General features: G+C 44.2%; 1 long non-coding RNA gene across 1 annotated transcript; it reads left to right on the top strand.

Moving 5' to 3' along the window:
- The first annotated feature begins 29,120 nt into the window (after positions 1-29,120).
- Positions 29,121-54,202, top strand: LOC141099817 (uncharacterized). Its single transcript, XR_012234533.1, has 3 exons — positions 29,121-29,254; positions 52,813-53,210; positions 53,317-54,202. It is a non-coding gene; the product is annotated as an uncharacterized lncRNA (long non-coding RNA).
- The last annotated feature ends 17,887 nt before the right edge of the window (positions 54,203-72,089 follow it).

Genomic DNA, 72,089 nt, shown 5'->3' with positions numbered 1-72,089 from the left:
GCATCACAGTTGTGGTGCTGAACGCTAGTGGGACTAGAGGGACTCTAACCCTGTGTCCTTGGGGAAGAGTCCTGTGTCTCTATACTAGCGCTCCCCTGCCGAGTCCTGTGAAGATAAACAGGCTCCGCATTTGTTCCAGTGGCTCTGTGAGGTAACAGAGTTCGCTCCTGTACACACCGGGTCAGTGGTTAACCCGACGGTGTTCAGTTAGTACTCCGCCATTACTGAGCAGCAGGTTACCATCTCTACACGATGGACCCCGGGTTGCGATCGCACTTTCTTATATTTTATATTTAGTGCGATCCGCAACCCTGACACTCATTCACTTTGCTTTTTGGTCATTGATTAAAAAAATAAACTATTAACACTTCTATTTTCTTAAAAACATTTTTACTTTGCAGCATTTTTCCACATCTGTTTAAAACTTTTGAACAGTTCTGTGTCTAGAATTTTTAAGTTTTTAACTGTGTGAAAGCTATTTCTAAACACTTCTCACAGTGGCCTATCTCCTAGTGGATGAAAAAGAGTTGCAAATTGAAATCAAATTGGATCATTTCTCCCCTGACATTATTTGTTCGGGAAAGAATCAGAGGGACCCATACACACAAGATCTTTGGCCAGTTAAACCAAAATTGGCGGATTCACCTGACTTTTTTTATATTGAAAAAAGGAAATTGTGACCCTGTAGATTACATAGGCATAAAGTTCATGCTCCAAATACAAACAAAATGGTAACACCCAGTTGTAAATATATTCATACTGTACATTACAGAAGGATCTGTAGAGAAAAGGCACAATGCAGAGCTCAATTAAAAGATGCTCTAGAATTATTTTAGTGAGCATGCAGATATTAAACAGCAATGACAGGTGAACAGACAGGTCATGGCTAATAGAACATGAGAAGGATGAGCACGTTTTTCAGATCTTTGGGAGCCTTCAAATTAGTTGGGGTCTGTTTTCCATCAACTATAGTTGTTCATTTTTCTTGAACTGATTGAATTTTACCACCATTTCAATTCAAATTAAAGGAAAAGACAGCAGACACCAGATAAGAAATCATATTTAGATCTGCTTATATACTTGACTATTCAGCAGAAAAAGGGGGAAAGAGAAATGCCAGAGAAAAATAAGAATAAATATCTTTTTATTAGATTAGATATAAAAGAAAATCACAACACAGATAAGAAAGGATCCCTGATCTATTCAAATCTACTGAACAATTTTGTATATATAAATGGAAAATGTCTCTTCAGAGAGGAAGAGGATAAAAACACTAGTGCCACCTGTAGGAAGAGACAATTTCCATATCTCCCAGAGGAGCATTGCTGTTCAAAGGCTACTCATGTCAATAGATAACATAACACCCAGATAGTTGTCAGTGCTTCCGTCACAAGAATCTTGTGGATATCAAACATAATTATTTATTTGGGAGTTACATGATAAAACAATGCGTTTCGACTCCAAAACCCCAGAGTGTTCAAGTTATAAAAAATCATATATAAAAGTATACCACATTTGCTTTATATATATCCTGCTTCACAAGAAACCAATGGAGCAGAATGTTGGGGGAACTCTATAGCCCCACCCAGCTAGATAAAATGGAGGCTAATCCTCCATAAAAGACCTTAATTGATTAAAAAAAGAAACACAAAAAAAAATATCAAAATTCAACAACATTGTATGATTCAGCCGGCGTTATTAATCATACTTTTTCAACCACAGCATTTAGACCATTGGGAAATAAAGTTTCGAGTTGGTAAATCCAAAAAGATTCTTTCCTATTCAGCACTTGGTTGCGATTCAGTACATTTTCAGGGATGGATTCTACAGGAATAACTGTGAAATTAAATTTTTTTGATGTTCCACTAAGTGGAAGAGGAATATTCCACATAGCCAATTCTGACAGATACGAAAAAATTGTAGCAAATCTTCTGATTATATTGCATAATCTGAAATTTTAAAAAAGAGATTTTTGGAGAAAAAATACCCATAAAAATTAATTAATTCTGCCTTTGAAAATAATCTAAATAAAACACAATGGGCATATCTGCTGAAAATATAAGGAGGATCAAACTACAGAGAAAAAAACTTTTTAAAAAATCACCAGTGTTGTTTTAAGTTTGATTTTATTACAGGTTATAACAAACGAAATACATATATAAGATGTTTTTTTCTTATATGATTTATTGGGACCGGTATCCTGTTCTGAGCACCCCTTATCGAATTATCGGAGTGACGTGTCTTTTTGTTATAATATATAAGATGTTAGGCATCGGATTCCTGCCTCTGCACAGTAGGAGTCTCGAGCCTTGCCTTCTGCAGTCTCCCAGTCAGTACCGGCCACAGAGGAGGCTGCTCAGCAAAGACATCGTTCCTGGCGTCTTGATCAGGCCAGTACTGTCGGTGAAGTTGCTGCTGCCATCTCAGGGTCAGTGATAGCAGCCTGCACTAATCAGCAGCAAGCAGCTTCTGGGACTAAGTCCTTCTTTCGGGCTACTGAGCATGCCCGTGGGACACCTCTCATTGCAGGTCAGAGGTCACATGCTCAGGTTCTCAAGCAGCTCGGATTGGACCATCAGGAAGGTCCCGGAAGGACGCTGCTATAAAAGGTTTGCATGGCCCCTCGCTAATATAGACTCTGATGGTTAGTTGCGTGTGAGATTATTTTTTATTATATTTATTTATTTATATAGCATCACTGATTCCATGGTGCTGTACATGAGAAGGGGTTACATACAAATTACAGATATCACTTACAGTAAACAAACTAACAATGACAGACTGATACAGAGGGGAGAGAGGACCCTGCCCTTTCGGGCTTACATGCTACAGGATGATGGGGAAGGAGACAGTAGTTTGGTGGGTTGCAGCAGTTCCGGTGTTGGTTGAGGTGATACACCGGTAGTGGTGAGAGAGAAGGAGGTAGCGGGGTCATTGCAGGCTGTAGGCTTTCTTGAAGAGATGGGTTTTCAGGTTCCGTCTGAAGGATCCAAATGTGGTTGATAGTCAGACTTGTTGGGGCAAAGAATTCCAGAGAATAGGGGCTATTCGGGAGAAGTCTTGGAGGCGGTTGGGTGAGGAGCGAATAAAGGTGGAGGAGAGAAGGAGGTCTTGGGAGGACCGGAGATTACGTGAGGGAAGGTATCGGGAGATGAGTTCAGAGACATATGGGGGAGAAAGGTTATAGATGGCCTTGTAGGTCAGTATTAGTAATTTGAACTGGATACGCTGAGGGAATGGGAGCCAGTGAAGAGATTTGCAGAGGGGAGAAGCGGAGAAGTAGCAAGGAGAGAGATGAATTAGTCAGGCGGCAGAGTTAAGGATGGACTGGAGAGGTGCGAGGGTGTTAGCAGAGAAACCACAGAAAAGGATGTTGCAGTAGTCGAGGCGGGAAATGATGAGGACGTGCACAAGCATTTTAGTAGATTGAGGGTTGAGGAAAGGATGGATTCTGGAAATATTTTTGAGCTGGAGGCGACAGGAGGTAGAAAGAGCTTGGATGTGCGGTTTGAAGGACAGGGCAGAGTCAAAGGTTACTCCGAGGCAGCGGACTTCGGGTACTGGGGAAAGTGCGATGTCATTAATTGTTAAAGCTAGGTCGGGTAACGTAGATCTGTGAGATAGAGGAAAGATGATGAGTTCAGATTTGTCCACATTGAGCTTGAGGAAGTGAGAGGAGAAGAAGGAGGATATGTCTGATAGACACTCTGGGATTCTGGACAGCAGAAAGGTGACGTCTGGGCCAGAGAGGTAGATCTGAGTGTCATCAGCATAAAGGTGGTAGTTTAATCCGTGGGACTTTATGAGTTGCCCCAGACCAAGTGTATAGATTGAGAAGAGTAGGGGTCCTAAAACAGAGCCTTGGGGGACTCCAACAGAGAGAGGGCAGGATGAGTAGGTGGTATGGGAGTGGGAGACGCTGAATGTGCGGTTGGAAAGGTATGAGGAGATCCAGGATAGGGCAAGGCCTTTGATGCCGAAGGAGGAGAGGATCTGTAGTAGGAGGCAGTGGTCAACTGTGTCGAATGCAGAGGACAGGTCTAGAAGCAGGAGCATAGAGTATTGTCCATTTGATTTAGCTGTAAGTAGGTCGTTATTAATTTTGGTCAGGGCTGTCTCAGTGGAGTGATGGGGGCGGAAACCAGATTGTAGATTGTCAAAGAGCAAGTTAGATGATAGATGGGAGGAAAGTTTGGCGTGGACGTGCTGTTCCAGGAGTTTGGAAGCGAATGGGAGCAACAATATTGGGCGATAGCTGGACATAGCGGTTGTGTCGAGGGTTGGCGTTTTAAGGATAGGCGTGATTGTGGCATGTTTGAAAGCAGAAGGGAAGGTACCAGACATTAGTGATAGGTTGAAGAGGTGGGTTAGGGATGGGATAAGTGTGGTGGTGAGGTTGGAGAGGAGGTGGGATGGGATGGGGTCGAGTGCACAGGTTGTGAGGTTCGATTTGGAGAAGAGACAATTAAGCTCCCCTTCAGTGATGTTGAAGAGTGAGGTTATGGGGTTTGGGCATTGGTGTGTTATACAAAGAGGTTGTGATGGTTGAGTGATGAAGACTTGCCTTGTTTGGTCAATCTTGTTTTTAAGGTGTGTGGCAAAGTCCTCAGCAGAGATGAGGGAGATTGGAGGAGGCAGTGGTGGGCAGAGGAGGGAGTTAAAAGTTTTGAATAACTGTGGTTGTAAGATAGGGAAGATATGAGGGTTGTGAAGTAGGCCTGTTTAGCAGAGGTGAGGGCAGATTTGAAATCGAGTGTTGCCTGTTTGAATGTGGTGAAGTCATCTTGCGAATTTGTTTTCTTCCAGCGCCGCTCTGCAATCCTGGACACTTGCCAGAGCTTTTTAGTAGTAGAAAATGGTATAACACCGCGCAATACTGGGAAACTCAAAAGGGTGAATCAGATTACTCACTTGTAAATGAAAAAATGGAATGTCCTGAAGCTGTGTGACTGTACTTGAATATATGATGCCTATTAATTAGATGAAAAAGATGTTAAAATAAAATAAAAAAACAACCAGTGATAAATAAATGAACACTAATGTTTGCCTGGAAGTGAATCCCTTAAGGGTTTAAAACCCTAACCTGAACTTGTTCACAATAGTGCATCAGACTATGGACGGCATACCATGAAACAGCTGTAGTATGTATATCAGAAAGAAATGTGCCTCAAAATCTTGATATGATTTAAAATGCTGAGCCAAAAAATAGATAAAGAATAAGGGAAAATACCACCGAATATTAGTTGACTGGTTAGAGGCTGTATGCTAACCTTGCTGGGTGCTATTTTCTAAGTGTCCTCAGTTGAACCAGAAATAGCCTGAATGCTGTGCAAATGCACATGAAGGCAGACCACCTGCAATGTGGATGATTATCAGTAACGGCCTGTGCCCGCTAACGTGATGCAGGAATATGTGGCACTTACTTGGCTGGCAGGTGATCAGTGGTGCAGGCGTGAGGGTGATAGCCGCTGCTGCTAAATTGTGAAGCAGTGGGAGCCGCCGCTGCCTCGCGTGCTCCGGCCGTGAGCAATGCCAAGGAGATCGGCGCATGGTGGGGGCAGGATGTAGCGTGACGTCACACTAGGGGAAGGATGGTGGCTCGCAAGTGGCACAAATCCGACGCGTTTCGAGAGAAGGCTTCTTTCTTCATCAGGGATGTGCCTCCCAGTGTGTGAACCATCCTTATATAGCATTCTAAGCCTGTATAGAATGATCACCTGACCCATAGGAGCCTGGCTTGAACTCCTCCTATCCTAGATAAAGAGACTAGTGTGTCTGCACAAACAAAGCTGATTGTGGCTACTTGTGATTAACCCTTGGTCAAACAAAGAGGGCTTGGAGATAAATCATATTGGTTCCAAAACTTTTTTGTAAAATGAACATGAAAAAATAAATGAAAAATACTAAAAAATGGGTAATAACCTTTATTCAAACACATATTAAAAACTATGACTGAAAAAATGTATTAAAAATGTATGTGCACCTATCAACGCCCAATCACAGCGAGCAGGGTGCCTTATTAAGAACTGAATTTGAATCCATGCACACAATTCATGGGCTAATCTCGTAACCAGATGCTTTCAGAATACTGGAAATATATTCAACCTTCAGATATTAAATTCAGTTTGAACCCTTTCAGTTTGCTTGATAGGTTCAAAATGTCATAAAAAATGTCATAAAAAATGTATGAATTATACACTGGGGAAAAAAAACAAAAACTATTATTTGCCATATCATGAGGTTGGCAGATCATGTTTAAGGATTAAGAAGTGTGAACATACAAAACATAACAAAAATATGTATTAAAACATCCATAAAAATACCCTGCGAGGGAAGGGAACCTAAATAATCATAAATATTAGAAGGGCGTAAAGCCCTTAGAATAGGTGTGCGAAACATAAAAAGGTGAAGAAAGTAAAAACGGTGAAAAAGATAAAAAAAAGGTGAAAAAGATAAAAAAGGTAAAAAAACGGAAGAACTAGAACGCGTGTAGTTCTATTTCATGTTTCAAGTCTATTGGGGCCAAACTATCCAGGATGTATATCTAACTGGATTCTACTCGAGACATAGCTTTGAGATAGTCACCCCTTCTAAGGTTTGGCCGGACTATTTGTATGCCCATAAAAGAGACTCCTCTACATAATGGCTTATGAATGTCAGCAAAATGATGAGATAGTGAGTGTCCTTTGTATCCTTTTCTAATATTATCAAGGTGCTCCTTGATTCTCACCTGTAGGGGTCTCTTAGTTCTTCCAATATAGATTTTACCATAATGACATTTTAAAATGTATATGACACCCGATGTATGGCAAGAAATGCTATCTCTAATATAAAAAGTATTCATGTTGGATGAATCCGTGAAGCAATGATGAAGATTTTTAGAAGTTGCTGTTCTAATGCCGCACGTACATTTTCCACAAGATTGGAAACCTTGTGGATTTGAGCTTACACGGGCTGTTTGATTAACATTTGTGTTAGAGCCACACATCTTGGTCGTGGGTGCCAGTAGTAGGCCTAAATTTCGTGCTTTAGTATACACGAATCGAGGCTTATTTGGAAGCAAATCACCCTCATATTTATCACCCTGTAAATGTGACCAATGTTTACAAATGATTTTGTTAAAAGCCTTATGGCCTGCATGAAATTGGGTGATGATGGGTAGATTATAAATTTGTTCTTGAATCGTAGCTGGATCGTTAATTAAAGGGGGTTTATGGATCAATGAAAATCTTGGCATAGATTCTACCTGCTGCCTAGTTCTCTCAAGTAGTTCTATATCATACCCTTTAGCTCCAAATTGGTTAATAAGATATTGTGTTTCTTTATGATAATCAGTTGTATTTGTACAGATACGTCTGATACGCATAAACTGACTTTTTGAGATGTTGATCAGCCATATGGGTTAATGACAGCTAGTAGTATGAATATAGCTGTTAGAGTCTACTTCCTTATGGTAGCTTTTTGTGGTTAGTTTACCTTGTTCAATGCAGATGGTTAGATCCAAAAAATTAATACTGGATTTTCTAACCGTGGGTGTGAATTCTAATCCAAAATCATTGATATTCAATCTCGAAATGAATAGATTAAGGTCATCCAATGAACCATCCCAAATAAACAGAATATCATCAATGAAGCGTCACCATAGCTTGATATTCTTGTGTAGGGAGCCGTTGATGTATATATGCCCATGTTCCCACATACCAACATGTAAATTTGCGAAGCTAGGCGCAAGTCTAGTACCCATCGCGGTGCCATGGGTCTGTAAATAAAACTGGTTTTCATATGTAAAATAGTTATGTTTCATGATAAAATCTATGCTTTCAAGAATAAATTTAATCTGTGCAGGTTTGTAGATTCTTAAAGCCTCTAGGAAAAATTGTGCAGCTGTTTGTCCTTTGAGAGGATCAATAACAGTATATAAAGATTTAATATCTAAAGTAGCTAGAATGAAATTGTCGTCCCACTCTAATGGTTCCAAGACCTGCAGGGTATGAGTGGTGTCTTTTAGATAAGCCGGCAACAAGGCCATACATTTCTGTAGATGGTTATCCACGTATTTAGATAAGTTAGCTGTGAGACAGTTAATGCCCGATATGATAGGCCTGCCAGGTGGATTTGTTACATTTTTATGGATTTTGGGGATATGATAACACTGCTATTGATGATGTTTTGTTTTTAATAAATTGGTATTCTTTTTTTAGTTAAGATACCTATAGATTTCCCATTAAGGACTAAAGAATTAAGCTTATTGCAAAATGAGTCTGTTGGGTCTGCAGGGATTTGTTTATATGTGACCGGATCACTCAGTAATCTCATAGATTCACTGTGGTACATGCTGTGATCCATAACTACAATACCCCCACCCTTATCGGCTGGGCAAATAATCAGGTTATTTGCCTGCAGGTTAATAATAGATTTTTTCTCACCAGCTGTTAGATTATATGCCATATACCGTGCTTTACGGTTATTTCTGGTGACTAGTTTTTTTATATCTGTTGATACCAAAGTTTCGAAAGTCTTGAATGAGTTTGAATATTCATTCAAAGGATTTAATGAAGAGGGTAATGAGAGACCAGAGTGAATGAAATCTGAACTCTTGGAATAAATGGTTTTTGAGAGATTATCACCTCTTTTAAGAAAATATTTTTTAACAGCCAAATTATGTAAATATTTTTTAACGCTAATATACAGATTGAATTGGTTTAGAGTTGACTGATGGAGCAAATTTGAGGCCTTTTTGAAGTAATGAAGTCTCATTTGGTGTTAGTTGGTGAGAACTTAGGTTGAAAATCTTTTGTACATATTGTGGATTGTCAATAACTGTATTTATTTTCTTTTTGGAGAGTGCCCTACCTCTTTTACTGTTTTTTGTTTGGGATACGAAAAAAATCCTTGTTAATGGATATTTGTCTCCTAGGTTTCACTGGTCTATTAGAATTTGGTTTATTCTGAAATCTGGGTTGTACTGTATATGGTTCATTTTTCGAACCTGCTTAGCATATGAATTAATTTGTCTGTTGGAATTTGGATACGCAGTATTATTTCTGCTAAGAATTTGTTTACGAGGCTGTGTACTGGTTAATGGAGTCGATTGTTCCCAGTTTTTATCTACGCTTGGCTCCTCAACCAGCGTTGAAAGATGGGAATATCTGTTGTTAGTAGGAATAATTGGTTGTTCTATTGAACCTAGTGGTGTTGATGGTGCATGTTCTGTAACTTGTGAGGCTTCAAGAGGATTAGTAACTCCTGGAGAGCCACTAAGTTGGGGTCTCACATGGTTGCCAGTACGTGTTGAAACAGGTGTATACTGGGTAGAATTGGAATAAGTAGAAAAGATGTGCACCTATCAACGCCCAATCATAGCGAGCAGGGTGCCTTATTAAGAACTGAATTTGAATCCATGCACACAATTCATGGGCTAATCTCGTAACCAGATGCTTGCAGAATACTGGAAATATATTCAACCTTCAGATATTAAATTCAGTTTGAACCCTATTAGTTTGCTCGATAGGATCAAAATGTCATAAAAAATGTATGAATTATACACTGGGAAAAGAAAAAATATTATTTGCCATATCATGAGGTTGGCAGATCATGTTTAAGGATTAAGAAGTGTGAACATACAAAACATATCAAAAATATGTATTAAAACATCGATAAAAATACCCTGCGAGGGAAGGGAACCTAAATAATCGTAAATATTAAAAGGGCGTAATGCCCTTAGAATAGATGTGTGAAACATAAAAAGGTGAAGAAAGTAAAAAAGGTGAAAAAGATAAAAAAAAGATGAAAAAGATAAAAAAGATAAAAAAGCGGAAGAACTAGAACGCATATAGTTCTATTTCATGACTCAAGCCTATTGGGGCCAAACTATCCAGGGTGTATATCCATCTGGATTCTACTCGAGACATAGCTTTGAGATAGTCACCCCTTCTAAGGTTTGGCCGGACTATTTGTATGCCCATAAAAGAGACTCCTCTACATGATCGCTTATGAATGTCAGCAAAATGACGAGATAGTGGGTGTCCTTTGTATCCTTTTCTAATATTATCAAGGTGCTCCTTGATTCTGACCTGTAGGGGTCTCTTAGCTCTTCCAACATAGATTTTACCACAAGGACATTTTAAAATGTATATGAAACCCGATGTATGGCAAGAAATGCTATCTCTAATATAAAAAGTATTCATGTTGGATGAGTCCGTGAAGCAATGATGAAGTTTTTAATACTTTTTTTTATTTTTTCAGTCATAGTTTTTAATATGTGTTTGAATAAAGGTTATTACCCATTTTTTAGTATTTTTCATTTTTATTTTTTCATGTCCATTTTACAAAAAAGTTTTGGAACCAATATCATTTATCTCCAAGCCCTCTTTGTTTGACCAAGGGTTAATCACAAGTAGCCACAATCAGCTTTGTTTGTGCAGACACACTAGTCTCTTTATCTAAGATAGGAGGAGTTCAAGCCAGGCTCCTATGGGTCAGGTGATCATTCTATACAGGCTTAGAATGCTATATAAGGATGGTTCACACACTGGGAGGCACATCCCTGATGAAGAGAGAAGTCTTCTCTCAAAACGCATTGGATTTGTGCCACTTGCAAGCCACCATCCTTCCCCTAGTGTGACGTCACGCTACACCCCGCCCCACGACAATCTCCTTGGTGTTCCTCATGGCTGGAGCACAATAGGCAGTGGCGGCTCCCACTGCTTCACAGTTTAGCAGCAGCGGCTATCACCCTCACGCCTGCACCACTGATCACCTGCCAGCCAAGTAAGTGCCACATATTCCTGCACCACGTTAGCGGGCACAGGCCGTTACTGATAATCATCCACGTTGCAGGTGGTCTGCCTTCATGTGCATTTGCACAGCATTCAGGCTATTCCTGGTTCAACTGAGGACACTTAGAAAATAGCACCCAGCAAGGTTAGCATACAGCCTCTAACCAGTCAACTAATATTCGGTGGTATTTTCCTTTATTCATTATCTATTTTTTGGCTCAGCATTTTAAATCATATCAAGGTTTTGAGGCACCTTTCTTTCTGATATCCATACTAGAGCTGTTTCATGGTATGCGGTCCACATAGTCTGATGCACTATTGTGAACAAGTTCAGGTTTAGGTTTTAAACCCTTAAGGGATTCACTTCCAGGCAAACATTAGTGTTCATTTATTTATCACTGGTATTTTAACAGCTTTTTCATCTAATTAAAAGGCATCATATATATTCAAGTACAGGCAAACAGCTTCAGGACATTCCATTTTTCCATTTACAAGTGAGTAATCTGATTCACCCTTTTGGTCTTCCCAGTATTGCGTGGTGTTATACCATTTTCTACCAGCTTTTTTGCTTTTCTAAACAGGCACCAGCACAGAGCCTGTTGATCACCTGCTGCATCTGGGAATATTGCACTCCCGCTTCCTGGTCTAGTGGATTTGCGCCAGTGTGTTATTGTCTTATCAGCTTTTTAGTAGTGTTTTTGTGCCAGGGTTGTCTGTTGATTCGTCGCATTCTGCCATGAATGAGAGGGGCAACTGCGTCAATAGCTGATGCGAGAGTGGCATTGTAGAAAGCAGTGGCACCGTCTGTGTCATGGAATGAGGATATGGATTCCAGTGGTAGAATAGAGTCAGAGAGCGTGTGGGTGTCTAGGTGTGCAAGGTTTCTGCGGGGGTGTGCGTATTGCTGGACATGGGTGCCAGGTGAGGAGTACAGGGATGAGAAAGTGAGTAGATGATGGTCAAATAGAGGGAGAGGGGAGGTGGTGAAGTTAGAAAGAGAGCAGAGAGGGGTGAAGACCAGGTCTAATGTGTGTCCGTCTGTGTGGGTGGCTGAGGAGGACCACTGAGTAAGTCCAAAGGATGAAGTAAGGGACAGGAGTTTGGAGGCTGCTGACTGAATGGTATCAGTGGGGATGTTGAAGTCACCCATGATGATAGTGGGGGTGTCAGTTGAAAGAAAATGAAGAAACCAGGTAAAGAATTGGTCAATGAAGGCAGTGGTCAGGCCTGGAGGTCGGTATATGATGGCTACTTGGAGGTTGGAGGGAGAGTAGATGCGGACAGAGTGGACTTCTAAAGAGGGGAGGACTAGGGAGGGAAGAGGTGAGACTGGGTTGAAGGTGCAGTTGAAAGAAAGGAGAAGACTCACTCCTCCACCGTGTCTGTTGCCAGGGCGAGGAGTGTGGGTAATGTGGAGGCCGCCATAACACAGCGCAGCAGGGGAGGTGGTGTCAGAGGGTGTCAGCCTTGTTTCTCTGAGGCCGAGGAAGGCAAGATTGTGAGAGAGAGGTCATGAATCACATGGAGCTTATTGCAGATGGAGCGGGCATTCCAAAGTGCTCCCGAGAGAGGGAGCAGGGGGTTGGGTCTCAATGGCACAGGTTTTAAGTTGGAAAGATTGCGGTAGTTCTTATTAGATAGGGAGCGGTAGGAAGGGGAAGTAATGTGATGACGGATGTATGAGACTGGTGACTGACTCATTATGAAACCCCCACCCTCGGTTGTGTATGAGTTAGGGTTTAAGGAGATAGAGTCCGTGCCAGTAGTGGCATAATCTATGTGCCACAGACCATCCTGCTCTCCACACAAGCGTTAGCACCAGATAGCGCCAGTCAGCACAAGGCACCACTGGACCGCATGTGCAGCAGTGTTTCTCGCAACGGCACTGTGCGCAAGTCAAGCACTTACCTCCCTGCTCTGGATGGTTAGTGGCGTCTGCTGAACCGATGCAATGCGCATGTGGTGCGATTATATTTAGTTCAGGCATCGCAGTTGCGGTGTCGAACGCTAATGCCTGTGTCTCTTAACTAGTGTTCACCTTGACGAGCCCTGTGAGGTTAACAGGCTCCAGCACTGGCGTTCTGCGGCTCTGTGCAGTAACAGAGTTCGCTCCTGTACACACCGGTGTTTAGTCAGTGTTTGTCATTACCGAGCAGCAGTATATCATCTCTACACGGTGGACTCCGGGTTACGAATGCACTTTATTATATTTTATTTGGTGCGTTCCACCAGCCCCAACATAAGGAGTGTTTTAAATAAACATTGGCATTTGCTACTAAAAGATTCTTTTTAAAAAAACATTAAAATATTCTACCTAACCAACCTGGTATTACTTTTAGGAGTTGCCAGACAATTAAAACCCTAAGAGCACCTAAGATTCCCAGAAAAAAAGAGCGTTTTTACCTTATGGGACAATCAAAAATACTGGAGCATATAAGTGCAGATCAGTGAATTGCTGCACCTGTGCTATCATTCAACATGGAACTAAATCGATAATATCTAATAGCACGGGTGAAAGATTCACAATAAAACAATATTTAACCTGCAAAAGCACTTTTGCAATATGTCGGCCATACCACACAAACGCTAAGTGCTAGAATGAATAGTCATCGCCATAACACTAAAATGAGCTTTGTCCAACACAATTTATCTAGACATTTATTAGCTAAACATCAAAAAAATTAATATCAGTCATTCCTGTAGAATCCATCCCTGAAAATGTACTGAATAACAGCCAAGTGCTGAATAGGAAAGAATCTTTTTGGATTTACCAACTCCAAACTTTATTTCCCAATGGTCTATATAATGTGGTTGAAAAAGTTTGATTAATAATGCCAACTGAATCATACTATGTTGTCAAATTTTGTTATTTATATGTGTTTTTTTTTGTATTTTTTTAATCAATTAAGGTCTTTTATGCAGGATTAGCCTCCTTTTTGTCCAGCTGAGTGGGGCTATAGAGCTCCCAAAACATTCTGCTCCACTGGTTTCTTGTGATGCAGGATATACAGTCATGGCCAAAAGTATTGACACCCCTGCAATTCTGTCAGATAATATTCAGTTTCTTCCTGAAAATGATTGCAAACACAAATTCTTTGGTATTATTATCTTCATTTAATTTGTCTTAAATGAAAAAACACAAAAGAGAATGAAGCAAAAAGCAAAACATTGATCATTTTACACAAAACTCCAAAAATGGGCCGGACAAAAGTATTGGCACCCTCAGCCTAATACTTGGTTGCACAACCTTTAGCCAAAATAACTGCGTCCAACCACTTCCGGTAACCATCAATGAGTTTCTTACAATGCTCTGCTGGAATTTTAGACCATTCTTCTTTGGCAAACTACTCCAGGTCCCTGATATTTGAAGGGTGCCTTCTCCAAACTGCCATTTTTAGATTTCTCCACAGGTGTTCTATGGGATTCAGGTCTGGACTCATTGCTGGCCACCTTAGAAGTCTCCAGTGCTTTCTCTCAAACCATTTTCTAGTGCTTTTTGAAGTGTGTTTTGGGTTATTGTCCTGCTGGAAGTCCCATGACCTCTGAGGGAGACCCAGCTTTCTCACACTGGTCCCTAAATTATGCTGCAAAATTTGTTGGTAGTCTTCTGACTTCATAATGCCATGCACACGGTCAAGCAGTCCAGTGCCAGAGGCAGCAAATCAACCCCAAAACATCAGGGAACCTCCGCCATGTTTAACTGTAGGGACCGTGTACTTTTCTTTGAATGCCTCTTTTTTCTCCTGTAAACTCTATCTTGATGCTTTTGCCCTAAAAGCTCTACTTTTGTCTCATCTGACCAGAGAACATTCTTCCAAAATGTTTTAGGCTTTTTCAGGTAAGTTTTGGCAAATTCCAGCCTGGCTTTTTATTGTCTCGGGGTAAGAAGTGGAGTCTTCCTGGGTCTCCTACCATACAGTCCCTTTTCATTCAGATGCCGACGGATAGTACGGGTTGACACCGTTGTACCCTCGGACTGCAGGGCAGCTTGAACTTGTTTGGATGTTAGTGGAGGTTCTTTATCCAACATCCGCACAATCTTGCGTTGAAATCTCTTGTCAATTTTTCTTTTCCGGCCACATCTAGGGAGGTTAGCCACAGTGCCATGGGCTTTAAACTTCTTGATGACACTGCACACGGTAGACACAGGAACATTCAGGTCTTTGGAGATGGACTTGTAGCCTTGAGATTGCTCATGCTTCCTCACAATTTGGTTTCTCAAGTCCTCAGACTGTTCTTTGGTCTTCTTTCTTTTCTCCATGCTCAATGTGGTACACACAAGGACACAGGACAGAGGTTGAGTCAACTTTAATCCATGTCAACTGGCTGCAAGGGAGATTTAGTTATTGTCAACACCTGTTAGGTGCCACAGGTAAGTTATAGGTGCTGTTAATTACACAAATTAGAGAAGCATCACATGATTTTTCGAACAGTGCCAATACTTTGTCCACCCTCTTTTTTATGTTTGGTGTGGAATTATATCCAATTTGGCTTTAGGACAATTCTTTTTGTGCTTTTTCATTTAAGACAAATTAATTGAAGATAATAATACCAAAGAATTTGTGTTTGCAATCATTTTCAGGAAGAAACTGAGTATTATCTGACAGAATTGCAGGGGTGTCAATATTTTTGGCCATGACTGTATATAAAGCGAATGTGGTATACTTTTATATATGATTTTTTTTTATAACCTGAAGAAGACTCTGGGATGTTGGAGTCAAAACGCGTTGCTTTATCCTGTAACACCCAAATAAATATATTTGATGTCCACAAGAATCATGTGACAGAAGCGCTAACAACTATCTGGGTGTTTCATTATCTTTTGATTGCTTTCACCATGATTGTTTGAAGCCTGCTGTGAGCCCAGCTGGTCGATCTGCAATCCGCCTCCTTGGGATTCCTGTGGGATCCTATCTATGACTCAATTTGCCTGTTTCTGTTGAGTGCAACTATTATAACATGCAATTTAGAAACAGTTTTTACTACACTTAAGGGCGTCACACTAAGAGATATCGCTAGCAATATCGCTATAACTAGTGACGTTATAGCGATATTGCTAGCGATATCTCTGTGTCTGATACCTACGACTGGCTCCCCCGCTGGTTATCGCTGATCGAGCGAGAACGTTCAGGACTGTTTCTCGTCGTCAGCTTCCTGCGGCGCTTCCTGCTGTGAGGACGAGCGACGCGTGGAGCCGGGCAGGAGGACGCAGGATCGCCTGGTGTGACAGGTAAATAGCGACCCCCGTCCCCAGTGATGTCGCTAGTGAGATCTGCCTATGTGGCAGCTCACTAGCGACCACTTAGCAATGTACCAGCGATCCTGACCGCATCATATCGCTGGTCGGGATCGCTGGTACATCGCTAAGTGTGACAGTACCTTTAGATCATGCATGTCACCTGTCCCCCATTTTTTTCCCTATGTTTTAGGGTTAGTTAGATTTATATATAGGCTACTCATTTCGGCATGCTTAGCATGTCACTCTCCGCAAGGAGAAACATTACCCCTTGGATCCTGAATTACATAAATAGCAAATAGTCACTGTGTAATTTGCTGTCCAATTTGTTATAAGAACTAAAGAAGTTTGTTAATAAATGAAACTTTTACTCATTCCTGTACACAACATTTACTTTTACATTTTATACTGAGAATATGGCTTGCAATATTACAAACAGGTAATAAGAGTACAATCCAAGGCTGAATCTCGTTCACATCTTAAACACGTTAGATACAATATTGTTACGCTCCAGGAAGACATCCAGGCCTCTCTTGAACCCCTCGACTGAGTTCGCCATCACCACCTCCAGATTCTCACTGCCCTAACAGTAAAGAATCCTCTTCTATGTTGGTGGAAAAACCTTTTCTCCTCCAGACGCAGAGAATGCCCCCTTGTGACCGTCACCTTCCTTGGTATAAACAGATCCTCGGAGAGATATTTGTATTGTCCCCTTATATACTTATATATGGTTATTAGATCGCCCCTCAGTCGTCGTTGATTTATTTTCAAACAATTTCAGCACAACAATGCCATGGCACTTTCATACACAACTTTTTATAGTTACTAGCTGAAGAGTCCAGCGTTGCCTGGGCAGAGTAACTTGCAGTGTGAAACCCCCTGTGTTGTGAGCACCCCTTCCCTTGCAGTGTGAGACCCCCATGTAACTAACTGTGGTTGTGAGACCCTCCTGTGTATTGTATTGTGAGCACTAGGGATGAGCGACACGGGTCGAAAAATTTCAAAAGTCGCCAACTTTTGGCAAAGTCGGGTTTCATGAAACGAAACCCGACCCTAGGATAAGGTCGGCCACGAGGTCGGCGACTTACGCGCCAAAGTTGCGTTTCAAAAGTTTGTTTTGCACTCTTTTTCAGCCAATCAGGATCCACGGACACTGTGGGCAACGTGATGACATAGGCACGGGTCACCACCATCTTTCAGAAGGGCATGCAAGTGATTGGCTTGCTTTGGTGGGCGTCACAGGGGGTATAAAAGGGCGTGCACGCCGACTGCCATCTTACTTCTGCCGATCTCAGTATAGGGAGAGGTTGCTGCTGATTCTGTAGGGAGAGTGTTAGGCAGGGAAGAAGACAAAAAAACTGCTTCTGCTGCTAGCGATTTGGCCTGCACAACACACCAGTCACTGTGTGTGCAGTGCAAGGGGAGGCTATATTGTGGTGTATCAGTGGTGTTGGTTGTTGGGCTGCCTTTTAAGGCTTCCTGACAGGCTGGCATTGCTGTTTACCCACTGCTCTGCAAACTGCTTTTTTAAAAGCAATCCAATCTCCCTTATCCTCTAGTCACTTTTGTCACAGCTGTGCCATCGAGCCTGTGACATAGCGCTCAGATATCAGTGGGCCTCACACAATCCAAAAGTGTCCAGTGTCCACAAGTGTCTGCAGAAATTCTAAATCTCCCTTATCCTCTAGTCACTTTTGTCACAGCTGTGCCATCGAGCCTGTGACATAGCGCTCAGATATCAGTGGGCCTCACACAATCCAAAAGTGTCCAGTGTCCACAAGTGTCTGCTGAAATTCAAAATCTCACTTATCCTCTAGTCACTTTGGTCACAGCTGTGCCATCGAGCCTGTCACATAGCGCTCAGATATTCATTGGGCCTCACACAATCCAAAAGTGTCCAGTGTCCACAAGTGTCTGCTGAAATTCAAAATCTCACTTATCCTCTAGTCACTTTGGTCACAGCTGTGCCATCGAGCCTGTCACATAGCGCTCAGATATTCAATGGGCCTTACACAATCCAAAAGTGTACAGTGTCCACAAGTGTCTGCTGAAATTCAAAATCTCACTTATCCTCTAGTCACTTTGGTCACAGCTGTGCCATCGAGCCTGTCACATAGCGCTCAGATATTCATTGGGCCTCACACAATCCAAAAGTGTCCAGTGTCCACAAGTGTCTGCTGAAATTCAAAATCTCACTTATCCTCTAGTCACTTTGGTCACAGCTGTGCCATCGAGCCTGTCACATAGCGCTCAGATATTCATTGGGCCTCACACAATCCAAAAGTGTCCAGTGTCCACAAGTGTATGCTGAAATTCAAAATCTCACTTATCCTCTAGTCACTTTGGTCACAGCTGTGCCATTGAACCTGTCACATAGCGCTCAGATATTCATTGGGCCTCACACAATCCAAAAGTGTCCAGTGTCCACAAGTGTCTGCTGAAATTCAAAATCTCACTTATCCTCTAGTCACTTTGGTCACAGCTGTGCCATCGAGCCTGTCACATAGCGCTCAGATATTCATTGGGCCTCACACAATCCAAAAGTGTCCAGTGTCCACAAGTGTCTGCTGAAATTCAAAATCTCACTTATCTTCTAGTCACTTTGGTCACAGCTGTGCCATCGAGCCTGTCACATAGCGCTCAGATATTCATTGGGCCTCACACAATCCAAAAGTGTCCAGTGTCCACAAGTGTCTGCTGAAATTCAAAATCTCACTTATCCTCTAGTCACTTTGGTCACAGCTGTGCCATCGAGCCTGTCACATAACGCTCAGATATTCATTGGGCCTCACACAATCCAAAAGTGTCCAGTGTCCACAAGTGTCTGCTGAAATTCAAAATCTCACTTATCCTCTAGTCACTTTGGTCACTGCTGTGCCATCGAGCCTGTCACATACCGCTCAGATATTCAGTGGGCCTCACACAATCCAAAAGTGTCCAGTGTCCACAAGTGTCTGCTGAAATTCAAAATCTCACTTATCCTCTAGTCACTTTGGTCACAACTGTGCCATCGAGCCTGTCACATAGCACTCAGATATTCATTGGGCCTCACACAATCCAAAAGTGTCCAGTGTCCACAAGTGTCTGCTGAAATTCAAAATCTCACTTATCCTCTAGTCACTTTGGTCACAGATGTGCCATCGAGCCTGTCACATAGCGCTCAGATATTCAGTGGGCCTCACACAATCCAAAAGTGTCCAGTGTCCACAAGTGTCTGCTGAAATTCAAAATCTCACTTATCCTCTAGTCACTTTGGTCACTGCTGTGCCATCGAGCCTGTCACATACCGCTCAGATATTCAGTGGGCCTCACACAATCCAAAAGTGTCCAGTGTCCACAAGTGTCTGCTGAAATTCAAAATCTCACTTATCCTCTAGTCACTTTGGTCACAACTGTGCCATCGAGCCTGTCACATAGCACTCAGATATTCATTGGGCCTCACACAATCCAAAAGTGTCCAGTGTCCACAAGTGTCTGCTGAAATTCAAAATCTCACTTATCCTCTAGTCACTTTGGTCACAGATGTGCCATCGAGCCTGTCACATAGCGCTCAGATATTCAGTGGGCCTCACACAATCCAAAAGTGTCCAGTGTCCACAAGTGTCTGCTGAAATTCAAAATCTCACTTATCCTCTAGTCACTTTGGTCACAGCTGTGCCATCGAGCCTGTCACATAGCGCTCAGATATTCATTGGGCCTCACACAATCCAAAAGTGTCCAGTGTCCACAAGTGTCTGCTGAAATTCAAAATCTCACTTATCCTCTAGTCACTTTGGTCACAGCTGTGCCATCGAGCCTGTCACATAGCGCTCAGATATTCAGTGGGCCTCACACAATCCAAAAGTGTCCAGTGTCCACAAGTGTCTGCTGAAATTCAAAATCTCACTTATCCTCTAGTCACTTTGGTCACAGCTGTGCCATCGAGCCTGTCACATAGCGCTCAGATATTCATTGGGCCTCACACAATCCAAAAGTGTCCAGTGTCCACAAGTGTCTGCTGAAATTCAAAATCTCACTTATCCTCTAGTCACTTTGGTCACAGCTGTGCCATCGAGCCTGTCACATAGCGCTCAGATATTCAGTGGGCCTCACACAATCCAAAAGTGTCCAGTGTCCACAAGTGTCTGCTGAAATTCAAAATCTCACTTATCCTCTAGTCACTTTGGTCACAGCTGTGCCATCGAGCCTGTCACATAGCGCTCAGATATTCATTGGGCCTCACACAATCCAAAAGTGTCCAGTGTCCACAAGTGTCTGCTGAAATTCAAAATCTCACTTATCCTCTAGTCACTTTGGTCACAGCTGTGCCATCGAGCCTGTCACATAGCGCTCAGATATTCATTGGGCCTCACACAATCCAAAAGTGTCCAGTGTCCACTAGTGTGAGCAGAAATTCAAAATCTCCCCTGTCCTATAGACACCTTGTACCTTGTTTTACATTACTATATAGTTTGTTGGATTTTGTCTACATTTTTACCAAAAATGAGGAAGGCTGGTGGAAGAGGCCGTGGAATTGGGCGGGGGTTGGCAGCTGGTAATGATGGTGTTGGTGGTGGATCTGATGGTAGTGGCAAGAGCAAAATAGGACCGAATGCAGGAGGTGTTGAGCCTGTGTCATCGTCTGGCTCCATAAGGCTTCGAAGGCTTATTTTTCTAGGAGTTGGCAAACCGCTTTTAAAGCCAGAGCATCAGGAAAAAGTTTTGTCTTACATTGCTGACTCAGCCTCCAGCTCTATCGCCTCCTCTTCTTCAGTTGTAAAAAGTAAAAGCACTGAGTCGTCATTGGAGGCTCATGTTCATGAACCACACCTTTCCTTGTGTCCTTCACCCCAACCAAGATTGAAGGATGACGCAGGCCATATTACTGATTACTCCATGGAGCTGTTTTCACATACCATGCCTGATTTATCAAGTGAAATGGTGAATTACCCAGGCCAAGATGAATCTGACATGGAGTGCACTGATGCACAGCCGCTGATGGATGATTCTGCTGGTACATTCACTCAGAGCACTACATTGTCCTCACAGTGTACAGAGCCAGATTCTGACCCTGATGAGACTCAGGTGCCCCTTCCCGCACACTATACCACCATACACGGTGACACAGAGGAAGGTGCACATGACATTGAAGAGGAGGTGATGGATGACCCAGTTGTTGACCCAGATTGGCATCCATTGGGGAAGAGGGTGCTGCTTCCAATAGCTCAGATGAGGAGCATCCACAGCAGACATCGACATCGCAACAGCTGTTATCTGGCAGGCCCGGAGCACTCCAAAGACAGGTTCCTAAAATCAAAAGAGTTGCTGGACAGCTTGTCCAGAGGGTCAAAAGATCACAGCGTGCTAGGCCGCAAAATGTCTGCCAAAGTAGGAAGAGTGCAGTGTGGCACTTTTTTGAACAAAATCCTCATGATCAGGCCAAGGTTATCTGTAAGAAGTGCGCAAAGACCTTTAGCAGAGGGAAAAATCTGAAAAATTTGAATACCAGTTGCATGCTTAGACATTTAACCAGCATGCACTTGCAAGCGTGGACACAACACCAAACCTCAAGTGCCACATGTGCAACTGATCACAACGAAGGTAGTCAGCAACGCTACATTGTTTCCCCCACTGTAAGCCCACCGGTTAGCACAGCAGCACAGTACACTGGGTTTGAACGCCAACATTGCCAAACTAATCTCGTTTGAGATGATGCCCTTTCGGTTGGTGGAAAGCGCAGCTTTCCGCGAACTCATGGCCTATGCAGTACCACGCTATGACCTACCCAGTCGCCACTTCTTCTCTCGCAAAGCCATCCCAGCCCTCCACCATCATGTGAAAGACCGCATTGTCCATGCACTCAAGCAGTCAATGAGCGGAAAGGTGCACCTCACAACTGATGCATGGTTCAGTCGGCATGGCCAGGGCCGTTACGTGTCCATCACTGCGCACTGGGTTAATGTGGTGGATGCAGGGTCCACAGGGGACAGCGGTGGTGGGACAGTGCTGCCTAGCCCACGGTATAGGAAACAGTTGGCTGTAGGCGTTCGACCCTCCTCCTCCTCCTCCAGAAGCGAAAGCTCGTCCACAGAGCGCAGTCGTACGAGCACTCCATCTGCAGCTGCCACTGTTGCACACGAGTTGTCCCCCTATCGAGCAGCTATTGGAAAGCGTCAGCAGGCTGTGTTGCAGATGATGTGTTTGGGCGACAGACACACCGCCGAGGTGCTGGCCGAGTACTTTCAGCGACAAACTGAGTCATGGCTGGGCAGTGTACATCTTGAGGCAGGCAAGGTAGTTAGTGATAACGGGTGTAATTTTGTGGCAGCCATAGCCCTTTCAAAACTCAGCCACATACCTTGCTTGGCTCACACCTTGAACCTGGTGGTGCAGTGCTTCCTCAAAAATAATCCGGAGTTAACAGCCCTGCTCCAGAAGGTGCGAAGACTGTGCGCGCACATCCGCCCGTCGCCTGTACACTCTGTTCATATGCAGAAGCTGCAGCGATTGCTCCACCTTCCCTACCACCGCCTCATTATCGACATTGCAACAAGGTGGAACTCCACCCTGCACATGGTGGAGCGGCTGTGCGAGCAGAGGCAGGCCATAATGCATTTGTGGGAGGATACACGGCCAGGCACTTTGAGAGCAGACATGGAGTTGACCGGTGTGCAGTGGTCGAAGCTGAAAGACCTCTGTAAAGTCCTTCAGTGTTTTGAGGAATGCACACGGCTGGTAAGTGCAGACGACGCCATCCTAAGCATGAGCATCCCACTTATGCGTCTGCTCATGCAAACTTTGACGCACCTTAAGGAGCAGGCTTCTGCAGCCAATGTTGATAAGGAGGAAGAGGAGGAGGGAATCCTTGATGACATTCAGCCATTGTCTGCTCAGGGACCTCTCCTGGACGAGGTGGAGGAAGAAGAGGAGGAGGAGGAGGATGATGGGGATGATTACTTAGGGGAGGAGGATGCATCTCGTGGGGCAAGTGAAAATGTTGGCGTGGCAAGGTCTGGTACAGGGTTTGTGCGTGACTGGAGGGATGTGGATTTGCCAGAAAGTGCTCCTCCAACCAGCACTCGCAGTGCATCATTGACACCGGGAACATTGGCCCACATGTCAGATTATGCCTTGCAGATCCTAAAAAGGGACCACCGCATTGCCAAAATGATGAACGATGACGACTACTGGTTGGCCAGCATCCTGGATCCACGCTATAAAGGCAAATTACAAAACATCATGCCACAGGAGAACCTTGACCTAATATTGGCTAATAAACAAGCAACTCTGGTAAATCGGTTGCTTGAGGCATTCCCAGCACACAGCAGCGGTGATGGTTCTCACACGAGCCGTACGGGCCGGGGTCAGCTTGGCAGAGGTGTTCGTGGTGCACACAGCAGAAGTGGCGTTGGAGACAGGGGTTTCATGACAATGTTGTGGACTGATTTTTCAAGTACCGCTCACACAACTGGTAATACTGCATCGATGGAAAGTGACAGGAGACAGCAGTTGTCAACTATGGTTACAAACTACTTTTCCTCCCATATCGATGTTCTCCCACACAGGTCATTCCCCTTTGACTATTGGGCCGCTAAACTGGACACCTGGCCTGAATTGGCACAATATGCCTTACAGGAGCTCGCTTGCCCAGCTGCAAGTGTGCTATCCAAAAGAGTCTTCAGTGCAGCTGGATCAATCCTGACAGAAAAAAGGACCCGTCTGTCAACCCAAAATGTGGATGATCTAACCTTCATTAAAATGAACCACGCATGGGTTTCCAAGGATTTTGTCCCACCTTCCCCTGATGACACATAGGGTGACAGAAAAATGGCTTGCTTTGGTCCACCTCTTCCTGGGACTTGACCTATTTCAACTTTTGCATCAGCTAAATGTCCAACATCAACATATGCCACTTTCTAAAACTCCCTAACTGTGCTGCCCCCCCCATGGCCGGGGTCACCACCTAGCGCACGACACCGTGCGAGTGCCGTTGCCCTGGACAGGTGGGTAGGCCGACTCTTGGGCGCGGGCACTGGCACAGGGTCCCTCATAGTGCAATCAAGTGTCTCTGACGGTGGTGGTGCACACCCGCCGTCAGACACACCGCCGTACTATGAGGGGCCCAGTGCCAGTACCGACGCCCATGAGTGGGCCCTCCTTGCTTGGGCAGGGCCCCAGCATTTGCAATCTTTACCTCTCCCTGCTCCTCCGCTGTGTAGTCTGGGCCGTCAAATCCATACTGGGCCTAACACCGTCTGAGCCTGCCTCCTGATGTATAGACATATATTTTGAATGTGTACGCTATCCATACATGTTATCTGGGGATACGGTACCCTTTCTCACCTTTGTGCAATCACGTGCAATCCATACTGGGCCTAACACCGTCTGAGCCTGCCTCCTGATGTATAGACATATATTTTGAATGTGTACGCTATCCATACATGTTATCTGGGGATACGGAACCCCTTTCTCACCTTTGTGCAATCACGTGCAATCCATACTGGCCTGACACCGTCTGAGCCTGCCTCCTGATGTATAGACATATATTTTGAATGTGTACGCTATCCATACATGTTATCTGGGGATACGGAACCCCTTTCTCACCTTTGTGCAATCACGTGCAATCCATACTGGCCTGACACCATCTGAGCCTGCCTCCTGATGTATAGACATATATTTTGAATGTGTACGCTATCCATACATGTTATCTGGGGATACGGAACCCTTTCTCACCTTTGTGCAATCACGTGCAATCCATACTGGGCCTAACACCGTCTGAGCCTGCCTCCTGATGTATAGACATATATTTTGAATGTGTACACTATACTATCCATACATGTTATCCGGGGATACGGTACCCTTTCTCACCTTTGTGCAATCACGTGCAATCCATACTGGGCCTAACACCGTCTGAGCCTGCCTCCTGATGTATAGACATATATTTTGAATGTGTACGCTATCCATACATGTTATCTGGGGATACGGAACCCTTTCTCACCTTTGTGCAATCACGTGCAATCCATACTGGGCCTGACACCGTCTGAGCCTGCCTCCTGATGTATAGACATATATTTTGAATGTGTACGCTATCCATACATGTTATCTGGGGATACGGAACCCTTTCTCACCTTTGTGCAATCACGTGCAATCTATACTGGGCCTAACACCGTCTGAGCCTGCCTCCTGATGTATAGACATATATTTTGAATGTGTACACTATCCATACATGTTATCTGGGGATACGGAACCCCTTTCTCACCTTTGTGCAATCACGTGCAATCCATACTGGCCTGACACCGTCTGAGCCTGCCTCCTGATGTATAGACATATATTTTGAATGTGTACGCTATCCATACATGTTATCTGGGGATACGGAACCCTTTCTCACCTTTGTGCAATCACGTGCAATCCATACTGGGCCTAACACCGTCTGAGCCTGCCTCCTGATGTATAGACATATATTTTGAATGTGTACACTATGCTATCCATACATGTTATCCGGGGATACGGTACCCTTTCTCACCTTTGTGCAATCACGTGCAATCCATACTGGGCCTAACACCGTCTGAGCCTGCCTCCTGATGTATAGACATATATTTTGAATGTGTACGCTATCCATACATGTTATCTGGGGATACGGAACCCTTTCTCACCTTTGTGCAATCACGTGCAATCCATACTGGGCCTGACACCGTCTGAGCCTGCCTCCTGATGTATAGACATATATTTTGAATGTGTACGCTATCCATACATGTTATCTGGGGATACGGAACCCTTTCTCACCTTTGTGCAATCACGTGCAATCCATACTGGGCCTAACACCGTCTGTGCCTGCCTCCTGATGTATAGACATATATTTTGAATGTGTACTCTATCCATACATGTTATCTGGGGATACGGAACCCTTTCTCACCTTTGTGCAATCACGTGCAATCCATACTGGGCCTAACACCGTCTGAGCCTGCCTCCTGATGTATAGACATATATTTTGAATGTGTACACTATGCTATCCATACATGTTAACCGGGGATACGGTACCCTTTCTCACCTTTGTGCAATCACGTGTAATCCATACTGGGCCTGAGAACGGCTTGCGAGCTGTTAAGCAAGCTACAGCACCTGTGGTTTGCACACGTAAGTTTTTCATTTTTTCAGGAATGACGGTTAGGCCTAATTCCGGAACTGCGGTTGACCTGCACTTACTGGGAAATCATCGTTCGCGGGTAATAATTGTAATCACAGATCCCCATCACTAACGTTGTTCAGCGGGTTATCTGCACCTGTAAGCGACAAACGCTGGCCTTTTCAGTGTAGCGCACATGCAGCCACGGACTTGTAAGGGTATGACACACCAGTTATTGGCCAATCTCATGTGCCAGAGCCTCACGTGTCCCTCTAGTAAGCCGGACTCAGACCGCGGGGCATGACGGAGTCTCGTTCGTTAACGGAATTAAGCTTGCAATGTGTGCATCTGTTCTGTAGCTTGCATGGTTGAGGTTTCCCAGGTGGAGTCGAATTAAACCGTAGGCTCCACTCCTGGTGGTGCCCTTCTGGACATTCCTTTAAGGTTCAGCTTTGCAACCATACTGCCCACGTAAAACAAACACTTTGCCTTCATGAACGCTGTTTGGAGGGTCATGACTCATGGGAATAACGCCGCCCAATCAGTTAACCTGCTAGATAGATCCTCCTTCGTTGCTCCCAAGCATGACATCACACTCCCTAGGAGGAAGGTAATGCCACTGTGGCGAACGTACTCCTGGGGGCGACACAAGTGCACTGTTGCCCAGCCACTGCTCGATGAATCTGCTGGTACATTGACCCAGACCACTACATTCCCCTCGCACGCTACACGGCCTGAATCTGACCCTGATGAAACTCAGGTTACCCTTCCCATATACAGTTCCATCTTGCACGGTGACAAAGAGGAAGCTGCAGATGAAAGTGCAGGTTCGGCCCACCCGCCATCAGACACACCACCGTACTATCAGGGGCCCTGTGCCAGTGCCGTCGCCAACGAGTGGGCCCCCCCTGCTTGCTCAGGATCACAGCACTTGCAAGGTTGAAATACTGTGCAGTGAGATGGAAGATGGGAACGATGAGGAGTCCAGACTAGTACAGGGATTCCCTAGCGAGGAGACTTATTTCATTGTTTTCAATGTTGGGACAGCAATTTTTGGGGAGCACTATACTCTGGAGAATGATAGATGGGGCCCACAATACACTGGAACATTCCAAAGGTGAACATCAGACACTGGAGCAGCATTTACAGGGCCCATTATACACTAGAGCATTAGAAATGGGGCCCATTATGTTTGGAGCATTATTTGGGCCCATAAGACAGTGGAGCTTCATCCATGGGGACCAACATATACTGTAGCATTATGTGGAGCTCATCATATACTGTTTCAAACATTATATGGGACCAATGATTCTGTATGGAGAAATAGATGGGCCTTGTCATGAGCTGTAAAAAGTGAAGTATTTTTCATTGTACTATACCGCTATTTCTCTGCCGTATCGGAGCATGATGAGTTGTGGTATGTGTTAAAGGGGCGCTCTTTCGCCCAGGGCACATGAAAACCTGGAGCCAGCCCTCCCCCCCCACAACTGTAGCCAAATAACCCCCATTTTTCAGTGCGTTACTTGTATTATGAAGTTAATTAAGGTTGACAAGCTTAAGTAAGAAGAATTGATGCTTTTGGCATGCAAATGGGCACTGTTGGTTTGTTTCCTGTCCTACTCTCACTGCCGACTTTTATTCCCCATTGACTTACATTGGGTTTCGTGTTTCGGGACGACCCCAACTTTTCCCTATAATCGGACGATCTTGCTCGACCCGACTTTTGGAAAAGTCGGGTTTCACGAAACGAAACGCGACCCTAAAAAACCAAAAGTCGCTCAACTCTAGTGAGCACCCCTCTCCTATAGTAGCAGTGCGAAACCCCTTGCGTATTGTGAGCACCCCTTCCCTTGCCATGTGAGACCCCCATGTATTATGAGACCCCCTGCCCTGTGCAGTGTGAGCCCCATTGTGTATTGTGAGCACCCTTCCCTTGCAGTGTGAGACTCCTTCTGTATCGTGAGACCCCCCCGTGTATTGTGAGCCCCTTGTGCAGTGTAAGCCCAGGTTGTGCACCGACCATGACAGGGCTGTGACAGGCTGAGAGCAGCGGTGTCATGTGGGGACACGGGGGAGTGCACTTGGTAGATGCGAGATCCTTGGCAGATAACTGACCTGTGATGATATCACGACCATGTGACCAGTCACGTGCTTGGAAGAAGGAGTCAGACACAGGGCTGTGCTGGTGCAGGAGTGGAAGTGTCATATCATGTCACAGAGCAGGGTCTTATATCACATCACAGAGGGAAGTATATTAACCCTGCATACATGGGATCAGAGCGTCCCTGCAGCAGAGCTGTGTGTGCAATGTATGCGAGGTCAAGCTGTGTATCACAACTGTTGTCGGGTGTCCCTGGACCAGGGGCTCTTTCCCTGTGGATATGCGGAGTGGGTGGGACTCTGTGGAGTGGGCATGGCTTGATATATAAACTCATTTTTATATATATAGATAATCGTGGTGCAACATACAAATACGCAGATGTCTGAACTATTTCACAACGTTAGAATAAATGTAGTTTTCTGTGAAACACCATGCTCACACATACAAAAAGTATGAGTCTACCTTCTCAGCTGCCCCTAGTAGATACTTTTTTCTAAGTAAGACATATCCTACTGTTTGCTGATGTGGCATAATGCTCTGTAAAACGGCAACTCTTACCAAGGGAATATTAAAATGAGATTATGTTAATATAAGCTACATAGTTTATTATGTTATCATTTCAACAACTGTGTGGTCCTATTAATTAACTTTTCCTATAAGTATAATTTATAATAGGACAGAGGTGTTGAGTAACCCAGTATAAGCTAGGGTGTTTTCACTGACAATGCCTTGGGCAGAACCGCTCATGTACAAGTACAGCCAACTCTGCCTTAGCTTCAGGTCCTCTTCAATTGCTTAGTTCACTTTTCCAAGAAATTTGTATTTTGGAATGAAACCTAATGTTATGAAATGTATATAATGTAATAATAATGCAAAACCACACAAATAGCCAGATTTCACAGCAAGACAAACACATTTTTGCCTGTTTTTAAGACAGTAAATCCCTAGTATGACTATTGCCCTCATCTTAGTCTCCTGGATTCCTTTTTCATGCTGTTATTTGCACATGTTATTAAGGATTTGTGGCTGTGGTGCAGGTGGGTGCTGATGTAAAACCTACATAAGGCATAGATTTTAGCTTACAAAAATAATCATGTTTTTGTGACAGATAGCAATTTTGATATTTAATGAGCACAATTTTTGCTTATTTTGTAAAATTATTCTTCACTAATCATGTTAAAAAATGTTTTTAGATGTATTGTATCTCACTTTTCCATAAGTAAACATACAATTTGTTATATAAATGAAAATACATACGATACATTATTTTACCCTGATTATGCCCAATACTTTTGTTGCTGGCATTTAGCAAGACTTTTCTTTTCTATTCCATTTATTTGGATGCTACATCTGTTCGATACATACAGTGCATAGATTTCTGACAATCTGATATGAAAAAGGCCATTTTCAACTGTTCCAACCTAAATGTCCACAACCTCTGTGGTCTATCAGACCATGCATAACACTTGAAACTACAGTCTCACCATTTAATGCTAACCCTTCCAAAGGTTTTCATTAGAAATACTGTTTTTGACATATTATTTGATCTATAGTTGTAAATTTGAGAAGAACGTGCTCCAACAGGCTGAACACAAAGCTTTTATTGAAAAAGGGAAAAAATTATCAATAGTTTCTAATCTATCCATTATTATTGTAGTGTTTACACATTTCTGTAAATGTGCAAGTTAAGATTTTGGACATCTTAAGAATAAGTTGTTCCTTACAGTCTAGTAAGAGACCGGTAACCTATATGTCTCCCTTCTTGTGATATGAAAAATCATATGAATTAAGTCTTTAAATCTTCAAAGACCCTTTAATTAAAAACTCAACTTTCAAAGGAAAATACACAGTGTAGGTGTGGTGGAAAGAAGAAGTGTTATCATTAACTTTCCACCTGGTATTTTTATAGCTCTCACCCAATTGAGGATTTATTGCTGGACAAATTAGGCTACTGGACAAATCTGCATGGGACTTGACAGATTTATTACTATTGCTTTACAAATTTGCCCCAGGTTTTATTGTATTTGGATAACAGTTTAGGTGTAAAATCATTTAAAGTCGCTACAAGAATTGTAAATACTTGTGACAGATCTCAAGTGTCACTGAAGTGTCTTCACCTGTGTTTCTGTTCATATAATTGATGCTCATTTTGACAGAACAATAGAAAAAACATTTACACAATGCATTTTCAGAATGACAGACAAATAAGGTGTCGAAGGTTCTGAGAATATAGTGTGTGCACGTGCGACTAGAAATTTTTGTAGATTGAATATTTCAACTTCTACCAGATAGAGGATGTAAAATATTTAACACAATAGAGACGTTAGAATACAATACCCTTATAACATTTGATATAACTATTGGGTAATAGGCAAACGTGTATCAAATCAAATGTCATTTTAGCCGGCATATCGCTAATACTATACCAGCATATGTTGCAACAAATGTATTGCCACATGTGTGCTGTTTCCCGTTGGCTTATATAATGGTTTTCTATGCCATCACCTACATATGTATGCATTGCATAAATACCACTAAATTCCAGCATAAAATTGTGTGTGTATAATGCTTTGTAGATTATTTCTGTACTTATTGGTCCAGATTTAGCCATGATAAATGGATAAATTCATGATAGCAATAAAATTTACCGTACTTTCGTAATTTAAATTGTATTCCTAATCATTTATCGTCTATTACTATTATGCATTTAGTTTACGACCTATTCTCTTTTGTTTGAGAACATTTACAGCTCATTGATGAGCTTGTCACCCCTATGTTATCATTGTCGTTTTTCTGTACCCTATCATTACGGCAAGTATGTACTGTGATCCTAAAAGACTAACAAAGTTTCCGGGCGTGATTTTGTTTCTAGGGTAATATGCCTGGGGAAACACAACTAATCCTTGTTAGTAAATAAAATAAATCTCTATTCAATAGTGTAAAACATTCCACGTATAGACAAAGTAATGTGCATTTAGAAACCTGTTTTGACAATGATTAAGAAAATAAGTATATTTCTACCAGATATGAAGCAACTAAAGCAAGATATAGTTTTTTTCTTACATATGCTTACTGGCAAATGCAAACAAATACAAATAGTGTAAGAATGATAATGCAGTTGACAATATAATTTAATGTTAAATAAAAGAAAACTATACAGAAAATTTCAAGATTCTTTTCTACCACATCAAGGTTTTTTATTTATTTTTTTAACATTCACACAAGATGTTTTATGATGATACTGTAAATTCATTATTTAGGTTGCAGTAATATAAATACTGATGCATAGATTGTATTGATCTGTGGCATCTACTCAGCATATAATATAAAATAAATACAATTGAGCTCTTCTGTAAATTAAAGAATAATGTCTAGTACCATGAATCGGCAGCGGCCTTGTAAATTAGTGTCCGATCCTTTAAAAGTCTTCAAACATGACTCCGTATTTATGTTGAAGTATTTGGATGCTACCGGTCATAAGTCACAATGAATATTACTGTAGCTGTCCTTATGGAGAATGAGCTGTTATAGGGAGTCTTAAAGCAAACTAATCCAGTCAACCATCACCCTGCTGTGCACTGAGGGAGGTTTGTCCAAAATTCTAAGCCATTTAAAGCCCTTTTAAAGACATATGCACAAAATGTCTTTTAAGGGGTTTTACACATAGCGATATCGCTAGCAATATTGCTAAAACGTCACTGAATTTTGCAGAGTAAAATTGGGTGGTTAGGGGGAAGAGGAAAATAGGTGGGCAAAGATAACTAGAGATAAAATTTGTAAAAATATCTCAATAGCATAGACCCAGAAATTTATGGATTAACCTCTTCCCGACCGCCCACAGTAGATAAACGTTGGCTCTTGTCACATAGTAACCCTGCTTCTCCTCTGATCATCTGCCAGTGTGAGATCAGAGGAGAAGGGGCGTTACTATGAGTCAAAAATACAAAAAATAAAAAACACAAAAATAAAAAAAAAAGTAAAGAAAAAAAAAGCAGGTAGGCAGGCTAGGGCTATGTCTAGGGTTAGGGCTAGGGCTAGGGTTAGGGTTAGGGTTAGGGTTAGGGTTAGGGCTAGGGTTAGGGTTAGGGTTAGGGCTAGGGTTAGGGTTAGGGTTAGGGCTAGGGTTAGGGCTGGGTTAGGGCTAGGGTTAGGGCTAGGGTTAGGGGTGTGCTGGGGTTAGGGTTGGAATTCGAATTGGGGGTTTCCACTGTTTAGGTACATCAGGGGCTCTGTAAATGCAATATGATGCCCGCAGACCATTCCATCAAAGTCTGCATTCCAGAACGTCACTACTTCCCTTCCGAGCTCCACCGTGTGCCCAAACAGTGGTCCCCCCCCACATGTGGGGTACCAGCGTACTCAGGACAAATTGGACAACAACTCTTAGGGTCCAATTTCTCCTGTTACCCTTGTGAAAATAAAAATTAGGAGCTAAAAGATCATTTTTGTGGAAAAAAAATGATTTTTTTATTTTCACGGCTCTACATTATAAACTTTAGTGAAACACTTGGGGGTTCAAAGTGCTCACCACACATCTAGATAAGTTCCTTGGGGGGGTCTAGTTTCCAAAAAGGGGTCACTTGTGGAGGATTTCCACTGTTTAGGCACATCAGGGGCTCTGCAAACGCGACATGACACCCGCAGACCATTCCATCAAAGTCTGCATTCCAAAACGTCACTACTTCCCTTCCGATCCCCACCGTGTGCCCAAACAGTAGTTTTCTTCCACATATGGGGTACCAGTGTACGCAGGACAAATTGGACAACAACTTTTGGGGTCCAATTTCTCCTGTTACCCTTGTGAAAATAAAAAATTGGGGGCTAAAAGATCATGTTTGTGGAACAAAAATGATTTTTTATTTTCATGGCTCTACGTTATAAACTTCTGTGAAGCACTTGGGGGTTCAAAGTGCTCACCACACATCTAGATAAGTTCTTTAAGGGGTCTAGTTTCCAAAATGGGGTCACTTGTGGGGGTTTCCACTGTTTAGGCACATTAGGGGCTCTCCAAATGCGACATGGCGTCCTATCTCAATTCCAGCCAATTCTGCATTGAAAAAGTCAAACGTCACTCCTTCCTTTCTGAGCTCTGCCGTGTGCTCAAACAGTGGTTTAGCCCCACATACGGGGTATCGGCGTATTTGGGAGAAATTGCACAAAAAATTTTGTGGTTCATTTTCTGTTTTTACACTTGTGAAAATAAAAAAAATGGTTCTGAAGTAAAATGTTTGTGAAAAAAAGTTAAATGTTTATTTTTTCCTTCCACATTCCATTCATTCATGTGAAGCACCTGAAGGGTTAATAAACTTCTTGAATGTGGTTTTGAGTACATTGAGAGGTGCAGTTTTTAGAATGGTGTCACTTTTGGGTATTTTCTGTCATATTGACCCCCCAAACTCACTTCAAATGTGAGGTGGTCCCTAAAAAAAATGGTGTTGTAAATTTTGTTGTAAAAATGAGAAATCGCTGGTCAACTTTTAACCCTTATAACTTCCAAAAAAAAAAAAATTATGTTTCCAAAATTGTGCAGATGTAAAGTAGACATGTGGGAAATGTTATTTATTAACTATTTTGTGCGATATCACTCTCTGATTTAAGGGCATAAAAATTAAAAGTTTGAAAATTGCAAAATTTTCAAAATTTTTGCCAAATTTCGATTTTTTTAACATATAAGCGCAGTTCATATCTAAGAAATTTTACCACTATCCTGAAGTACAATATGTCATGAGAAAACAATGTCAGAATCAGCAGGATCCGTTGAAGCGTTCTAGAGTTATGGCCTCATAAAGTGACACTGGTCAGAATTGAAAAAATTGGCCTGGTCACGAAGGCAAAAACAGGCTCAGGCGCGAAAGGGTTAATGTGTTTTCTTAGGTGGGATAATGAGGACCAACGGTTCCACCTAGAACTGAAATCTGATAAGGTATTATTCCTGACTGCACAAGTTATTTCATAATTTAGGTGTAGTGAAGTCTTGATTAATAAATCAGAAACCAGTGAAATAGATGGCATGTGCCATTTGGAGATTATAATGGTTTTTACTAAAAAGATATGAGAGGTGGCAAAGCGGAATTTGGTCTATAAAGTGTTCAAATTTATGCATAGTAAAGCAGTTTCAGGAGAGAAAATGGGGGAATTAATAATCTTGGATATGATGCTTGAGAGTTCTGTCCAAAATAGTGAAGACAATAACCAAAATATATTATAGAGTACTGAACTTTTATGGCCTCAATCTCTCCAAAACTTCTTTGATTGAGATGGAAATATTCCCCTAAGTTCAAGTGGTAGAAAATACCATCTTGAAATTGTTTTGTAATGGACTTCTTTGACTTCTTGGTGAGAATAGCAAAGTGAGACGAGTAAGCCTGTCTGAGTGCTAAGTTCAATTAATCAGTGGAGAAAGGCTTGTTTCAACCTTCCTATCAGCTGAGAATATTAGGTGTTTTGGGAATGCAGTATCTTTATTGGAAAGTTGATAAAGTATTTTGTTGTTAAGAGGTTGTATATAGCAGTATCAGAAAGAATGTTTTGCAACTAAATATGAGCAATCCCAAACTTTAAAGTGTGAACACGGTCTCTTCCTGGAAGTCTGTTTTACATTTTGGGAGTTCGGGTTCAGGTTCAAGTTCAAGTACAATTTTGGTATCCGAACCAAACTTTGGACAAAAGTTCGGTCAAACACGAAGAACTTGAACTTCCATGAGTTAGATTAACCCTATTCACAACCTCTCTTTATAGAAATTGGATTATTACGAGTCAAATAACTTCTAAACTTGTGAATATATTTTAAATAAAGTAATGTTGTAGATTGCTGAATCGCTCTACTGTGGAAGAGGAAGGCTCTGTGTGATTGACATAGAGCTGATTTACAGTGAAGAGCAAAATGGTAACAATGTTTTGTACTTTTGACTTTCAGGCTCCATATCTCACCATTCAGTACTCCTTTAAATGTGAGATTGTCATCATTTTATAGACAATCATTGTGGCTATCTCAAACATAAAATTTAACTTGTAACTATTTAGCACATGATTAGTTATGCAGAATCTTGTCATGACATTGCATTGTTACTGCTTTGCTTACAAAAATCTAAATTTAAATTATTATTTTGTTAGTATTTTATAAATCCACCTTTTGGCTTTCAACACTGCTTTATCCTTCTAGACATGCTCTCGATCAGATTCAAACATGTCTTTTCTCAAATCTGATCCCAGGCCTCTACTAAACATTCCCAAAGATTGTGCACAATAGTCATCTTGTTTATGAATACAGATTTTTCTTCAACTTTTTCTTCAATTTTTCTTCCACTCTACCCACAAGTGTTTAATTGGGTTGAGGTCTGGACACTCTGTGGGTCAATCCAGCACCTCTACTTCATTGTCATTGAATCATTTCTTTGCCAATCTCGAAGTATGCTTCTGGTTGTTGACTTGCTGGAACACTATGTTGTCGTTTCCATACCCATAGTACTCTAGTATAAATAATCTTAATAATAATCTTTATTTTTATATAACGCTAACATATTCTGCAGCGCTTTACATACATTATCATCCTACATTCCTTCGGAGTACCCGGAGGAAACCCATGCAAACATGGGGAGAACATACAAATTTCTTACAGATGTTGTAGTCTACAAAGTAACTTATAGCTTACTTATAGCTCAGCACTGAGACCACCATCAAACCTGGTGAAGTATCCAATTTATTTAACTGTCAGACAACCCCATAAAATCAGGCTTGTCAGTTCCTTCTATTTCTTGATCTATAAACCCCTTTTTCCCTTGTTTCATCCAGAATTATTTGCAACCATCAGAGCCTGGTCCAAATCACCTGTTTCCATTCTTTTACTGTTCACTTCTCGTACTTTCTTGCAAACTTGAGTCGACGCTTCTTATGATGATATTAAAGTCGAAGCTTCTTCACCTTTCCTCGAGCCACCAATCCAGACTTGTGTAACGTGTGTCACACCATGCTTGCATGGACGTCTGTCATCTCACTATTACAAAGCATACAAGCTACCTCTACTGCTGTGTTTGACATGAACTTATAGACCTTGTGATGAGCCAATTTGTTGACTCTGATATTTTGCCTGGACATCCACTTCTTGGCTTATAAATGGATGGGCGGACTTCTTTGGGCATACTTCCAACTGTCATGGCACTCACACACATGATGTAGTTTGGCAACTTTCTTGGCCAAGAGACCGTTATTGAATAGTTGGATGATATTGTTTCTCTTTTCTTGGGAAATCTTGTTCATAGCTGCTTCTTGATTCAAACCAGTGACCTTTTGCTTGGGAATCAATGTAATTACACACTGAGCTAGTAGGGAAGGTGTGAACAGGTTGCATTTTGTATTTGACAGGAAAAAAAAGATTTTTCCACCACCAGGAGCAAAACAGTGACAATGCAGTGACTTGTAAAGAATCTGCATAACTAACAACATGCTAAATAATTGGAAGCTAAATTTATGTATGACATAGCCAATATGATTGTCTATAAAATCATGGTAATCTCACTGTCAAAGCAATAGAGCATGGTGACATATGGAGCCTGAAGCTCAAAAGTACAAAACATTATTACCCTTTATTTTATCACTGTACAGTATACATACAGGTGCTTCTCACAAAAAATTAGAATATTTGCATATATACAGTGGGGGAAATAAGTATTTAATCTCTTGCTGATTTTGTAAGTTTGCCCCCTGACAAAGACATGAAAAGTCTATAATTTTAAGGGTAGGTTAATTTTAACATTGAGAGATAGAATATCAAAAATAAAATACAGAAAATCACATTGTATAAATTATATAAATTTATTTGCATTTTGCAGTGAGAAATAAGTATTTGATCCCTCTGGCAAACAAGACTTAATACTTGATGGCAAAACCCTTGTTGGCAAGCACAGCAGTCAGATGTTTTTTTGTAGTTGATGAGATTTGTGCACCTCAGGAGGAATTTTGATCTGCAAAGAGGAGTGGACCATCTCTAAATCAAGATTTTGAGGCTGTCGCTTGGCAACTCGAAGCTTCAACTCCCTCTATAAGTTTTCTATGGGATTAAGGTTTGGAGACTGGCTAGGTCACTCCATGACCATAATGTGCTTCTTTTTCAGCCACTACTTTGTTGCCTTGGCAGTATGTTTTGAGCCATTGTCTTGCTGGAAGACCCAGCCACGACCCACTTTTAAAGTCCTGGCAGAGGGAAAGAGGTTGTCACTCAGGATTTTACGGTTCATGGCTCCATACATTCTCCCATTGATGCAGTGAATTAGTCCTGTGCCTTTAGAAGAGAAACACCCCAAAACATAATGTTTCAACCTCCATGCTTGACAGTGGGGACAGTGTTATTTGGGTCATAGGCAGCATTTCTCTTCCTCCAAACACTGCGACTTAACTTAATGCCAAAGTACTCAATTTTTGTCTCATCTGACCACAGAACCTACTCACAGAATCTTCCAGATGTTCATTGGCAAACTTCGTATGCCTTCTTAAGCAGGGGGACCTTGCGGGCATCGCAGGATTTTAAACCTTTATGGCATAATGTGTTACCAATAGTTTTCTTGGTGACTGTGGTCCCAGCTGCCTTGAGATCATTAACAAGTCCCCCTGAGTAGTCTTAGGCTGATCGTTCACCTTCCTCATGATCAAGGATACCCCACGAGGTGAGATTCTGCATGGTGCCCCAGATCGATGTCGATTTTGTATTTTGCATTTTTTCCATTTTCTTACTATTGCACCAGCAGTTGTCTCCTTCTCACTCAGCATCTTACTTTTTTGCAGCCCATTCCAGCTTTGTGCAGGTCTATGATTTGTCCCTGACATCCTTATAAAGCTCTTTGGTCTTGTCCATGTTGTAAAGGGTAGAGTCTCACTGATTATTTGAGTCTGTGGTCAGGAGACTTTTATAAAGGTGACATGTAAGAAAGCCATCTTTAATGCAGGTAATGAGTTGATTAGGAGCGTCTAACTGGTCTTTTTGAACCAGAACTCTTAATGGTTGGTAGGGATCAAATACTCATTTCTCACTGCAAAATGCAAATAAATTTATATAATTTATACAATGTGATTTTCTGGAATTTATTTTTTATATTTTATCTCTCAATGATAAAATTAACCTACCCTTAAAATTATAGACTTTTCAAGTCTTTGTCAGTGGGAAAACTTAAAAATCAGCAAGGGATCAAATACTTATTTCCCCTACTGTATATATTACAAAGGAGAAGCATTTTGTATTACTCATCTCTACCTAATCTTGTAGAATCTATTTTCGAGAAACAGCTGGGATCTATTTTTGAGAGAATTGGAAAATTTTTTGCATTGTACTGTAAATAAGAAACATGTTTTCTATGGCTAATAATGATAAAAGATTGATAATTTGAATATCTAAGTATGTGATTAATGTTGTTTACCATTGGTAAGGAAATTCTGATTTTAATATTTGACACCGAAACAAGTCAAGGCTGGAGCTTAATATTAGAGATTTGTAGAACTTTGTAGAAGGAGCCTTAAAAAATTGTTATAAAATGCTTGCTCAAGTTGAGTTTATGAATTCTGTTATCCAAATTGATATGTTCGACAGGATGGTCAGATCACATTTTTTGAGCAAAAGGTTCTAAGATAAGAACAAATATTAATGAGAACAGGGGGCTGCCATGTCTAGTTCCATTAGGCATAAGGAAGGTGTCTGTTATGTTATTTTCAAACACTTTGGATGTGGGTGTTGTGTATAAGGCTTGGATCACTTTAAGTATAAAGACAAATTATGACCTAGTTGCGGAATGTAAATTGCTTTCTGTGAATCTAATGTTAATAAAAGTGAGGGCACTTTATTTATTTCTACATCATGTGATGTCTTTTAGACCCAACAAGTTTTTTTTGGGAAGACGAAGATGATTTATTGTAGGTTGGAATATTTTTCCCGGCATCTTGTCTGGAAGCATCCTTCCACATTGCAATGCATACGCTCATGCTTTTCAGACTTTATTTAGTACTTTTTCCTGTGAGTTTTGCAGTGTGTGTGCCTGAAAAATGACGTTGTGTGCACATACCCTAATGGATCATACACTGACTTTCAGGATAGCTGCCTATACCTGACACTCTGCAGTTCCTTTCTTATGAAAAACAAATAATTTGTGGTTATTTTATAATGTATTATATATATATGTGTGTGTCACAGGGATGGCTGCTCCCTGTGATGTAACCTGGAGTATTTTTCTTTAGTGAACATAAGCACTAGGATGTTGTATAATGCACCTCTGTCTGGGTTGTGGGTAGCTATGAGATGGGCGCGTCTGGCTACCCATATACTTCACATGTGGGTGTGGTTACAGCCTACATAATGGAAGCTGTTGTTTGGCACATGGTCTGTGTCTTGGGAAGGAAACGCCCTCCTGTGTGTGGCTCCAGACCAAGCCTGCATGCTGGACATTACCCCCAGCCTGTGTGCTCACAGGTCTGGCGGAGCAGAGCCCTGCTAAGGACATTTAAGCATTGTTTTTGCTTGCTCTAAAGTCTGTGACTGGAGGTATGCAGGCTTCCAGTGTGTGTTCTGCTGAGACACTGACATGAGCGGACGGAAGCACTGTGCTATATGAACTGCTTGTTTTCCTGTCTTGTGCTACAGAAGGCCATATTTTGTTTACTGAACTAAAGCAGGTTTATGGTTCCAATAAACTCCATGGACACTTTTATGAAAACCGCTTCCTGTGCTTACCTCAACCAGCGGCCAAGTGAGTAAAACCCTACAATATATATATATATATATCTCAAGAAAAAAGGGCAGCACTATCAAAATAATATAGTAGGTGCAAAACCTATTCAGCAGCGTCCAAACAGCCAAATTAAGAAATGGAAAAAAAAATAGGCAGCACTCAAATTAAATGTGAAAACAATGGATACTTTACTGATCCTCAGGTGGCAACGTTTCAACGGTGACCCGTCTTTGTCAAGCAATGTGCTCATAGTCAGTACAAACTTAAATAGTAGTAACACATGTGTATAACATTTCAGTAATTAATCCGTTTTACATATTCAAAATGGCCATTGTCATAGTAACATGTTATGAATGAGTCACTGGAGGAGGAAAAAACAAAAATGCAAGCTAAGTCCAGAAAACCGGAGATGTTGGTAGCTAGCGGATAGCAGACCCCTGAACCTATTCACAACAAAAACAGTAGCTGAACTACATAAGCCTAAAGAAAGGGGAAATCTAAACTGCCCCAGAGCAGACCCCAAAGCAATAGACAGCCCCCAACATATATTGTCGGTGAAAACAGATGAAAACACAAACACAGACAGAAAGACAGGCAGAGCAAATGATGGGGCCCAACTAACTAGATAGGACAGGACAGAAAAGATGCTGGCTGCAATTCACAAAAACCCTACCAAAAAATGTTTCAACACGTCTGATAGGAAAAACGGCCTTGAAGTCACTAGACTTGAAAATCCCTATATCAGCACTCCAATATATTCTAAAGACAGAGCAAAAGAGATTAAACCGATCAGGGACAAAAATGGAAATTCAGCAAAGCCCCAGCTGGGGCAGCTGAACACAAAACTAAGCAAATCAGACAAAATCTCATGGAACAATAACAGAGCAAAACTTAGCTTTAGAAGACAGGAACTGAACTGGAGACCAGAGCTCAGAGCAGAGAAATCACCAGCAACCCTACAGGGCATTGGCTGCCTTATATCCACTCAGAGATTCCTGATGTCCAATCGCAATCCACCTGTTCAGGTGACAGGTCTCTCCCATCCAAATCAGTTTCACCACCTCCTTTCACCAGCAGAGGGAGTTCATCGGACATCAAAGGTGAACAAGAAAATGAGCTCACAACAGTAACATATACAAGTGCTCCGTTAAACATATGTGCATAGGACCAAAAATCTAGACTACAAAGTGCAACAGTGCATATACATTGCTTTAAAAAGACTCAACTTGCCTATAAAACTGATCATGACACAACCTATGAGGGTACTAAGTGTGACATCGGCGGCCGTACCCGCCGATGCCCCTTTAGCGGCGGTGCCAGCCGCAGCTTCCTCTCACCTGCCTCCCCCTGCTCGCGCGTCCTTCCGCGCTGCTTGCCGCTCTGCTGCGGGTAACCGCGCCGGCCTTAGGCCGCGCGCGCGCGTTCCTCCGGCCTCTGTTGGCAGGGGGCGTCGCTAGGGGAGGGTCTGTAGGGCGCACTTCCGGTCTCCGCATATATCAGGCGCCCGCTCCATTCTGAGGGCGCCTGATGATTGTTTGTGACTCGCAGCACCCATCGGCCTCACCTTTTTCAGTGTTCCCTGCCTATCCTTGTTGCTCCGTTGTCTGCCCTGTTCCTGGTCCTTGTCCGTCAGCCTGTCTCCTTCCGTGGTCCTCCCTGTACCTTTCCTGTAGTCTTCCTGCCATCACCTTCTGCCTTCCTCCCCGCTACTCCTGCTCTGTCTGCCAGTCCTCCGAGTCGTCCCTGCTGGCTCCGGCTGTCGCGGTTCCGCCCCCTGTGGTCCTGCCCCTAACGATCCCTGTACAGGGGTCGGTCTTCACCAGGTGCGCTCGGCCCAGGGGCTCCGGATCCGCGATCCAGGGGGTCCACTCTTGGACGTATTGCCAGAGGCGTCACAGTATCATCAGGCCATGGATCCCGCCGGTGCCGCTGCCACCACACAAAAGGAATTACTTTTCCTTCGTGAAAATCAGAGCCGGATAATGTCCTTTATGAAGTCTATGGACACCCGGTTGTCCGCCCTGCAGACCTCTGACCCCGGACACGCTCCCCTCTTAGTCAGCCTTCAGCAGGAGCTCGCGCAGCAGCGCGACGCCCAATCCCACATCTTGGGTTACATGGCATCCGTGGATGACCGATTACAGGCCCTGCAATCCTCTGCTGCCGCTGCAACTTCCTCCCCGGATGTAGCCTCTACCCCGGCTCCCCGTCTGGGCAAACCCCCCAGGTACAGTGGAGATCCCAAGTTATGCCGGGGCTTTTTAAATCAATGCAGGCTACATTTTGAGCTTGCCCCCCTTCAGTACCCCACTGACCGCGCCAAGGTGGCGTTCGTTGTGTCCCATCTCGAGGGTGAGGCCCTGTCCTGGGTAAACCCCTTATGGGAGAGAGATGATCCCGTCGTGTTAAGCATACAGACCTTCTTAGAAACCTTTCGCAAGGTATTCGATGAACCGGGTCGCTTAGCGTCCTCCACTGAGGCCCTTTTTAACCTCCGCCAGGGTTCCCTCACAGTGGGGCAATATGCCATCCGCTTCCGGACCCTCGCTTCTGAGTTGGGGTGGAACAATGAGGCTCTGGTAGGAGCCTTTTGGAGAGGCCTCTCCAGTAAGATCAAGGATGAGCTTGCCGGGCGTGACACTCCCACCACTCTGGAGGACCTTATTTCGCTAGCCACTCGCATAGACCTCCGCTTTCAGGAGCGCGCTCGAGAGGCAGTCGGAGAGAGGAGGTCCTTTAGGCTGTATCAGGCCCCTGTCCCCCGTTTCCCGGTATCTCCCGTTAGCACCGCTCCTGAGCCTATGCAGGTCGATCGTGTCAGGCTGTCCGAGCAACGCCGCAGGGAGAGGATGACCAAGGGTCTCTGCCTGTACTGTGGGGGTGCCAACCATTTTGTGCGTACTTGTCCGGAGAAGCCAGAGAGATCGGGAAATGCCTCCACCTAGGTCAGGTAAGAGAGGACCCCCTAGGTGATCAAAATTCCTCTCTTCCCCTTACCCTTTCTGCTTTGCTAATTACAGGTCGGGGGCGTGGATCTGTGGAGGCGTATGTGGACTCGGGTGCTGCCGGTAATTTCATCCGCCAGGAGGAGGTTGATAAACTCCAGATTCCGGTGTTGGTATTGAAGAACCCTCGCGCTATTTCCTCCGTTGACGGTAAACCTTTACCCGGACTCATCACCATGGTTACCGCCGAAGTAGACCTTCAAATCGGAGCTCTCCACCTCGAGAAGATTGCCTTCTATGTCTTGCCACAACTAGCCCATGCTGTTCTCCTAGGGCTTCCCTGGCTCAGACGGCACGAGCCTGTGATTGACTGGCGCTCTGGGGAAGTTCTCCGTTGGGGGCACTCCTGCCAGGAGCACTGCCTACGGGCTCTCACGCGTCCCCGTCCATGCTTGAAGCCTGCCGACCTCCCGGGCCTACCCGCACCCTATCACACGTTTGCCGACGTGTTTAGCAAGAAGGAGGCGGATTCCTTACCCCCTCATCGCTCCTATGACTGCCCTATCGACCTAGTTCCTGGTGCCACTCCTCCCAGAGGGAGAACTTATCCTTTGTCCCCAGCAGAGACCTCGGCTATGTCGGAATATATACAGGAAAATCTGGCCAAGGGGTTCATCCGGAAGTCCTCGTCCCCTGCGGGCGCAGGCTTCTTCTTCGTCCGGAAGAAAGATGGGTCCCTGCGACCTTGTATTGATTACCGGGGCCTGAACAACATCACGGTTAAAAACCGGTACCCGCTCCCGCTGATTCCTGAACTCTTCGACCGGCTGAGGGGGGCCAGAATCTTCACGAAGTTGGATCTGCGGGGAGCTTACAACTTAGTCCGAATCCGAGCGGGGGACGAGTGGAAGACGGCCTTCAATACCCGGGACGGCCATTATGAATACTTGGTCATGCCGTTCGGTCTCTGCAATGCTCCAGCGGTGTTTCAGGAATTCGTAAATGAGGTGTTCCGGGACCTACTCTATTCCTGCGTGGTGGTGTATTTGGACGATATCCTCGTTTTCTCGACCGACCTCTCCTCCCATCGGAGAAGTGTACGCATGGTCCTGCAGCGCCTTCGAGAAAATCGTCTTTACGCCAAGATCGAGAAGTGCCTTTTTGAGCAAACAGCCTTACCCTTCTTGGGGTATATCATCACGGAGTCCGGTCTTAGGATGGATCCGGAGAAGCTGTCCGCGGTACTCCAGTGGCCTCGTCCAGTTGGCATAAAGGCCATCCAGCGTTTCCTCGGCTTCGCTAATTATTACCGGCAGTTTGTACCCCACTTCTCTACAGTCACCAAGCCCATTACGATCCTGACCCGTAAGGGGACGAAGCCTAACGTCTGGCCTTCTGAAGCCGAGGACGCCTTTCTGACCCTGAAGCGCTCGTTTGCCTCTGCTCCGATCTTACACCGTCCAGTGGCTAGTAGGCCCTTCATCCTGGAAGTTGACGCCTCCTCCACTGGAGCTGGGGCAGTTCTCTCCCAACAGGCTCCATCTGGACGTCTTGTCCCCTGCGGGTTCTTCTCCAAATCCTTTTCTCCCGCGGAGTGCAACTACTCCATTGGGGACCGGGAATTATTGGCCATTAAGATGGCGCTGGAGGAATGGCGATATCTGCTCGAGGGGGCAGTGCACCCCTTTACTATCTTCACGGACCACAAAAACCTGGCCTACTTGCAATCTGCCCAGAGACTCAACTCCAGACAAGCCAGGTGGGCTCTGTATTTTTCCCGTTTTGAGTTTAAGCTCCATTTCCGGCCCGGCAGTAAGAACATCAAAGCTGACGCGCTTTCCAGGTCTTTGCAGCCACCAGAGAAGGAGGAGGACCCATCTTATATCATCGAGCCGGCTAAAGTTATCTCCGTGGCTCCCGTGAGGTTCTCTGACCCCCCGCCTGGCAAGACCTTCGTTCCTCCAAACAAACGTCTGGAAGTACTGCGCTGGGGTCATTCTTCCAAGGTTGCTGGGCACGTTGGGATTAAGAAGACTCTTTTGCTTCTGTCCCGGTATTACTGGTGGCCCTCTCTCCACCAGGATGCAAAGGACTTTGTAGCCTCCTGCAGGACTTGTGCTCAGAACAAGATTCCAAGGACTCTGCCCTCCGGCCTCCTTCATCCGTTGCCTGTGCCAGAGGCTCCTTGGCAGCAAATCGCCATGGACTTCGTGACTGATCTGCCCCGCTCTGCAGGATGCACTACCATCTTGGTCGTCGCTGACCGCTTTTCCAAAATGGCCCATTTTATTCCCCTGGTCGGACTGCCATCTGCTCCAAAGTTGGCCGAAATCTTTATCCACCACGTGTTCCGGCTACATGGTCTCCCTCTGCGAATCGTGACCGATCGTGGGGTCCAGTTTACTTCCCGATTCTGGAGGGCCCTCTGTCGGCTCCTGGGCACGTCTCTCGACTTCTCCTCAGCGTATCATCCTCAAACCAACGGCCAAGTGGAACGGATTAACCAAATTCTGACCACCTACCTACGCCACTTTTCTAACGCCCATCAAGATAATTGGGTCTCTCTTCTTCCTTGGGCGGAATTCGCTCATAATAATCATTCCAGCGAATCAACGTCCAAGACACCGTTCTTTGTGGTAACTGGGCTAAATCCTGGGGTTCCATTGCCCTTTTCCGCATCATCCGGAGTTCCTGCAGCAGACACTCTCGCCAAGGAGTTTTCACAAATTTGGAAGGAGACCAGAGAGGCGCTCGAGCTGGCCAACGTCCGAATTAAGAGACACGCGGACAAAAGACGAAGGGATCTACCCCCGTACCAGCCTGGGGACAAAGTCTGGCTTTCTACCAAACATATCCGCCTGAAGGCCCCTGCTTACAAATTAAGTCCTCGGTACATCGGGCCTTTTGAAATACTTGGGCGCATTAACAAGGTAGCCTACAAATTGAGGTTGCCGGCGTCACTCCGGGTCCCTAACGCCTTCCATATCTCGCTCCTCAAACCTGTGGTCTTGAATCGGTTCCAACCAACCTCCATGTCTTCTCCCTCGCCAATTTGTTCTAATAATGTCTTTGAAGTAAAGGACATTCTGGCTATGAAAAGGGTCAAGGGTAAGACTCTTTTTCTTATCGACTGGAAGGGTTTTGGCCCAGAGGAGAGGTCCTGGGAGCCCCGAGAAAATGTCGATGCCCCCCTTATCATGAAAAGATTTCTGACCAGCCTCAGAAGGAGAGGGCATATGGGAGGGGGTACTGTGACATCGGCGGCCGTACCCGCCGATGCCCCTTTAGCGGCGGTGCCAGCCGCAGCTTCCTCTCACCTGCCTCCCCCTGCTCGCGCGTCCTTCCGCGCTGCTTGCCGCTCTGCTGCGGGTAACCGCGCCGGCCTTAGGCCGCGCGCGCGCGTTCCTCCGGCCTCTGTTGGCAGGGGGCGTCGCTAGGGGAGGGTCTGTAGGGCGCACTTCCGGTCTCCGCATATATCAGGCGCCCGCTCCATTCTGAGGGCGCCTGATGATTGTTTGTGACTCGCAGCACCCATCGGCCTCACCTTTTTCAGTGTTCCCTGCCTATCCTTGTTGCTCCGTTGTCTGCCCTGTTCCTGGTCCTTGTCCGTCAGCCTGTCTCCTTCCGTGGTCCTCCCTGTACCTTTCCTGTAGTCTTCCTGCCATCACCTTCTGCCTTCCTCCCCGCTACTCCTGCTCTGTCTGCCAGTCCTCCGAGTCGTCCCTGCTGGCTCCGGCTGTCGCGGTTCCGCCCCCTGTGGTCCTGCCCCTAACGATCCCTGTACAGGGGTCGGTCTTCACCAGGTGCGCTCGGCCCAGGGGCTCCGGATCCGCGATCCAGGGGGTCCACTCTTGGACGTATTGCCAGAGGCGTCACACTAAGGCTTATATAGAGAAAAAAAGTTAATATACTTTACTTATATCCTTGCAGCTCTCCATCACTGCTGGCTACTCGCTGTGGTCAGTGTTGTTTGTTACCACCCAGGTCCAACATGTGACTCATCACTGCATAGCTGATCATTGCAGAGTGCCTGAACATGCTCACTAGACATACTATTCAGAACTGCCATTTTGCTTTAGGGCATCACAGCCCTGTTGCTGACATGCATATATTAGTGCCTGGCGTTGTGGTTTTACACCTGGAATGGTCACAAACCTTAGAGGCACCCATCAGGTGACAATGTGGCTGTGTTGCTATTTTAACAAGAGATGACAACATCACACAGTCTCTCTTTACAGCATTAACCAATCCTGAATACCCTTCACCACCAGAAGTCACTCTTTATGCAATTCCCATTCACTCTATTACACACATACCAGGCATTAGTATACTAATATATATATATATATATGTATATATATATAGTGTGTGTGTGTGTATATATATATATATATATATATATATATATACTAAAGTGTTGAGAATTATGCTCTTTTATCAACCCCAAAAGATTGTTCCAACTTGTCCTCTAAAATATACTCCATCACAAACTGCAACCCTCCCTTAAACAAAGTTCTCATATAATTATGATATTGTAAAAGTAAAAAAGAAACATTTTTTCCTCATGTAAAAGTACTAAAGCTAAACTCTTTTACTGTTTACAGTAGGTGGTGAGCTTAAAGGGACCCTGTTATGCATTAAAAAAATGCTATTAGCCTGCAGATATTGGGTAAGTATTCAGGTTAACAGCATTCTAAAGCAGTGCAGCCACCACACTGAAAGCGTGGCTGCCAGGCTCAGATGGCTTTCAGTCCTGGGGCATATTACAGTCACCGCTCACTACGTGACTCTTTAACTGAAAGCCGAAGGCTACTGAGAGGAATAATGGCAATCCTCAAAGTAACAGCTATTTTAAGCTCACAGAGTTTGTGTAGATGGTATAACACTGGCAATTCATGGATGCAGCAGCTTAGCACCTAGTCACGTCAATAGAATCTGAGATGCGGCGCCATAAGAAATGCCACTATACTGTGTATGAAGCTGTGGTGTTCACAATCTGTACAGTGTTCACATCCGGCTGCTGCAGGAGCTGCAAACAACTGATCTTATGTGATATACACTCACTGGCCACTTTATTAGGTACACCTGTCCAACTGTGTGTTAAGACTTAATTTCTAATCAGCCAATCACATGGCGGCAACTCAGTGCATTTAGGCATGTAGACATGGTCAAGACAATCTCCTGCAGTTCAAACCGAGCATCAGTATGGGGAAGAAAGGTGATTTGAGTGCCTTTGAACGTGGCATGATTGTTGGTGCCAGAAGGGCTGGTCTGAGTATTTCAGAAACTGCTGATCTACTGGGATTTTCACGCACAACCATCTCTAGGGTTTACAGAGAATGGTCCGAAAAAGAAAAAAAATCCAGTGAGCGGCAGTTCTGTGGCCGGAAATGCCTTGTTGATGCCAGAGGTCAGAGGAGAATGGGCAGACTGGTTCGAGCTGATAGAAAGGCAACAGTGACTCAAATTGCCACCCGTTACAACCAAGGTAGGCAGAAGAGCATCTCTGAACGCACAGTGCGTCGAACTTTGAGGCAGATGGGCTACAGCAGCAGAAGACCACACCGGGTACCACTCCTCTCAGCTAAGAACAGGAAACTGAGGCTACAATTTGCACAAGCTCATCGAAATTGGACAGTAGAAGATTGGAAAAACGTTGCCTGGTCTGATGAGTCTCGATTTCTGCTGCGACATTCGGATGGTAGGGTCACAATTTGGCGTAAACAACATGAAAGCATGGATCCATCCTGCCTTGTATCAACGGTTCAGGCTGGTGGTGGTGGTGTCATGGTGTGGGTAATTTTTTCTTGGCACTCTTTGGGCCCCTTGGTACCAATTGAGCATCGTTGCAACGCCACAGCCTACCTGAGTATTGTTGCTGACCATGTCCATCCCTTTATGACCACAATGTACCCAACATCTGATGGCTACTTTCAGCAGGATAATGCGCCATGTCATAAAGCTCGAATCATCTCAGATTGGTTTCTTGAACATGACAATGAGTTCACTGTACTCAAATGGCCTCCTCAGTCACCAGATCTCAATCCAATAGAGCATCTTTGGGATGTGGTGGAACGGGAGATTCGCATCAGGGATGTGCAGCCGACAAATCTGCGCCAACTGTGTGATGCCATCATGTCAATATGGTCCAAAATCTCTGAGGAATGCTTCCAGCACCTTGTTGAATCTCTGCCACGAAGAATTGAGGCAGTTCTGAAGGCAAAAGGGTGTTAATTTAATAGAATGCTAGAAAAGAGCAGCAATGAAATACTTTACTTGTGGAGTTACTTTTTTTTGCTTCTGTTAATCAATTGATTTTTACTTTATAACATAGCTAGATATAACACATTTAAGGAATAGCTGAACAGTCCTTGGCAATGATGGTCCCTGTATGAGATTTCGGTCAAAGGAAGTCATAGACCTGAGGGAGGCAGAGCAGGGATAATATCAGGACTGACAGGAGGAGCCAAGTGCAACATCTATCCACATTGCACTTGCGCATCATTAGCATAAAATGTCCATGGCTGAATAATCTGCTTCAAAACACCATTATAGCAATGACTTTAATTAACAGTCCTCTTCATAGGGTATATTCACACATGGCAAATACTAAGTGGATGCATGCAGCATATTACAGCAGCATTGTGCATAAGATTCTCACAATCTCCCTCACTCTCTGCAGACTAAATGCAAAACCTAAATTGATATTGGGGATTTGAAATTCACAGCATTTCCATAAATAATGCCCATACGATGCAATGGGTGAAATGTGCAGCACATCAGCACTTTGTCATAACCAGATCCCCAGTACTGTCTTCACTGGTTTCATGGGAATGTACTCGAAAGTTTACAGAACTATTGAGCTACAGGTATTGTATGCAATCTATATTAGTCAGTAGATAGAATGATATATCTGTTAGCACTCACTGTACAAAAAGCCTGAGCGCTTAGAAAGGAGTATAATTTCTGTTCAGACAAAGCTCATGAAAATAATTTATACTGCTTTCACTCTGGCTTCCCAAATAAATTAATATGAAATGATAGACAACTATCTATAGTTATGTTGTTGGAGAAGAAATGCCGTCTTGCATGGACTTGCTAATGACTTGAGTAGTTACACAATCATAATTGCTTGTAACTGTTAAAAGACTGTAAATTTGGCCCAAGCTTGCAAGAGGTAATATAGTCCAGGTGTGATTTGCAGGTAGAGTCTCTCAGACAGACTCTCACTTTCTTCATTGTGACAGCTTGGTTAAACTCTTCGTATTTACAATCTTGACAAATTGTTACCGCACCTGGGCTGTAATTTATCAGATTTATGGGAAATGCCTTTGAGGTTTCAGATTGACTCTTTACCTCATAAGATTTAGATTTTATCAGAGCAGTGAGGAGCAGTGTTCAAGAATACAACTCACAAGAACAAATGGTTACTTCAGACAGCTGCGAACCTTGCTACACCCAAGTGACCTAGAAGACCTTATCAGCATTTAACCTGCGAGTAAAACAATTTTCCTTGGTGTAAGTTTTAATGGCTTCTGAGATATTTCACACCAAATAAAAGTGTTTTAGTTGTGTCTTTCATAGATAAAATGTCAGAAGGATGGTTTTATATCTCTGCACAGACTGTTGCCATATAATATTGGTTTGCAGTAAACTGACAATTTCCTTGGGGGCTAGTTTAACGTTTACTTTATTATGGCTCCTGCAGATGACTGTATTTTCGGTCTGAGTGTGATCTAATTAAGCATCGGATCGCACCTGGATTAATGTCATTCATTGCAGCCGCGCACATGTCGGAATGCTTCTTCAGAGTCAGTACAAAGAAAAAATGGCTGCATGTACGACTTGCATCTAATGTTTGGATCACACTCTGTCATGAAAATCAATGGGTCCACGGAAAAAAAAAACGGACCACACTGATAGAATGTTTTGCAGCTTAAAATCATTTGAGGAAATCAAATCTTAGGGTCCCGTTACACATAGCGACACTCCAGCGATCCTGACAATGATACGACCTGGTAAGGATCGCTGGTACGTCGTTACATGGTCGCTAGTAAGCTGTCAAACAGGCAGATCTACACAACGACGCAGCAACGATACGGCGATCTGTATAACGACCTCGGCGGTTGTTGGGATCTTGTCACAAGAAGCTATTGTGATGACTCAGACCTCGATAGGCGTGTTTCAGCATTGCCTTTCCATCCCCCTCTGCTCCGATTGGTGGCCACTACTGAGCTATAACAATGTAGTAGCAATGCAGGCGTGATTTTGCTTTTTCTTTTCAACGCCCCCTCAGCTCTGAATGGTGGCCACTACTGAGCTATCATTCTCTGATTGGGCGACCTCGTCATAGAAGACAACGTAGTAGCGCTTCCATCCCTTGTTCCTGAACACTGTGGATTGTAATATACGGTTTTCCTCTAGTGTCCCCATGTGAGTCGCTTTAACATGCGCCACCAATGGTGCGGTTTGATCGGGTATTTAAGAGGTATGAAAGAGACACTCTGTACATCTGGTTTCCCTTCCCCCCAAAGAAGCGACCACGAAATGCTCATGGGGCGCATACTCATCCATGGACTCCAGCACAGGTAATTGACCATTACATCTCTTCTATCCCTTTTACTTTTTTTACACCGTGGGCAGTTTCAGCAGCAGAAATGCCTGATGGGAGCTGATACCTTGTTATGAGCTATAAAATGGAATTATTTTGGCAGGGATGAAGTATAGTATGGTCCTTCCCCCCCCCCTATTTATTCCTCCCGTTCTTTAGTTGGTATGTTCAAAATGGCACTGGTATTATATAGGATATGAACTTACCATGATGTACTTATACCTTAGGGTGGGGATTCTTTGCCGGTGCTGTGAGGCTATGTAACAGTATGCTTTATTAACTGGTGCACCTTGATTTATACCATCTCATCTCTGTTTTGGTTCTTTCATGGATTAAATAATTGTAGTCTGTTTATGTGTACTTATAGAATTAAAAAGATTTTTCATACTTTATGAGATTATGCAGACTCTTCATTATGGATTTTAGGCTCCATTGCTTTTTTCGTGTGTTTCTTAGTTAGGAGGAGCTCCATAGGGTATTTACCCAATCCTAGGTAGTGAAGACTAGGAATTTGCCATTTATCATGTGTTCTGTGCTCGAGTTTCTGTTTCTTATTGTGGTCATGCTTTTACACTTGCAAGCAAAAGGAGGGCTGCTTGGCTTCTATCTGTGTACATACGCTTTGACATGGGCAGCAATTTTAGTTTTCCTTCCTGCCCGCCCCTGCTATTGTAGGATCTTTGTAGTGTTTTCATTACTTATACGTCAGCTATCAGTTATATGCAATCATAACTCTAGTAAAGAGCAAACAGATGAATGGCATACTAGGGCACACAAATCACCACATTACCAGATGGAGCTATTTATCTGAAGTATTGCGGCATATCATTCAGTCAAAAAATGGAGGTGCTTGCATGAAAAAACATGAATATTTCAATGTGAAGCGAAAAAAGAAGAAATATGCAGCACTCACCGATATAGCTGAAAAACTGTGTGTCTTTATTTCACATAAATTCCATCAATAGATGTGTGGACATGCAGGACATTAGAGGAATGCTAGGGGAGGGAGGTGCCGGACAACGGCCATTTCGCGATTACTCGCTTCCACCTGGACCCGTAGAAGCGAGTAATTGTGAAATGGCCGTTGTCCGGCACCTCCCTCCCCTAGCAATCATAACTCTATTCTACATTGTGGTTATGCTTTTACACTTGCAAGCAAATGGAGGGCTGCTTGGCTTCTATCTATGTACATATGCTTTGGCATGGGCAGCCATTTTTATATTTTGCTGCCCCGCCCAACAAACACTAGTGCATTTCAAATGTGGATTTTGAGTTTTCTAAAATGTTACATGTATTGTTCCGTTCTCACTGTTTGCTTTTATTTTTTTCAGTTGTCCTCCAATAGCCAGGAATTCATTCGGGAATTGATCGAATTGTATCGTTCCCTGTCCTACCTTTGGAAGATAAAATCTGCTGACTACAGCAATAAATATAAAAAAGAAGGCTTATGATAAACTAGTTGCCCTCTTCAAGCAGCACAATCCCAGCGACACTGTGGATGAGACTGTGGTGAATAAAAAAATTCATGGCCTACGCACAGTCTATAAAAAGAACTTAATAAGGTCGAGATTAATAAGGTCGAGAAGTCCATGAAGTCTGGTGCCGGTACAGAAGAAGTGTATGTGCCCAAGTTATGGTATTACGACTTGATGGCCTTCACACATGACCAAGAGGTACCATGCCTGAGGAAGAAGAGCCAGAGATTCGGCCTAACTCCCCTGTTGGAGATGTAAGTACCTTATTTGCATCCCTCTAAATAGCATTTAAACTTAGTATGTACATGGCATAGTTGAACAGAAATTAGTAACTCCGGTTTTACATGATTAATTTTGCAGATTACAAAAGTTATCCCATCCAGTGCAGCTAAGTACACTCCTTTACTTGTTTCGGCCCACTCAGTTTTCATACCGTTGAATGCTATTTCATATTCTGTAGTACTAGTCCTGCCCTCACATTTCTTTCCAGTGCACCTGTATGCTTGTGACTGCTGTACATGATATCCAATGCAAACGCATTACTCTATTTGGGTGTTGCTGTATGATGTACAATAAGTTTTGTTTTTTGCTTTAACATGCATTTTCTGTTCATGCAGGAGCATTGCGAAGCTTTGTCAACACCAATATGTGGCAGTGATGACATCGCCAGTATGGCAATAAATACTGGGGAGGCTAGTAAAGAAGCTGCACCTTCTACTATACCTCAGTGACTCTCATTATCATGTCGCAAAAGAAAGGCCACCACCTCGTCTTCACCTGATTTCCTCGATTTGGCAAAGAAAATTTTAAATCCGCAAAGCAAACCCGCCATTAGCGGCTTTGCACCGTTTGTGGATGACAGACTTCGTACGCTGGATGAAACCCAAAGGATGCATGCTGAAAGGGTAATATTTGAGGCATTAAATAAAGCAGCAGCGGGGAAACTGACTGACACGTCTGCTGTGTTCCAGCGAAATCCATGTTCACAGTACTCATGGACACATATGCAAGAGCCTTATTGACAGCACACTGAGGAGGGGGATTGAGCCTCTGAAAACCTGAACCTTGGGCCCCCACAGTATCCCATGATACCTCAGGCTTCCCAATTTTTTACTCCGCCCAGGCAACAATTTAACGATTCAGTCTCGTATTATCAACAAATGTAGTTCGAGTGATGCTTTCTTTTGTTTAGTGATTACTTATGACATGTTGTGTTTATTTTATTGTTTTCATATTTTTGACTGTAATAAAAATGTTATTTTGCTTCAAACTTGTGGCCTGCTTTACTAAATTCTGCATACAGTTACTAGCTGGCCTACTAAGGCGGGGTAATGGGCTGGGTGGAGGTCAGGTCATGGCCACCATCAGGGCAGTACTCCCGCTACAGGTGCCCAGATATAATGGGTGTGTTTTTATAAGTTTATTTTAATATTTTTTTAATTTTTTTTTTAATTTTTATTTAAATGTATATTTGAAGGTTTTTTTGTGTTTTTTTTAAGGTTTTCAAATAAGTTGAGACAGCAGCGGATATAAACTAGAAATATATATTTTGAAAAAATTAACAAAATAGACAAAAAATAGCAAAAAAAAATTCTTATTGGCTGCCACCCTGCTGTTGGGCCACCACATACCTCTCCAGCATCACTCCATGTTGGTGCACAGCTACCATCAACCGCCTGTGTGATGCCAGCAGGTCTTGTAAGGTAGAGATTTCTGTTGAGGGAATAGTAAAAGTTATCCAGGCTAATTCTGTTGCAACATCTAACTAAAGGTACATGCTTGCTGTTTAACATTTACGGTTTTGGGATACCTCTGTTTGCTCTGATGAGGTGCTGAAAACCCACCCGGATCCTGTGGCACCACCGGCTAGGGAAACACACCATCCTTTTAACACCCAAGTATCCTTTCCAACTTGTAGGGAGCTTATATTATGGGCTTCAATTACCGAAAGGCGAGCCTGCACCAATGTCACGGAGAGACGCAGGAGAATCCCATTATGCGAGATAAAGTGGATGACTCCACATGTGGAGGCGGGGTAGCAACTGGAGAAGGGGTTGTAGAGGTCGAAGCGGTAGCAGCTGGAGATGGTGGTGCTGCTGGAGATGGTGGTGCTGCTGGAGATGATGGTCCTAGGGATAGGAAAAAAATTCTATTGAGCGGAATACTCCTTCAACTAACTTAATTGATTAGGGCTTTTGGGGAAGGGCTTTGGCCACTTTAAATTATTATTATTATTTATTTATCTAGCGCCATTAATTCCATGGTACTGTACATGAGAAGGGGGTTACATACAAAGTTATAGATATCGTTAACAGTAAACAAATTTGCAATGACAAATTAAGCGTTTGCTACTGTTATGTGTTATGCTATGGAGCATGATGGTGAGAGTAGAGGATGTCAGAGCAGGAGGCGGGACAGGCACCCCTGGGTGGTGATAACCAGCAAAACAGAACCTCTCCAGACCAGCTCAACAACACTCACCACGATCCCTTTGATTTTGAGCTTGGATGCTGACGATGCACTCACTAGACCGGTAGTGCAGGCCCGCCAGCTTCTTCCGGATCTGGATCGTGGAGCCCTTCACACCGAATCTGCGAGCTAGGCCTCTCCGGATCCTCCTCAGCACTGCCCATTTGCGGTGCATGGGATGCTCATGGAATGCATCACATGCATAGTCATGAGCATCCAACTCCCTCACCAAAAAACGAACCTCGGCATCCTCCTATGATGAAAAACGCCTCCTAGCCACCATCTTTTCACAGCTATGGGCACCACGCTGCATCAACGATGCCCACCAGAGCGCTGTGACGTCACAACGTACATTCGATGCCATTGGGGACGCTAATGCGCCCTTGAAGGGAAGCACCCCTCAGTGCAGCGTATCCGCCTGATCAGAGATGCAACTGTGTTCGTAAAGTGTTGCTTCCTTGATACAGTGTCTATGGTCAGACGGGAATGCTAGTGTGTGCACCGTTGCTGTTTTGTATGGATATCTATACATCTAATTGTTAACATAGGTGTATAGACATTAAAATAGGAATATATTTGTATGCATATTGGTATGTACACCATGTTTCTAATTATTATGCAATTGTTCTTTTTCTCTGTTTTTCCTAAAGGGTCGGTGCAAATGACAGTCAGTGTAATAAAAGTAATCACGCGTTGGAGTACATATCGAATTTTATTGAAGAAACCTCCCAATGAAAACATTAAAATCTTAAAAAATAATAAAAAAAGCACTGTTCCACATTATTAGGCACAGTAGAGTTTATTAAAATGTGAAATGTTTTAAAGAAATGAAAATGCTCATTTGTTGAATTTGCAGCATTAGGAGGTCACCTCGGAGCAGCCGCTAAAAAGCTAAATTATATAATTAGATATATATATAGAGAGAGAGGAGAGAGAGAGTGCACAAAGGGCTGCACATGTGTACGGCCCTATTAAAATCAATGTGGCTGCCACATGTATGCGCATAGCGGACCGCTGCGTGCACAGGCCCTTATTAGTGAATGAATGACAAAGCTTTTGTAAAGTAAAATGTAATGTTTATTACAAAAATCATTACAGATAATGAAATGACTGTATAAATGTGATCAGTAGCCCACTATAAGATCTGATGCTGCAAAGTAACAGCACCAGGACCGTTAAAATATTGGCAGTAGTTGTCTCGGCAGGCCTTCGCATGATCCTTGGCTCTGCCGTGTGCAACTGGTTGAAGTCCTGCAATTGCGGAATCATTCCCATGCCAGTCACCGAGCACCACTTCACCATTTGTTTGATCGACAGAGTCCATGAAGGCAGGCGGACTGTACGCAATTGCATCGCGCCACCAAAGGAAGGTGTGCAGCACGCAACAGGCCAAAACTTCAGAGTCTATTTATTCAAGCTTCAGGTTAATAGGCGTGTGGAAAACTCTGAAGTGGTTGGCCAAGATGCCAAAGTCATTTTCTACAATCCATCATGCCCTTGACAACCGGTAATTGAAAATTCGTCTTTCCTCTGTAAGACTTTTTTGGGGGAGCAGTTAGAGAAGATTGGCATGAAGCGGGAAGGCTTCATCGCCGACAAAAACAAAATAAAGGTTGCCTGTTGTCTCCGAGTTGGGAGGCAAGTGCAGGTCACAGTTGTTCAATCGCTCTCCAAAACGTGTGTGCTCTTAAACACCATCATCAGAAACCCTGCTGCTCATGCCAACATCAACATTTATAAATTCATAATTGGCATCAACAAGGGCCATCAGGATGACGCTGAAATAGCCCTTATAATTGTAGAAATAGGATCCGCTGTTCGGTGGTTGAGTGATCTGCACATGTTTCCCGTCCAAAGCACCACCACAGTTAGGGAAGTGCCAAAGCTGCTCAAAATCTGAGGCTATATTTTTCCATTCCGCCTCCATTTTGGGAAACTGAATGTAGCTCTGTAGACTCCGGACAATCGTATTACATGTCTCCGGAACTAAAACGCTGAAACAGCTGCAGAAAATTGTTAGTCTTGCAGCGATCGCCCGGTGGCAAGGAATTGCAACGTGACTGACAATTTTTCGTCTGCCGGGACAGCAGCACACATTGCTGTATCCTTCCATTGAATAAGTGGCATAACACTTTCCTGTAACAGTTGGAAGGATTCCTCTGACATCCGCAGATAGTTCTGGAAATAATGTGGATTCGTCTCCTGAAGCTCTCTTACAAGTTGCATGTGGGAGAATTTGGACCGCTTTTCCAGCCATTCTCTGGTCCACATGCAACGCTTTCATTTGGAGCGTCTCTCTAGCATCCTTGCCTCATCTTGTTGCCGAGCTGCCTCAACCAGCAATGTAAAATGTAAAGATGAGAGAAGTTTCAACAAAACAATAACGCGATTATTATAACTGTATATGATAAATGTTATGATTGCATATAATTGATAGCTGACGTACAGTATAAATAATGGAAACTCTACAAAGATCCTACAATGGCGGGGCGGGCGGGGCAGGAAAACTAAAATGGTTGCCCATGTCAAAGCGTATGTACACAGATAGAAGCAAAGCAGCCCTCCATTTGCTTGCAAGTGTAAAAGCATGACCACAATGTAGAATAGAGTTATGATTAAATATAAAATCATATAAACACCCTATAAAACTATCCTTTATTGTTAAAACGAACACGAAAAAGTTCACACCACAAAGTGAACAGAAAAAACAAATAACAAGATGTGCCCAAGAAAAGCATAAAATTGGGGGTCTACTAAAAGTACCTGATGCAAACTAACACTCATGCCTTCCTTGCTGCGGAGGTTGGCACCCTAGGGGGAATGTTGTGGCGGCCCCCGCTCAACGATGGCATTCTCTAGGGACCCTATTGCACCGTACCACCACTAGGGAAATCCCTTCCCCAATGCTAAAGGGACCTCTGTCACTATACAAAGGCAATCCTATGATAAGGAGGACCCTGAGCCCCAAATTAAAAACATGTATATGAACACAACGGCAGTATATTGGCGTGTAATGGTGAAGATGAGTGCAAAAAAACAATCCTCCTTAGACAAAAACTTTGAGGATATAGTGGCAACTAAACCATCATAAAGAAAACAGGTAAGCCATAATCGGCAAAAATCTTGACCACCATGTACACGCTAGCTCAGGTTTAACCCCAGAAATAAATATGCAACGACAGGGGGCAGCCTCACAAGAATGATACACTTCGACCCATGGAGATTAGATTGCCTCAAGGTGCATTCTCACTACGGATACAGATAACAGCACATTCAGGGCCAACCAGTAGTATACATGCATCAGAAAAAATGCTCAGATATAGATAGTCTGAATACTCATCATATCGCCCACCATCTGCCAGTCAGATTATTGCGCCTCATTGAGTTGTGCTCCTATACATGTTTTTAATTTGGGGCTCAGTGTCCACCTTATCGTAGGATTGCCTTTGTATAGTGACAGGGGTCCCTTTAACATTGGGGAAGGGATTTCCCTAGTGGCGGTAGGGTGCAATAGGGTCCCAAGGGAGAGCCATCGTTGAGCGGGGGTGCCACAACGTTCCCCCCTAGGGTGCCAACCTCCGCAGCAAGGAAGGCGTGAGTGTTAGTTTGCATCAGGGACTCTTAGTAGACCCCCAATTTTATGTTTTTCTTGGGCATATTTTGTTGTTTCTTTTTTCTGTTCACTTTGTGGTGTGAACCCCCCTTTTTCGGGTTCGTTTTAACAATAAAGGATAGTTTTTATATGGTGTTTATATGATTTTCCATTTGAAACACTGGATATAAATCTTATTTACTGATTATGATTAACTATAATAGATAGCTGACCTAAAAAAGGAAACGGATCCTAATTTGAGACCCCAAGCAATGCCTACCCTGCAGACGGAGCAACCAGAAGGTGTAGTAAGATCCACAAATAATAACGCACTAACGACTAAGACAGGGACGCTGAAGCAAACCGCGTAGTGAAATCCAAGAATAATAACGCACTAGCGACTCACATGGGGACGCTGAAGGAAAACCATATAATATGATCCACAGCGCTCAGGAACAAGGGATGGAAGCGCTACTATGTTGTCTTCTTTTATGACGAGGTCGCCCAATCAGAGATTGATAGCGCAGTAGTGGCCACCAATCGGAGCTGAGCGGGCGTTGAAAAGAAAAAGCAAAATCACGCCTGTGTCCCTGAGTTCTGCGTCGCCAACGAGGTCGCTCATCGGCGTCATACACAGCGATGCATGCTGGCCAGCGGGACGCCAACAATCAAAAAATGGCCTAGGACATTCGAGCACACTCAGCTATATCCAGCGGTCGCCGCTATGTGTCACACGTAGCGAGATCGCTGGCGAGGTTGCTGCTGCGTCACAAAACCTGTGACGCTTCAGCGATCTCGCTAACGATCTCGTTATGTGAGACGGGACCTTTACTCTGACCTCTGTTGATTAAAATCTGGTCAAAGTGTGATTTACAAACTACTGCTGTTTGAGACCTTAGCGTTAGTACTACCTATCCATCCATCCATCTATCTATCTATCTATCTATCTATCTATCTATCTATCTATCTATCTATCTATCTATCTATCTATCTAGCAATAAAAAAGAGGAAGCAGCACTCCAAGTTCAGCAAAAAAAAGTAAGAGTGGACTTTATTAAGCCCACATGGTGTGCTGCAACTTTCAGCTTCCAAAAGCTTGAAAAAGGCTTTTGGAAGCTGAAATGTTGCACCACGCCATGTGGGCTTAATAAAGTCCACTCTTACTTTTTTTTGCTGAACTTGGAGTGCTGCTTCCTCTTTTTTATTCCTATATATTTGGCAAGTATATGGATAAGTTGCCGGGAGGCAGGCCTGTGCACCCACTTGATTAAATGTGCTGTTCCACTTTTATCTATCTATCTATCTATCTATCTATCTATCTATCTATCTTAAAGCTGCAATGGCTACATTATATATAAAAAGGAACCAACAGTAGTTTTAATGACAAATTATATTGTTATTCATTAAGACTCACAAAAAATCTATCTATCTATCATCTATTTATCTAATTGTCTGTTTGTCTATTGCATCAAAACTGTAGCTATATATCAGTATTTTTTCATTTAATTACAGCTTCCTTTTTTCCTAAAAAATAAATGAAGCAAGGCTTAAAAAAAAAAAAATGATCGCTTTGATAGTTGTTTGCTCACGATGCCGCACCTTTTAGGCTGGGTACCCACTGAGAGGTTGACCATGACGTGGCAGTGGGTTTCATACAGTCTTAACAGAATGTTAATTTGAGAACCTCATGTTCAGTTTTGTAAATTTTTGCTTAGTGACATTAGATCAATGTGTGATTTTTGGATGTGCAGTCCTTGTCTTTTTTTCTACAGTTCCGAAAAAAATGTCTTATATACATGTAAACATGCTTTTATCACAGATACAGTATAACAATCAATGTCATAAACGTAGATTTGCCTACTCTTATTGGTGAAACAATATTGGTGGAGCTACACACCTATCATATTTGAAAGGTGCCTTCTTGCAACAGCCACTTTAAGACTTCTCTAGAGGTGTTCAAAGGGATTTAGGTCCAGACTCATTGGTGGCCACTTTAGAACTCTCCATTGCTTTGTTTCCATTCATTTCTGGGTGTTTCTGGAAGTACATTTGGGGTCATCGTCCTGCTGGAAGACCCATGACCTATAACACAAACCCAACTTTCTGATACTAGGCAATACATTTTGAACCAAAATCCTTTGGCTATCTTCAGATTTCTTTATGCATTACACACAGCTAAGGCACTCAGTGCCAGAGGAAGCATAGCAACCCCAACACATCTTTGAACCTCCACCATATTTGACTATAGTTACTGTTTTTTTTTTATAGGCCTACTTCTGTTTTTGGTAAACAGTAGAATATTGTGCTTTACCAAAAGGATCTTGTCTCTTCTATGCACAAGATGCTTTCCCACAAGGATTTTGATATTACTCATGTACATTTTGAAAAATTGCGGTCTAGCATTTTTTAAATCTCTGTTTCAGCAGTGGGGTTCTCTTAGGTCGCCTGCCATTGCATTTCATTTCATTCAAATGTGGACTCATAGCTTGTGATGACAGTGATGCACCCTGAACCTGCAGGACAGTTTGAATTTCTTTGGAAATTGATTCGGGCTGCTTATACACCATTTGAACTATTCTGTGTTACAGCCTGTTATGGGCTAGTGGAACACACTAAACAATAAAGATAGTATAAGGTGCGTTCACAGCCCAGGGTCCACCGTGCAGAGATGTTACCTCCTGCTTGGTAATGGCAGATACAAGCACACACAGGTTACGCCATCCGATGTGTAAAAGGCGAACCCTGTTACTTCACAGGTTCGCTCTAACGTAATAAAAGCGCTAGTGACGTTGTCACAGGACTCAGCCCCAAGGACATGGGGATGGAGTCCCTCTAGACCCACAGGCGCACGGAGTCGCTACTGCGGCACCAGGGAAATACGCTTGTTGAGCGCTGTGCCCTGTTAGCTGTCACAGGGTGCAGCAGGTAGAAGCATACCGCACTAAGTGCGTACAGTGCAGCTCTGGCGGACACCACTAACCAGCCTAAGCTTAGGTCTGGAAAGAGCATTAGTCACGCTCGGTGCCGCTCAAATGGAAGCTGCTGTACACGCGGTACTGCAGTGCCTTAGGTAGGATGGCACAATGACACTAACTCTTGTGTATAGACTGGGAGCACATAGACTTTGCCACTACAAGGCACTGACTCTAACTCAGATAACCCTATAACATGCACAACCAAGCGAGGAGATCTTAATGAGTCAGTCACCAGATACATGCATCCATCTCCACACACACTAGAACATAAGTCTGTCTATACTAGCACATGGCTGTGCGGCCATGCGAGCCTTTTATATGCACAGCCTTCTGTGACCTACCTGATGGCCCAGTCGGGGCAGCAACAGGACCTGAGCATGTGACCTCAGAGCTCCAATGAGAGGTCAACCCACAAGCATGCTCAGTAGTCCGAAAGGAGGACTTAGTCCTTGGAGCTGCTTGCTGCTGACCAGTGTGGATTGCTATAGCTGGACCAAGGGTGGCAGCAGCAAGTAAACCATCAGTGCTAGCCTGTACAAGATGCTGGCATCAACGTCTTTGCTGAGCAGACTCCTCTGCGGTTGGGACTCAATGGGAGACTGCAGAAGGCAAGGCTCAGGATTCCTCCTGTGCAGAGGCAGGAACCCGACACCTAACGTTACCCCCCCTCCCCCTGAACCTTGCTACGCTCAAAGGCCGCAATAAGCAGTGGAGCACAGATGTTCTCCACAGGCTCCCAGGTCTGATCCTCTGGGCCATGACCCTTCCAGTCCACCAGATAATACTTTGTGCCACACACCACCTGGCACCCCACAATGGCCTTTACCTCTTACTCATCTGAGGAGGAGCCTGATGTCCCAGCAGATGACTCGGAGAACCGGGACATGTGAACGAGCTTAAAGTGGGATATGTGGAAGGTGTCGGTGATACTCAGGTGTGGAGGAAAGGCCAGCCGGTAGACCACAGGGTTGACCTGTTCAAAGACTTTGAAGGGACCTATGTAGCGAGGCGTGAACTTAGTGGACTTGACATGCAGCCTGATGTTATGGGCGCCAGGGGCAAAGGTCGGAGCAGGGAGCCAGTGTGTGTCCGCGGAGACCCTCATTCTCTCCTTGGAGGCCCAGATGGCATCCTGAGTGCCGTCCCAAATATCACGTGCCTCCAACCCCCAGTCTGCCACCCTAGAGTCGATGGAAGACACTGGCATGGGCACAGGGACGCGCAGATGCTGGCCATAATTAAGGAGGACTAGGGTCTGGCCGGTGGAATCGGCCACAGAGTTGTTCAAGGCGAATTCCGCCCAAAGTAGCAAGGATGCCCTGTCATCCTTCCTGGCCAAGACAAGGGCGACCGGAGCCACGGTCCTCAGGCTCTCAGATGGGACAATCAGCTGAGGCTCTGCCTCTTCCTCCTCTGATGACACCACAGAGTGAGAGAGGGCATCGGCTCAGATGTTCTTCTCACCGGAAAGGAAATGAAGGGTGAAGTGGAACCGGGAGAAGAATAGGGACCATCTGGCCTGGCGAGAATTTAGCCACTGGGCTGTCTGCAGATAGACCAAGTTTTTTTGGATCGTGAATACCTTGAAGGAGAACTGAGCCCACTCCAGGAGATGTCTCCACTCCAAGAAGGCCAACTTCATTGCTAGCAACTCCCTGTCCCCGATGGAATAGTTTTTCTCCGCCGAGGAAAAGGTTTTGGAAAAGAAGCAGGGCTGCTTCCGTTCATGCACATCCTTCTGGAGTAGGATGGCTCTGGCCCCAACGGAAGAGGCATCCACCTACAAGATGAATGGTTTATCTACATCAGGGCAATGTAGAATGGGAGCACCAGCAAAGTGGGTCTTGATGGAGGAGAAGGCCTTGGAGACCTGTTCTGACCACAACTTGGGGCTTGCTCCCTTCTTGGTGTTTGGGGAGGGCAACCAAGAGAGCTAGCAAGGTGGAGAAGTGGGGGATGAACTGGCGATAGTAATTATCGAACCCCAAAAAGCGCTGCACCGCTTTGAGAGAGTGGGGTTCCTGCCAGTCCATTATCGCCTGCAGCTTGGCAGGATCCATAGCCAAACCCTGGGCTGAGATGATATAGCCCAGGAAAGGCAAGGACTCCTGCTCAAACAGGCACTTCTCCAACTTGGCAAAGAGGGAGTTTGCTCGTAAGTGGTCAAAGACATTGCAAACCTCTCTCCGGTGGGAGTCCATATCTGGAGAGAAGATGATGATATCATTCAGATTTACCACCACTGAGGTGGAGAGCATATCGCAAAAGATATCATTCACAAGGTCTGGGAAGATGGCAGGGGCATTACAGAGCCCAAAGGGCATGACCAGATACTCATAATGGCCATCCCTGGTGTTAAAAGCCGTCTTCCATTCGTCGCCCTCACGGATGCGTATCAGGTTATAAGCCCCCCGCAGATCTAGCTTGGTGAAAACCATAGCTCCCCATAGCCTATCAAACAGTTCTGACTTCAGGGTCAGAGGGTACTTATTCTTAACGGTGATAGATTTAAGACCCCTGTAATTGATACAGGGACGTAGTTCTCCTTTCTTCTTCTGGACGAAGAAGAATTCCGCCCCCGCTGGTGACACTGACTTCTTAATGAATCCTCTTCCAGATTCTTCCTGATGTATTGAGATAAGGGGTAGACTCGACCCCGGGTAGGCTCAGTACCAGGCAAGAGGTCAATAGGACAGTCATAGGAGCGATGCAGTGGAAGGATTTCCGCCGCCTTTTTGGAGAACACATCTGCATACCGTTGATAGTGTTTGGGGAGAGAGGAAAGATCTGCAGGAACCTCAGTGGAGGCAACCTGAATGCACTCCCTCAGACATCTGCCCTCACAGGACTTACTCCAACAGGGAATTCTCCCTGAGGACCACTCTATATGGGGAGAGTGGCAATGCAACCAGGGGACCCCTAGGAGGACCTGATCAATACCTTTGGGCATAATAAGGAGAGATAACATCTCCCAATGGGAAGGAGACAGCGAGAGCCACAGTGGAGTAGACTGGTGGGTAATTTGTGAGGGTAGTGTTGCACCGTTCACCACTCTGATAGTGACTAGCTGAGGTAGCACAACCAAGTGGTTTGCGTGCCGTTGGGCGAAGGTTGATGACATAAAATTACCCTCCGCCCCGGAGTCCACGCAAACCTCCACCACCAGTGTGGAAGAGCCAAACTCAAGCATCCTCTTAAAGGACAGCTTGGAGGAAAACATCGCAGTACCTAGTAAGCCTCATTCCATAGTCACTAAACGCGAGCGTTTCCCTGCCGCTTGTGGGCACTTGTTGGCAAGGTGATCAGATTGCCGGCAGCGGTAACAGACGACGGGTGCCCGAGCTGACCGAAACTTGGATCCCGCGCGAGACACCTCCATGACCTCTTGGGACTCGGACACCTGATTGGAAGGTTCCAGAGGTCTATGAAAAGTGGGTGCCAACCTAAACTTCTGGCAAGACTGGGACCGCTCCAACCGTCGTTCCATAAAACGAAGGTCTATACGGGTGGAGACGGTAATGCGGCGGGAACCTTCCGTGGTGGCTAGGGTGTCCTTTACATGGTCAGCCAGCCCCCTCTAGAACACTGGAACGAGGACCTTGTCTGACCACTCCAGTTCAGAGGCCAGTGTCCGGAGCAGGATGACATAATGACTGACCAAGGACGAGCCATGGTCCCAAAAAGACCTGCTTCAGAGTACCCAGGAACTGCGAGGCACTCTGAACCACGTGATCTGCACATTCCCACAGCGGTGTGGCCCACTTCAAGGCCCTGCCCGACAGGAGGGAGATAACAAATCCCACCTTAGCCCGCTCGGAGGAGAATTGTGTAGCCAGCAGCTCTAGCTGTATAGTGTACTGGGTCACGAAACCCCTACAAGACGCACCATTGCCCGAGAACTTCTCAGGCAGTGGAAGGCGAGACAAAGTCAGGGCAGGGATGGCAGTGGACACGCGGGATACAGCCTCTGTGGCTGACCGAGCAGCGACCATGGCAAAATCCACAGCTGAGGTTGAGTGCTCGAGAGCCGAAAACCTGCCCTCCAGCTGCTTGACGTACCTCTGGAGTCGCCGCTCATCTGCCATTACTAGTCAGACTCTGGCGCTAGTATAATGTTAAGGGCTAGTGGAATGCACCAAACAATAAAGATGGTATAAGGTGTGTTCGCAGCCCGGGGCCCACTGTGCAGAGATGTTACCTGCTGCTTGGTAATGGCGGATACAAACACACATGGGTTACGCCACCCGGTGTGTAAAAGGCGAACCCTGTTACTTCACAGGGTCGTTCTAACATAAGAAAAGTGCTATTGACGTGGTCACAGGACTCAGCCCCAAGGACACAGGGATGGAGTCCTTCTAGACCCACAGGTGCATGGAGCCGCTACTGCGGCGCCAGGGAAAGATGCTTGTTGAATGCTGTGCCCTGTTAGCTGTCACAGGGTGCAGCAGGTAGACGCGTACTGCACTAAGTGTATACAGCGCAGCTCTGGCAGACGCCACTAACCAGCCTTAACTTAGGTCTGGAACGCGCATTAGTCATGCACGATGCTGCTCAAGTGGAAGCTGCTGTACACGTAGTACTGCAGTGCCTTAGGTAGGATGGCACAATGACACTAAACTCTTGTGTATAGACTGGGAGCACTTGTGGAAACATAGACTTTGCCATGACAAGGCGCTGACTCTAACTCAGATAACCCTATAACATGCACAACCAAGGGAGGATATCTTAATTAGGGTGGTTTCACACTAGCGCTTTTTAAGCGCACGCACGGCCGGGGTAGCTCCGCCCCCGAGCCGGCTCTCTGCCCGGCGTGCCCGCCCCTTGCTTGTAGCGCCGCCTCCTAGCGCACAGCGGCGCCTGCGATCGGCGCACCCTATCTTTAGCATAGGGTGCGCAGATCGTGCGCAGGCCGTGCGCTAGTTGCGCTTTGACCTGCGCTGCGCACTTTTGACGGTGCGCCGTGCGCGCCAAAATCAGAAAAGTTTGATTTTGGCGCGCACGGCGCACCGTCAAAAGTGCGCAGCGCAGGTCAAAGCGCAACTAGCGCACGGCCTGCGCACGATCTGCGCACCCTATGCTAAAGATAGGGTGCGCCGATCGCAGGCGCCGCTGTGCGCTAGGAGGCGGCGCTACAAGCAAGGGGCGGGCACGCCGGGCAGAGAGCCGGCTCGGGGGCGGAGCTACCCCCGGCCATGCGTGCGCTTAAAAAGCGCTAATGTGAAACCAGCCTAAGACAGTCACCAGACACATGCATCCATCTCCACACACACAAGAACATAAGTCTGACTATACTAGCGCATGGCCGTGTAGCCATTCAAGCCTTTTATAGGCACAGCCTTCCATGACCTTCCTGATCGCCCAATCGTGGCATCAACAGGACCTGAGCATGTGACCTCAGAGCTCCAATGAGAGGTCGACCCACGAGCTTGATCAGTTGTCCAAAAGGAGTACTTAGTCCCTGGAGCTGCTCGCTGTTGACTAGCGTGGATTGCTATAGCTGGATCAGGGGTGGCAGCAGCAAGCAAACCAACAGTGCTAGGCTGAGCAAGATGCCGGGGTTGACATCTTTGCTGAGCAAACTCCTCTGCGGTCGGGACTGAATGGGATACTGCAGAAGGCAAGGCTCAGGATTCCTCCTGTGCAGAGGCAGGAACCCGACGCCTAAGACAGCCTTTCATAAATTTTTCTCTGCCATCCACATCCAGGGAGATTAGCTATAGCGCCATGGATTGTAAACTTCTTGAATTCCTTTGTGAAAGTCACTGGCAAAGCGCACATCAGGAAGTTAGCAGTGGTCTGAGGTATGTAATATTTTACCATATATATCATGCCCTGTATGAATATAATTGTTCATTTTCTCATTTTTGTGATATACTGACAGCTTCTCATAGCTTGATGTCTAAACATGTGGTCATACACTCTGATTTGGGTGGTGTGATACATCATTATTACTCTGATACTTACCTTGAGGGTTTTCTGACAGCACTATTGCACTTTATTCATATATTGGCATACCCCTTAGAAGCATTATGCCTGATATTCTGCATTTTTATATCCTCTGCTATATTTGTCCTTTGTATTCTTGACTGTGTATGCATAGGTGTACCTTATATTAATTACCTATACTATTTTTACACACTAGGGCACTTTATTCATACAAGTGCTATTTGGAGTAGATATAGTACATTTATATATGTGATATAAATTTAATTTCCCTTGTGCCATCTGTGGCAATAATAGATATGTGCATGATGTAATAACTAAATAAGACCCTCTTACCATATTTTTGTTTATGGTTCTTTTTACGCATTTTGTGGCACCTCTTCCTTGTTAGATTTATGTATATTTAATAAAGGTGAATTATAAGATTTCACTATTTGGGTTATGTATCTTTGTTTAGGTAACTGCTGTAACTTCTTGATTATGTTGCGCACTGTGGACAAAGGAACATCAAGATCTCTGGTGATGGACTTGTAACCTTGAGATTGCTGATATTATTCAACAATTTTGGTTCTCAAGTCCTCAGACAGTTCTCTTCTCTTGCTGTTCTCCATGCTTAAGGCCCCATCACACACAGCGATCTCGCTTGCGAGATCGCTGATTTTGTGACGCCACACGATCTCGCCAGCGAGATCGCTGTGTGTGACGGGGATCAATGACCGGCTCCCCGCCGGGTATCGCTGATCATGCTCGATCGGCCAGGGCCATTTTTGATCGCTGATCTCCCACTGGCCAACACGCATCGCTGCGTGTGTCAGTGAAAGACCAGTGATCAACGATGCTGGACGCTGGTTTCTAATGTAAACATCGGGTATCCAGGAGCCGCGGCTCTTGGATACCCGCTGTTTACATAGGAAACTGGCGCACACGCTGGTTTCCAAGGTAAACAGCGGGTATCCAGGAGCCGCGTGGCTCTTAGATACCCGATGTTTACCTTGGAAACCAGCGTGTACGCCGGTTTCGAAGGTAAACAGCGGGTATCAAAGAGCCGCGGCTCCTGGATACCCGATGTTTACATTAGAAACCAGCTTGCTTGCTGGTCCTGATCGCTGGATGGCCTGTCTATGTGACAGCTCACCAGTGATCAGCCAAACGATGTACCAGCGATCCCATCCATGTCGGATCGTTGGTGGGATCGCTGGGACATCGTTATGTGTAACAGGTAGTGTTGAGCTTTCCGATACCGCAAGTATCGGGTATCGGCCGATATTTGCCGTATCGGAATTCCGATACCGAGTACCGATACTTTTTTCGTATCGGATACCGGAATCGGAAGTCCAAAATGCAATGAGCCACTTTTGTGGCTCTGATTGGCTGCCGAAATGACGTCATCATGATGTGCTATCTGTGCGCATCATGATGCGCCGTCAGTTCGGGCCTTCGGGGGGGGCTGTGCCGACTGTCCGGGGGTCTGTACCGGCCTGCCGGTGGTCTGTGCAGGCTCCGGTGGTCTGTGCCAGCCGGCCGGGGGTGGTCTGTGCAGGCTCCGTTGGTCTGTGCCGGCCTGCCGGGGGGCTGTGCCGGCCTGCCGGTGGTCTGTGCAGGCTCCGCGGGTCTGTGCCGGCCTGCCGGTGGTCTGTGCAGGCTCCGGTGGTCTGTGCAGGCTCCGGGGGTCTGTGCAGGCATCGTCCGATGGGACTACAAGTCCCATCGGGCGATGCCTGCTACCATGACAGTGATTGACACATTAGCCAATGATGGGACAGTAGTAGTCCCATCATCCGGCTAATGTGTTGAATGTAAAAAAAAAAAAAAAAAATTACATGCTACATACATGCTACATACGTGCTACATACATACAGCATGCATACTACATATATACTACATGTAACATACATACTACATACATGCTACATACTACATGCATGCTACATACTACATACATGCTACATACATACTACATACATAATACATACAGTGGGGAAAAAAAGTATTTAGTCAGTCAGCAATAGTGCAAGTTCCACCACTTAAAAAGATGAGAGGCGTCTGTAATTTACATCATAGGTAGACCTCAACTATGGGAGACAAACTGAGAAAAAAAAATCCAGAAAATCACATTGTCTGTTTTTTTTTCATTTTATTTGCATATTATGGTGGAAAATAAGTATTTGGTCAGAAACAAGCAATCAAGATTTCTGGCTCTCCTCTTTCCTCCACTCATTACCTGTAGTAATGGCACCTGTTTAAACTTGTTATCAGTATAAAAAGACACCTGTGCACACCCTCAAACAGTCTGACTCCAAAACTTCACTATGGTGAAGACCAAAGAGCTGTCAAAGGACACCAGAAACAAAATTGTAGCCCTGCACCAGGCTGGGAAGACTGAATCTGCAATAGCCAACCAGCTTGGAGTGAAGAAATCAACTGTGGGAGCAATAATTAGAAAATGGAAGACATACAAGACCACTGATAATCTCCCTCGATCTGGTGCTCCACGCAAAATCCCACCCCGTGGGGTCAGAATGATCACAAGAACGGTGAGCAAAAATCCCAGAACCACACGGGGGGACCTAGTGAATGAACTGCAGAGAGCTGGGACCAATGTAACAAGGCCTACCATAAGTAACACACTACGCCACCATGGACTCAGATCCTGCAGTGCCAGACGTGTCCCACTGCTTAAGCCTGTACATGTCCGGGCCCATCTGAAGTTTGCTAGAGAGCATTTGGATGATCCAGAGGAGTTTTGGGAGAATGTCCTATGGTCTGATGAAACCAAACTGGAACTATTTGGTATAAACACAACTTGTCGTGTTTGGAGGAAAAAGAATACTGAGTTGCATCCATCAAACACCATACCTACTGTAAAGCATGGTGGTGGAAACATCATGCTTTGGGGCTGTTTCTCTGCAAAGGGGCCAGGACGACTGATCCGGGTACATGAAAGAATGAATGGGGCCATGTATCGTGAGATTTTGAGTGAAAACCTCCTTCCATCAGCAAGGGCATTGAAGATGAAACGTGGCTGGGTCTTTCAACATGACAATGATCCAAAGCACACCGCCAGGGCAACGAAGGAGTGGCTTCGTAAGAAGCATTTCAAGGTCCTGGAGTGGCCTAGCCAGTCTCCAGATCTCAACCCTATAGAAAACCTTTGGAGGGAGTTGAAAGTCCGTGTTGCCAAGCGAAAAGCCAAAAACATCACTGCTCTAGAGGAGATCTGCATGGAGAAATGGGCCAACATACCAACAACAGTGTGTGGCAACCTTGTGAAGACTTACAGAAAACGTTTGACCTCTGTCATTGCCAACAAAGGATATATCACAAAGTATTGAGATGAAATTTTGTTTCTGACCAAATACTTATTTTCCATCATAATATGCAAATAAAATGAAAAAAAAAACAGACAATGTGATTTTCTGGATTTTTTTTTCTCAGTTTGTCTCCCATAGTTGAGGTCTACCTATGATGTAAATTACAGACGCCTCTCATCTTTTTAAGTGGTGGAACTTGCACTATTGCTGACTGACTAAATACTTTTTTTCCCCACTGTATATACTACATGCATGCAACATACATACAACATATATACTACATGCATGCAACATGCATACTATATATATACTATATATACTACATGTAACATACATACTACATATATACTACATGCAACATGCATACTACATACATGATACATACATGCTACATACATACTACATACATAATACATATATACTACATGCATGCAACATACATACAACATATATACTACATGCATGCAACATGCATACTACATATATACTACATGTAACATACATACTACATATATACTACATGCATACTACATACATACTACATACATGCTACATACATACTACATACATACACTACATGCATGCAACATACATACTACATATATACCACATGCATGCAACATGCATACTACATATATACTGCATATATACTACATGCATGCAACATACATATATACTACATACAATACATACATATAGACATACAGTACATATAACATAGAGTACATACTCACCGTCACTTGTCACTTTGATCCCCGAAGCCATTGTCACCTGAGGAATAAATATCAAAATAAAAAAACACCAATATACTTACCCCGATCCGCAGAAGTCCACGAAGGTCCC

This window comes from Dendrobates tinctorius, unplaced genomic scaffold (assembly GCF_039654945.1).
Source record: "Dendrobates tinctorius isolate UK_male_01 unplaced genomic scaffold, ASM3965494v1 ptg000102l, whole genome shotgun sequence".
Lineage (NCBI taxonomy): Eukaryota > Metazoa > Chordata > Amphibia > Anura > Dendrobatidae > Dendrobates > Dendrobates tinctorius.
Note: the sequence above shows the minus strand (reverse complement) of the source record. Positions and strands in the feature narration are given on the sequence as shown.